This window comes from Scardinius erythrophthalmus (assembly GCF_964197995.2).
Source record: "Scardinius erythrophthalmus genome assembly, chromosome: 14".
Lineage (NCBI taxonomy): Eukaryota > Metazoa > Chordata > Actinopteri > Cypriniformes > Leuciscidae > Scardinius > Scardinius erythrophthalmus.
In genome coordinates, this window is record NC_138234.1 from 33,080,479 (window position 1) to 33,152,567 (window position 72,089).

Here is a 72,089-nt window from a genome sequence, read left to right on the forward strand (position 1 = left end):
TATCTTCATCTCTTCGAGATTCGACTTGGAAAAAATAAAAACAACACTAACAGTTACTTTTTCTATTAACGTTAGAAAAAAAAATCTAAATACTGTCATGATCACTCATTAGTTGCAAAACATTTAAGAATTCCGTTAATCTTAGAAATAAAAACTGAAATATCGTAGACTAATGAAACCTTCACGTTTGAAAAGGTTAATCGCAAAAAAACTCACCTAATCCATATGAATCGCGTGGTTTCCTCCAAGTCCTCTTGACGTACGAATGCACACAAAGTGGTCAAGCGTATAAATAGACGCGGCAGGCGCGAATTTGACGCGCTAAACGCGTCCGGTGTGAACGCACAGTAAAGAAACACGATCGCTCTGTTTGAATTTAGACTTCTATCTCTGAATTATTACACCGTGTCCTAACTACACGCGACGCCGAAATATAATCACATTCAATGAACGCACAGCCGTCAGCAAGCTCTGAGTGAGTGAGGTGTGAGCTCATAATTACACCAGAACCAATCACAGACGTTCAACAGCTGGAACCAATCAGGATTAGTCACGTGTGTTATTAGTGTTTTTCAAATTCAAACATGTACAACATATTTTTGGACAACATTTAAACATATTTGGAAAATGTATCTATGATGCATTTAAAATAATATGATGTTGATATCCATGTGGGAATTTCAGTAGCCTAGTAAAAACATATCATGTAATGGACAACAGCCCTTTACAAGTAGCCTACAAACAAGTAAAAGTGAACAACATTCATTTTAAGTGCTTATTGCAATGCTTAATGATAGTTGACAAATGTTTATAATACATTAGAAGTTGGTACATTATACAAAAAAATCTAAAATATTAAAATGGTAAAATGATAAATATTACAAATATATTGCAGTAGGCCTAAGTGTTTAAAGTACTTTAAACACATTAAAAGCTTTTTATATTTTAGATTAACCATTTTAATATTTTAGATTTAGCTATGTTCTTACACAAGTTACACAAATGTACTTTAATTAAGAGCAACATAAGTATGTTTTCTTTAAATACACTAAAACTTCACACAAATGGTAGATTGTGTTAGCATATTTCTTAAAAAGTTAACTAAGCATATTTATTAACAATGTACTTGTAGTGCTTTTTTTTAGAAATATATTAAAAGTATGCTTGTGTTTAGCATATTTCTTGAAAGTATAATTAATCATACATTTATTACCAATGTACTTGTAGTGCATTTGTTAGAAATATATTAAAATTATGCTTGTGTTTAGCATATTTATTTAAAGTATAATTAAGCATATATGTATTACCAATGTACTTGTAGTGCATTTGTTAGAAATATATTAAAATTATGCTTGTGTTTAGCATATTTATTTAAAGTATAATTAAGCATATATTTATTACCAATGTATTTATAGTATACTTTTTAGAAATATATTAAAATACAATTCAATGTATTTTTTATGCACTTCAAATAAGCATGTTGGTAATACAAATGTATTATACTATTTGTATTTCAAGTATATTTTTAATACATTTAATACTATGTCTTTTTCACCTGGGAGTACCTTATACACTTAAAATCAATTTAAAGAATTAGTAATATTTAGTTTATTTTTATAAAGTGTACTTAAATACTACTTTTGGGAAAATTCAATTTTTGACTATTACATTTTGAATATATTTTAAGTAAAATCAATTTAATTTAAACTTATAATAGCTATCTAAAAGTGCACTAACAATGAACTATTTTTAATGTGTTAAAAATGTACTTGTAAGAAATACACTAATAAAACACTTCTGTGTATTTTTTCAATAGTATATCTTTTTTCTTATGCACTAAAAATACATTTAAAATATCAATGTTATTTAGTATACTTTTGCAATTACACTTAAGTACTACTTAAGTAAAATATACTTTTAATTAGTGTATTTATAGTGTATAATTTTTAAACTTTTCTTTAGCACAAAAAATAGGAATGTACTACAAATGTACTTTCTTGTATTTAAGTGTTTTTTTAGTGCACTCAAGTACACTTTATTTTCACCTGGGCTCATCATTCTTCTTCCTCCAAACACGTTTAGTGGAATTATGACCAAAAAGTTCTATTTTGGTCTCATCTGACCACATGACTTTCTCCCATGACTCCTCTGGATCATCCAAATGGTCATTGGCAAACTTAAGACGGGCCTTGACATGTGCTGGTTTAAGCAGGGGAACCTTCCGTGCCATTCATGATTTCAAACCATGACGTCTTAATGTATTACCAACAGTAATATTGGAAACGGTGGTCCCAGCTCTTTTCAGGTCATTGACCAGCTCCTCCCGTGTAGTTCTGGGCTGATTTCTCACCTTTCTTAGGATCATTGAGACCCCGAGGTGAGATCTTGCATGGCGCCCCAGTCCGAGGGAGATTGACAGTCATGTTTAGCTTCTTCCATTTTCTAATGATTGCTCCAACAGTGGACCTTTTTTCACCAAGCTGAATGGCAATTTCCCCGTAGCCCTTTCCAGCCTTGTGGAGGTGTATTTTGTCTCTAGTGTCTTTGGACAGCTCTTTGGTCTTGGCCATGTTAGTAGTTGGATTCTGACTGATTGTCTGGGGTGGACAGGTGTCTTTATGCAGCTAACGACCTCAAACAGGTGCAGCTAAGTAAGGGATAATGTATAGTGAGCCGGTTGTTATAGTGAATAACAACCCCGACAGGCTGAACGGGATCCCGATGCGAAGCGGAGGGATCTTGAATCAGCCTGAAGGGGTTGTTATTCACTATAACAACCGGCTCACTATACATTATCCCGCTTATTACATGGCTACCTACAAAATAAATAAATAATTTGCCACGAATTATTGATTTTAAAAGGAGTTTATTGATTTAAAAACGATTGTATTGCTTCCGCCAAAGAAAATAGTCCGTTCCGCGTCCATAGCAACGCGCTGTTTTTCATGGCAACGGTCTGTTATACTTCGCAGCGGTCTGTTAGGAAATAACAGACCGCATTCTACATTGGAATTCAGCCAAGCCATGTAATAATTTAGGATAATAAATGGAGTGGAGGTGGACATTTTAAAGGCAGACTAAAGGCGGGCGTACACGGTGCGAGTTCGGACCAGGATCGGACATTCGGGAGGTCGTGAGATATTGCACACATTGCGAGTCAGTTTCACTGATAATCGCGTCAAAGCAGCTGGTACACGGCACGACTGTCCTGCACGAATTTTATCCTGAGCCGGCAGCAATCACGTGAGCTTTCGCGCTAAACACAGAGACCGTCAATGTTGCATGTAGGCAAAGCTTCAGATAGAAAAAATGACAGAAATGTGTTTGCAAATGATTTGTTGTAAAGTAGAGAACAGTAGCCATTCCTTTCAACATAAAAACTAGAGAGAGAGAGAGAGAGAGAGGTGTGTATGTGTGACAGTGTATGCGCACGCTTTATGGTTGCTGCCACTGAGGTACAACACGTGGTTGTGTATGATTAGCAATAGGGTGAAAATCAGGCCGACTCCCTGAATTTTTTAAACATTTTTTAAAAATGATCGGGAGGTGCTCATAACGTGCTCGGCTTGGCTCGTAATTCCTCTCACACGCTGCTAGCCGCGACCATGCGAGCATCACCGATTCCACTCGAGTTCTCCAGAGTGAAAAAAATCATCTGCGAGCTCGTAAAAACAGCAAAAATCGCACCGTGTACGTTGTAACGGGTCTTTGAGGGTCAGGGTCAGAATTCTAGCTGATAGACAGGTGTTCAAATACTTATTTGCAGCTGTATCATACAAAAAATAATATATTGTGATTTCTGGATTTTTTTTTTAGATTATGTCTCTCACAGTGGACATGCACCTACAATGACAATTTCAGACCCCTCCATGATTTCCAAGTGGGAGAACTTGCAAAATAGCAGGGTGTTCAAATACATATTTTCCTCACTGTAAATCACAAACACATAACAACAAAATGTGTAAAAAGTGAAGTGCTGTGAATACTTTCCGGATGCACTGTATAGCATTTACTAGTAGGCTACATTCATCTGTAAATATAAAATTCATACAAACACCGGTAAATATATATAAAAAAAAAATAAAACAATTTTTATAATAAAAAAACTAATTTGAAACATGAAAGGGACAAACACACACACAGATACATACACACTGCTCATATTTTCTATATGAGGATTTATTACACTCATTTGTCTGATATTATTTCAATGACAGAAGTTCAACTGTAATAATAATAATTTGATAAAGAGAAAATAAGAAACTCTACAACATCTCACTGTTGCTGATTTATCAAGCAGCTCAAAGTATTACAGGTAAAATCTCTCTACAGTCTATTCTGATGCATCAACACACTTTCACTGATGATCCAAAAAAAACACTAAACCCAGGATAGAGGGGCTGAGTGAATGTGGTCTGGACTGTGTGGATGAGGCTCATTGTGTCAGAGATGCTGTAGAAAGAGAGAGTTCCTGCACTGTGATCCACATACACTCCTATTCTACGGCTGATGGACTTTACAGGAAGTTTAGTCTCCATCTTATTATGTCTGAATGAGTAACTGGAGGAAGAGCAGATCAAACTCCAGGACTGACCATTATATCCAAACACACACTCATAACCCTTTCCCTTCCTGCTGATGCTCTTATATGACACTGATATAAACACACCATTATTCCCACTCCACTCAATCTCCCAGTAACAGCGTCCACTCACACTCTCTCTACACAACACCTGCAGATATCCATCAAATCTGTCGGGATGATCAGGATACGGCTGGACTGTGTCAGTGTAAGTAATCACTCTGTTCCTCTCAGACAGACTGAGGCGTTTATGCACTGTGTTCAGATCCAAAGTGAGCCGACGAGAATCTGATGAAGAGAAAACACATCAGAATCAGGAATTATGAATCTGTCTGATCTTTTAATGTATCAGGGGCCGTATTCACAAAGCATTTTATCTTACCACAATGAGTACTCCTAAATCGCACTAAAAGATTTTAGCTAGGAGTTTTCTCTTAAAAGTTATTCACAACGCCTTTCAGACCTACTCTTAGTAAATAAAAATGACAACTCCTAAACTAAGAGTGAGTCCTCGTTGCTATGGATGACGTCATTACTCATGCACGAGCTTGACTGAAGTGACCACCTTGATTGGCTGATGAGTTTAACGCAGGAATGATTCCAAACACCTCCCCTACGATGATGAGTGACAGGTGACAGGTCTGAGAATGCGTGCGCTACACAAGTAGTGTGAAGGATGGAAGATGATGAATAAATGAATAAATAGCCTAAATGAATAAAGAGTAAGGCAAAACAAATTGCCTAGTAGCCTAATGAAACATATTGATTGATGCAATATCTTTGCAACATTATTGAATTGTCACTATATGCCTCTGCCTTACGTTTGCAAAGAGAAGAAAATTTTAATTTGATTTACAATGAAACGTTACAGTTTACATGCAATGAGTAGCCTAGTTTTGGTTGTTGTTGGTGGCGTTATTGCATCCCTAGTTATGCCTACAATGCAAAATTGTTCCCTCGCGATTGGAAGCTCCTGTAGCCGCCGCTACGCATTACAAAACATCGCAACGTGAAATGCCACAAGAAGCGGTTTGTGGATAGGTCTTAGTGAGTTAGGAGTCCTCTCGACTTCTTTTAAGCTGTCCCAGACTTAGGTGCTACTTTTAGGGCTAAAATGCTTTGTGAATTACTCTTAGTCAAAACAATTAGGAGTCCTAAAGTTACGAGTGTCACGCCCATTATTTTTAGGAGTTGCTCCTAAATTCGCCAGTTAGGAACTACTTTTAGCCTTAAAATTCTTTGTGAATACGGCCCCAGAACTCTTCATAACTTAATATTCAGTGTATCAGCAGTGTCTCAGTACAGCTGATAATCATTTAAATGACCAATTATTAAACTCATAAATCATGATTTCTTTCAGCTTCTACAGGAAGAACATGAACACACTCAGTGATTTTGTCTGTTAGTTTTCTTGACTTACATTGTAGGAAGTCGTTCCTGGTTCTGGGATTAATGTTGGTGAATGTGACTGTGGAAATAAACAGACATGAACAGTGTGAAGAGAAATGAAAAGATAACATTCATCCATCTCTATACATTTCTAATGTGATGTTCTTCATGATATTAGACGATGTTGGACTCATTTCTGAGAGCAAATGAATCTCCAGGGGCCTCATTTATAAAACACATATCTTGGATTTTATCATAAATTCCATAGATTTCATCCTACATTAATATATGTAAATATGCTTGTCCATGATGATGAGTGCCAAACCTCTGAACCATCCAGGGATTTTTGTGGCCGCTCTGTAGGTGAAGTTGATGCACTTCTTCACTATGGACTTGAATTTTAGCTGAACTGTGATGCATTTATGAACTTTACGAAAAATGATTGTCCATATGGATGTTTTATAAATTATAGTAACATTCCTTAAATTGTTGAACATTCACATTTCGGATCATTCTACGCACGTGTTTATGAACGAGGCCCAGGACTTTACCTCTGTCAGAGATCTTCTTGAGCTCCTCTTTGCAGAAATCCTCCAGTTTGACTTTCAGCTGACGGACAGATTCTCTCACGCCATCAAAAGAAGAGAGAGAACTGAAGGGAACGTCATTTACATCTGTAGATTCAGGAGGTGCTGAGAGAGACTGGAAACTCTGTAGAAAACAGAAATCAAAACTCATCAGCTCCACACTTCACTCAATAACCTGCACTACTATCAAATCTCATTTGGTCCGGCGCTGCAGGAAGTAGCAGCTGGTTGCAACACTTCCTCCTTTCTTCTCTCGTTTCTTTTCTTTTATGTTTTCTTTTGTAAATTATTTTGTAGAGACTTTTTAATGTTAACTTTCTTTGGACTTACATACGTTTTAGGATTATAGCACTTTTTACCCATTTATGGAACAATGACTGTCGGAGTTGGGACACGCATTGTTTACATACGGCATCAGCTGTTAGCGCTGTGGCGCGCAGCGGAGATCATCAGAGACAGACATGTGATACCCCCGGAGTTGTTATACAGGACTCGCCGAGGATGTCGTGCTGGAAAGAAACTTCGAGAGAAGAAAAGGCGTTTTAGACCTGCAGTCCCCTCTGTCACTATGGGTAATCTCAGGTCCATTTCTAATAAGACAGATGAGCTCTCAGCGCTAACACGATATCAGCGAGAGTATAAGGACAGCTGCTTACTTATCTTCTCTGAGAGCTGGCTGACACCAAACATCCCGGATTCTGCTGTTATCATGGATAATTTTCATCTCCTACGAGCGGACAGGACGGCTGACAGCGGTAAGAAGCGGGGAGGAGGTCTGGCCGTGTATGTGAATGAAAGATGGTGTAAACCTGAACATTGCACGATTAAGGAGCGATTCTGTAGTCGGGACATTGAATTGTTTGCTGTTAGCATGCGACCATATTATCTGCCACGTGAGTTTTCACATGTCATTGTGATAGCAGTGTACGTGCCTCCTTCTGCACATGCTGAGACAGCAACGGATGTCCTGCACTCAGTCACCAACAGGCTCCAGACACAGCATCCACATGTCCTCTTCCTGATCTCTGGAGATTTTAATCATGTTTCTCCCTCACCTGTGCTGTCCACATTCACCCAGTATGTCACCTGCCCAACCAGAGACAATAAAACATTGGACTTGCTCTTTGCTAACATCATGGAGGCATACATTGTGACTCTTCTCCCCCCCATAGAGAAAGCTGATCACAATATGGTCCATCTTCAGCCGGTGTATACGCCTATTGTATACAGGGAGCCTGTGGTGCCACGAACAGTGAGGAGCTGGACTGCAGAGAGTGAGGAGGCTCTTAAACACTGTTTTGATACCACTATGTGGTCAGAGCTCTGTGACCCACATGGGGAGGATATCAACGCACTTACAGACTGTATTACGGACTATATTAATTTTTGCTACGAGAACACTGTGTCCACCAGGACGGTACGGTGCTTCTCAAACAACAAGCCGTGGATTACCCCTGATATTAAAGCTCTCTTAAAGGAGAAGAGGAGAGTTTTTAGATTGGGGGACAAAGCTGAGCTGAAGGTTGTACAGAAGAGGCTGAGGAGGAAGATCAGAGAGGGGAAGGCCTGTTTCAAGAGACAGCTGGAACAGAGAGACATTAGGGGGGTGTGGAGTAGCTTGAAGACCATCTCAGGTTTTAAATCACCCCCCACACAGGTCGAGGGGGACCTTAAGTGGCTGAATGATCTGAACCATCACTTCAACAGGTTTTATCAGCCAGTCATCCCTCCCCCCACGCCTCCCCCCACACAACTGCATCTCATCCCCACACCACCGGGACAAGATGGACTTTCTCACATCCCTAGCAATGATCCGCCCTGCCTACCCCTGTCCTTTACAGCAGTACAGGTGAGACAGGCGCTAAGGAAAATTAAGGGGAGGAAAGCAGCAGGTCCTGATGGTATCAGCTCCAGGCTCCTGAAGTCCTGTGCAGACCAGCTGAGCGGAGTTATGGAGAGGATCTTCAACCTGAGCCTGAAACTGGGAGTGGTACCACAGTTGTGGAAAACGTCCTGTGTGGACCTGGTGCCAAAAACATCGCACCCTAAAGATCTCAACAGCTTCAGGCCAGTGGCTCTTACATCCCACCTGATGAAGACGCTGGAGAGATTGGTCCTGCAACATCTCCGCTCCACAGTTAGCCCCTCCATGGACCCACTACAGTTTGCCTACAGGCCCAACATCGGGGTGGAGGACGCTGTCATCTTTCTGCAGCATCATGCCCTCGCCCACCTGGAAAAGCCCGGCAGCACTGTAAGAATCATGTTTTTTGATTTCTCGAGCGCTTTTAATACCATCCAGCCGATGCTTCTGAAGGACAAGCTGGAGAGGACTGGTGTGGACCACCTGCTGTCACAGTGGGTTTTGAACTATCTCACGAACCGGCCACAGTTTGTGAGAGCACGTGACGGCGTGTCTGACCATCTCATGTGTAGTACGGGTGTCCCCCAGGGAACTGTGCTGGCCCCCTTCCTCTTCACCCTCTATACGGCAGACTTCAGACACAACTCGGACAGATGTGTTCTGCAGAAGTTCTCTGATGACTCTGCCATTGTTGGCCTCATCATTGAGGATGATGATGCAGAGTACAGAGGACTGATACAGAACTTTGTGGACTGGTGTCAGCTAAATCACCTCCGGATCAACGCGGGGAAGACCAGAGAGATGGTGGTCGACTTTCGTAGACGGCGGCCTGCTCTCCCCCCCTTGGTGAACATCCAGGGAAGGGATATTGATAGAGTGGACACTTATAAGTACTTGGGTGTTCACTTAAATAACAAGCTAGACTGGACTCATAACACTAATGCTCTGTATAAGAGGGGTCAGAGCAGGCTGTACTTCCTGAGGAGGCTGAGGTCCTTTGGAGTGACAGGGCCTCTCCTTAAGACTTTTTATGACTCTGTGGTGGCGTCAGCCATCCTCTATGCTGTGGCTTGCTGGAGCAGCAGCATTACTGAGAGGGACATAAAAAAGTTGGACAAGGTGATCAAGAAATCTAGCTCTGTCCTGGGCTGTCCGCTGGACTCAGTGAGAGAGGTAGGAGACAGAAGGATCCTGGCTAAATTGACAGCTATGCTGACCCATGAGTCCCACCCATTGCACTATACTCTGTCAACCCTGGAGAGTAACTTCAGTGACAGGCTGCGCCATCCCCGCTGTGTGAGGGAGAGATACCGCAGGTCTTTCCTACCAGCGGCCGTCAGACTGTACAACGAACGCTGTTGACTTTGGACTATTTTATTTTATTTTATTATTTTTATATTTATATTTACATTACATGTCCCATATAGTGTGCTATACCTGACTTATGTGCCCTGATCTTTTAATTGTATATTTATCTATTTCTGTCCTGTCTCTACTGTTGCAAACCGTAATTTCCCCATTGTGGGACAAATAAAGGTTTTTCTTATCTTTCTTATCTTATCTTATCTGTGCAGCTCTTGTTGACTTGATTTATCTTCAGTAATTCAGCTCAATCCAGCACTTTCACACAATCAGAGACTTTCTTATAATATTCATTATGTGGCATTAATGATACAAATTGTATTTTTTGCCAGTACACTTTTAGCACACTTTTAAAATATACTTATTATGGAAACAATATACTTAAACAAGTTATACTCAAGTGCAGATTGAATAATGTTTTCGTACACTTAATTGAATGTTATTTGCAATTATTTGAATGTATTATAATACAAATTTACATTAAATGCAAGTAGCTGAACTTGAGTGTTTTTCAGTCACTTCAGTAGGATTTAATTACATCTTTAAATTCTATCATCTTTGAAATATGGTTAAAGTTAGTCCACTATTATCCTGTTTGTCTAGATCTCTGTTACCTGGAGGAAATGGATGTGATCTTGTGTGTGTGAAAGCTGCTCCAGCTCAGCGTCTTTCCTCCTCAGATCATTGATCTCCTGCTCCAGTCGCTCCAGTCGTCCTTCAGCTCGACTCACTGCATCCTTTTCCTGATCTCTGATCCGCTGTGTCGCCTCAGAGCGGCTTCTCTCTAAGGAGCGGATGAGCTCAGTAAAGATCCTCTCACTGTCCTCCACTGCTGTCTGTGCAGAGCGCTGTTACACACACATCACAATCACACAGTGAGTTCAGTGGGATTGTAGGAGGAGAGTCAAGTCAAGTCAAGTCAAGTGTATTTGTATAGTGCTTTTCACAATACAGATTGTATCAAAGCAGCTTCACAGTATTAAATTAAAATAATACAACAAGGTTTGTTTCGAATGGAATTTATTGATTGATAAAATTAAAAATGAAATATCCCCAAAATATCCCCAACTGAGCAAGCCAAAGGCAACAGTGGCAAGGAACCGAAAAACTCCATCAGGTGACCTAATGGAGAAAAAAAAAACCTTGGGAGAACCCAGGCTCAGTCGGGGGCCAGTTCTCCTCTGGCGTTTATGAACTATAGACCGGATTTAACTGTAAGATTAAAAATATTATATGAATGCCTGGCTGTTGCCTTTGGCTTGCTCAGTTGGGGATATTTTGGGGATATTTCATTTTTAATTTTATCAATCAATAAATTCCATTAGAAACAAACCTTGTTGTATCATTTTAATTTAATACTGTGAAGCTGCTTTGTTACAATCTGTATTGTGAAAAGCGCTATACAAATACACTTGACTTGACTTGAAGAGATGCGTCTTTAATCTAGTTTTAAACTGGGAAAGCGAGTCTGAGCAATGAACAGTATCAGGAAGGCTATTCCAGAATTTTGGAGCTAAATGTGAAAATGCTTTCCCTCCTTTGGTGGATCTGGATATCCTAGGTATGACCAAACACCTCGAATTAAGTGATCTTAAAGAGCGCTATGGATTGTAGGGCGATAGAAGATCCTTTAAATAGACTGGAGCTAAGCCCTTTAGGGCTTTATAAGTCAGTAGCAATACCTTGTAGTTAATACGGGACTTTATAGGTAACCAATGTAGTGATATTAAAATCTGTGTTATATGATCATATTTTCTTGATTTAGTAAGAACTCTAGCGGCTGCATTTTGGACTAACTATAGCTTGTTTATTGAGGATGCAGGACAACCAGCTAATAAAGCATTACAGTAATCTAGTATCGAGGTCATGAATGCATGAACTAACTTTTCTGCATCAGAAACTAATAGCATATTACGTAGCTTAGCAATGTTTCTAAGGTGGAAGAAGGGTGTTTTTGTAACATATGAAATATGATTTTCAAAAGACAGGTTGCAATCTAATATAACACCCAGGTCTTTTACTGTAGAGGATAAAGTAACAGGGCATCCTACTATGTTAAAATTGTATTGTATTGTGGAATAAGAGGTTTTGTGGGTGGTTTTTTGAACCGATAAGTATTACCTCTGTCTTCTCTGGATTTAATAAAAGAAAATTACGTGTCATCCAATCTTTTATATCTTTAACACTAGAGGTCGACCGATTCATCGTTTTTGCCGATTAATCGGCACCGATAGTTGATTGGTGGAAATATCGTTATCGGCAAAAATACATACCGATAGTTTTTCCTGGTTGCGTCCGTTGCTGGAGCGGCTGAGAAGCGCGCGCTGTCATTCATTACACAGTCAGAGAGCTGAGAAGGCTCTGCTGGCATCATGCAGTACAAGAGCGGCCTCTAGAGGTGTAATAAAAACTTTCTCTGATGCCTCGTGTTGTTTATTTCCACACGTGATTCTGCGTGCTGCACTGAGAGCACACGCTGCGTGGAGAGCGCTCAGATGCGCGTTTAAACCACCAACAGCTAAAAGGTATTTTTTCATATCATTATAAAGCGATTAATTTGTTGACTAAATGCTGCATTAGTAGAGAAAGAACAGCACAACAGTTTGTTTGTTTGCCTTCGAGGCTGAGAGGACGCTAACATTAGTACCAGTACCTCAAGTGGTTAAAACACTGACAAAAATAAACTAAGTCCGAACCGAATGTTTAATGTCACAATTGTTAACATCTATTTGCATTAGTTTATATCCAGCTAGTCACTTTTATGCATTTAATATGCAGAGAAGTTGCATATTTAAAGCTAGAGATGTAAGATAGCAAACTGATATGTTCATACAGCCGACAGAAACATAAATCAGAAAAGCATTCGATTTCGGTTATTTTTTCCATCATCACTTTAATATGTATTTTGTTATTTTGATTAGATAATCATCAAGTGTTTATAAAATAGAAGCAAAAGTGTGAGACTATACATGTAATATTTATGTCATTTCAATGCTCTGGCGTTGTAGATATTTAAAGTTGGCCATCTTTAAGCATGACTGTTTGGATTTATATGAAATGATAACACTTACAATAAAATTCCATATGTAACATTAACTATGGTTAATAACTGCTGTATAAGGATTGTTCATTGTTTGTTTGTTAATTAACATGTACTAATACATTTTTAAATTAAGGTTTTTATTTGTTTACAATTTGTTAACCATCAAACTAACATGAATGATCAAGGTGCAATTTGTTTTTATCCAGTATCAATTTTAAAAACTATCGGTTCATTAATCGGTTATCGGCAAGTATGGCCCAACCTAGCTATCGTTATCGGTAAAATCCACTATCGGTCGACCTCTATTTAACACACTCTGTCAATTTGGATAATTTAGCGTTTTCATCCGGCCGTGATGAAAAATATATTTGAGTGTCATCAGCATAACAATGGAAACTAATTCCATGTTTCCTTATAATATTTCCAAGTCAGGGAACTACACTGCGACCAAAATGGTCGCATATGCGACCTTTTGAAATGCCATTGCGACCAAAATTTTTAATGGGTCGCAAATGTATCACTGATTATTTTTGTACCTATGTTTTAGGCAATATATGCTCTGATTTACTATGAGCATTTATTAAAACAGAAATGTGTATTTTAAAAATACGTTTTATAACGTGCTCTGAGCATTCAACACATAAGTTGGCTTCAGCCCCGCGACCGTTACTTAGATTAAAACATACCATTGTATCTGCGCGACTCGCGAGCTCTCTCTCTCTCACACACAAATACGGACGCGCGCACACAGAGAGAGAAGATAATTGTAAAATGAAAATTGACGGCTATAGTTTAAATTTTGTTCTTGCTTGGGTTTTTTTCTGTCAAAATGTCGGAAAGCATATTGTATTATCCATCTGTGTTTTTAAAATTCATTAAATGACGGACGTTTTACAACACAGCCCTCTTTATATGTCGGATTCGTCAAACTTATCCTACTTGATATTTTTAGAATACGTGATTCGTTACGCTATTATTGGACTCCTGTTTATTCATTGTAAACTGTTATGTTTGTATATATATTATATTGTATATATTGTATACAATGTGTTAAATATATATTGTATGTATATTATCTATATATATGTTTGTATTGGCTAACATTTATGCAGCTAATGCCTGTCCTGTTTAAAATGTGCAATGTTCAAATGCAAAGACAGCACGTCACAAATAGAAGCTCTTTTGGTTATTGGAATAATAAATTAAGTAGCCTATCTTTATTGTACACCTGTTTTTCTTCTTCTTTTTTTTTTTTTTTACTGTTTTCTAGGGGGTTCTTAATTTTAGACAAGTTGACCAGCACACATTATATGCAATGCAATGCAATATAATGCATGTGTGTCCTATGTGTGACATACAGTATTTTGCACACAGGTAAAGGTGCCCAACATAAGTCATTTCTAAAGTAAAAAAAAAAGTGTTTTGGAAAATATCTCTTTATTTGATTATCAGTAAATTTGTTTTCTATACAGAAATATCGATATCGGCCATAACAGCAAAATTAATACCGGTTATTATCGATATCGGCCACACTTTTAACATCGGTGCATCACTACTTAAGAGTTCAGGAGTCTGCCCATCTGTGCCAACCATAGCATGATGAAATCCATTTGGCACTTTATTGTGTACTGTATTTTCTATTGCAGTAAATCTATCCCAACTAATGTTAAAGAAAAAAAAAACAAGAAGGCATGTGGTTTAAAAGATGGCAAGTAAAATAAAAAGCACATCTGTATGCAATACAGTTTCATTATTGTTCATTATTATCCAGAGCGGCTTACTATAAACAATTTGTGCGACCAAATCATGTTTTGCGCCAGTAACTGAAAAAGTTAGTAGTGCAAGTGCCACCAGTGGAAAAGGTTAGTGTAGTTCCCTGCTAGTGGCATCATATATATTGAGAATAATAGAGGGCCTAACACAGATCCTTGCGGCACTCCATAGTTTACTGGAGTTATGGTCGATTTTTCTCCATTTAAATAGACAAAATGATAGCGGTCAGATAAGTATGATCTGAACCAGCTTAATGATTGTCCTTGAACACCAGTATAATTTTGTAGTCGATCTAAGAGTATTGTGTGATCTATAGTATCGAACGCAGCACTAAGATCAAGTAAAACTAATATTGAGATACAGCCTTGGTCAGAAGCTAAAAGTAAATCATTTGTGATTTAAACAAGCACAGTTTCAGTGCTATGGTGCGGCCTGAATCCAGACTGAAACTTTTCATAGATGTCATTTTCTTGCAAGAAAGAGCCCAGTTGAGCGGACACAACTTTTTCTAATATTTTAGACGTAAATGGAAGATTTGAAATTGGTCTATAAATTGCTAGGTTATTTAGGTCTAATTGTGGTTTCTTAATGAGAGGTTTTATAACTGCCAATTTAAATGTTCTTGGAACATGACCTAAAGATAGAGATGAGGTAATAATATTGAGGAGAGGCTCTTCCACTATAGGTAACACTTCTTTCAGTAGTTAGGTTGGTATAGGATCTAATAAACATGTTGTTGTTTTATATGAAGTGATAAGTTTATTTAACTCTTTTGCTCTATAGTTGTAAAGCACTGTAATTGTTCTTGCGGGGTGATAATCGAGACTGAGTTATAAGGCGCGATTGAAGATTGAACGTTTACAATTGTGGTTCTGATGTTTTCTATTTTCTCAGTGAAGAAGTTCATGAAATCATTACTACTAAACTGTAACGGGATATTTTGTTCCGGTGACGCATGTTTATTTGTTAGTCTAGCCACGGTGTTAAATAAAAACCTTGGATTGTTTTGGTTGTTTTCTATTAGTTTGCGGAGGTGCTCAGCCCTGGCCGTGTTTAGGGCCTTTTTATAACGTGACATACTGTCTTTCCACGCCATTCTAAAGACCTCTAAGTTAGCTTGTTTCCATTTACACTCTAAATTACAGGTTTCTCTCTTTAGAACACGCGTAGTATTGTTGTACCATGGTGCTTTACTTTTCTCTCTGACCTTTTTTAATTTAACAGGTGCAACAATATCCAATGTTCTGGAGAGAATGGTGCTCATAGTGCTAGTAAGTTCTTCTAGTTCATCTGTTTGTTTGGGTTCAGGCAGCAGCGTAAACAAATCGGATAAGCAATTTGAGAAATAATCTATGGTAGATGGGAGGATTGTTCTGCCTGGTCGATAACACGGCGCAGCATGACATATTACAGCAGTACGTAATATGCAAGTTACCATGTAATGGTCAGTAACATCATCACTTTGCGGTATAATAACTATATCGGTTGGATTGGTTCCATATGATATAATTAAATCGAGTGTATGATTAAGACGATGAGTGGGACCAGTGATGTTTTGCTTGACCCCAAAGGAGTTTAATAAATCCGTAAACGCATCATTTGAATTATCTACGTGTATATTAAAATCTCCAACAATTAATGCTTTATCGACATTGACCAATAGATCTGAGAGAAAATCTGCAAACTCTTTTAGGAAATCAGCGTAAGGCCCTGGCGGTCTATATACTGTAGCCAAAGCTAAAGATAATAGGGATGTTTTTCTTACATCTGAGAGCGTAACATTTAGTACAAGTACTTCAAACGAATTAAACTTGTCACCTGTTTTCTGGGTAACATTAAGAATATCTCTATAGATTGTTGCAATACCACCGCCACGACCAATCAGACGGGGCTCATGCTTATAGGAGTATCCTGATGGTGTAGGCTCATTAACCCCCTGAGGTCGGCAATCACGCCGGCGTGATCTGCTCGTTTTTTTTTTTATATCAGTGCAAAATACTCAGTTGATTTTGATTTTACATACTTGTATTGTACATCATTCAAAACTGTTAAATGTCTTCTTTTATTTGTGTACACTAATAATAAAAACAAAATGTTGTGTTTTTCGTAAAACAAAGAAAATAAACATGATGCGCGTTCTGCCGTCTCTCTCAATGTGAAACTCATTCTGAAATGCGACAGAAAATGACCTGTAACTCAGCGAATGTTTGTCACACAGACTTGAAACGCATGTCTATTTTATTTATGTCTAACGCATGAATCTCTATTTTTAAAGTATGTAAATTATATAAAAAACAAATATTCTATTTTTAAGTAATCCATACGAAAGCAGCGGCATGTACATTTTCTCAAACGCGCCCTCATTACATTTAATTTGAACACGCCCACGCGCGCACGAGCGATTGACAGCAAATGATCCATGCGGAGAAACGCAGACCTGTAAACGCCCTCATCACCTCAAAACAAAGAAGCAGAGACTTCGTAACTTAGGCCTTGTCCACACGGACACGGGTATTTTTATAACCGTGACTTTTTTTACGCGGTTCGGCCGTTCGTCCACACGGAAACGCAGTATCAGGTCACTGAAACCGAACATTTTTGAAAACCCCTGCCAGGGTGAGGATTTTCAGAAACGCCGGTTGCAGTGTTGTCGTGTAGACAGTAAAACCGGGGTTTTTGATTCTGATTCAGGCTTCTGATTGGCCAACGTGGCTTTACGATCGCCGCCTGCTGGTGTGGCATGCTCTTGACAGCGCGTGATAGCGTGTTTTTTGCGTTTTCATGTAGGCGGAGATTTCTTTTAAACCGAGCATGTGTGGACGGGATTTTTTTTTAAAACGCAGGAGGGAAAACTCCGGTTATAAAAATACCCGTGTCCATGTGGACTAGGCCTTACTCCTCTCTGCTTTTCATCGAGAGTTTTGAAGACTGTAAGCTGTGCTGTGCTATGCTGTTTACCTTGAATTTACCTCAGATTTACCACAGAAGAACGCAATTTGAAGATGAGACGATTTTTAAGGTAAGGCATGTTAAACTGGTCGTGCCAGATTAAAATGTATGTTATGAAATTAGTTAAAAACATGAACTACGCCTAATGTCATATATGTACATGTATATATAGACAGAAACATGAAATGTGAACTAGAATGGTAGGCAACCTTTCAGTGCTTGTATACATGTTCGACATGAGGATGTTTTTATATAATAAAACACAGCATGGTAAAAGTAGGCTAATATATATATGTGTGTGTGTGTGTGTGTGTGTGTGTGTGTGTGTGTGTGTGTGTGTGTGTGTGTGTGTGTGTGTGTGTTCTGTACATTTTAAAAAGCTATTTTAACCTGAAAAATCTAAAATGTATTCCCCAAATTGTGCAGCATAATTTCTCTTGATATCAGCATGTTCACAGCCGTTTTGTTGTTGTTGTTGTTTTTAGAGTAACAAGATGCCACTGAATAAGTCCTGCTGACTTCAACATTCACATAAGTCTCCATACATGAACATGCTTAAGTGAAAAATCAAACACCATGGAAATGAAAGGTATGTACTATGTTTCAGGAATGGCACAAAGGTGTGTGACAGTTCAAGTCTCTGTCTTTAGTTCAGTGTGTTAAATAATGTGTTTTTTTTTTTGTCATTTGTGTATCTTTGGATTATGTTGTGTTGTAAATAAATTAAAAATAATTAAAAAGCCATTGTTTTTTAAATCTCCTCATTCTTTGTGCAAGGTTGCTCAGAATGATAGGGCCTGATGGCTCCTAATAGGGCTATTAGGGAGTGTCTTTGTCTTTATCAGGTGTGAATAGCTTACATATTAATGAGATGTCCACTCCTCTTGCATAAAGCTTTATCACACAAAACACGTCTTACACATTTTAAATCAATATATTGTCTTATCTGAATGAGCAGTCAGGATGATTTTCACATAGTTTTGGAGCAAATATTCTAGGCTACGTGATACAATTTTCAAAAGTCTTGTGAAGAAATAATCAGTATGGGTTTCATAAGCTTATTTCAGTGACAATTTTTTTTCACAAACCACACATAAATGTTATTATCTCAAAACTACAAACTTTTATATACTTGCTGCTGATATATTATTGCAGCAGAGTTTGCGCTGAATACAGTGTAATCAGATTTTAGCCATGAAAATGTCACAAGTAACAGAAATAAGCACAAATGTCAGAGCATGTCAGAACACCTCCAGGACCAGAAAACCCCTCAGACCCCAGAGGGTTAAGACCGAAATAATCATTTGGTTTAAGCCAGGTTTCAGTAAGGCAAAGTACATCGAAGCTATTATCTGTGACTATTTCATTTACAATAACTGCCTTAGGTGTGAGGGATCTAATGTTTAGAAGACCTAGCTTTAGAAATTGTTTTTGTTCACTAATATTGAGATTTTCTGTTTCAATAACAATTAGATTTTTCCTAGATCCTGCAGTAGATTTATTATGTGATCTCACTAAACGAGGAATAGACACAGACAGTGTCTATGCAATGTTCTACACTAGTATATCAATTTAGTTGGTGCAGCAGAGACTGTAATTTGGATTTTTGGTTTCTAGTCAAACGGTATTTAACGTCTTGGAGATGTTATCAGACAGAAGATCTGCTTGGGTGTAAGCCATCAGCACGGAAGAGCCTAGGACGTTCCCAAAACAGATTCCAATTATTTACAAAGAGCAGTTTCTGCTCATTACACCATGACATTAACCATTCATTTAGCGCGAATAATCTACTGAACTTTTCATGCCCTTGTCGGTACGTGGGAAGCGGTCCTGACACAATAATCGTTATATCAGGCGATATAACGTACCGTCTCGATCAGGCTCCTGAAGTCTTTCTCTTTAGAACCTCTGTCTGGCTGATCGTGACCTGGGCGCTCGGAGCCAATGCTGAGAAACGCACGAAGTAGACGAAGTCGGAATCAGCGGGTTAGTAACGTTAATCACTGATTTGTGTGCATCGGCACGTTATGTTTCAAGAGCTAAACGCCGGTCTCTCAGCTCAGCTTGTCTCACTAAAAGGTTGTGGATCTGTTTCTCAACAGCTTCCAGCTCAGACTGCACCGCGTGCAGCTCAAATGTGTCCTCACCTGCACCAAAAGGTAGACAAATTACATCTGATATGTTCGCCATTTTAACAGATGGACAGTAAGTTAGCAACGACGCTACCAGTGATGCTATCAATATTAATACTAATTTATGACTGAAGTCTTGGATATAATCCGTCTTTTTAGTGGTACGGGTGTAGAGTAGACGCACGATAGGCGAAAAAAAATGTTTGTCTGTAAGTGAGTGTGGAGAAGACGCGTTCAGCCGTGATCCCCAGGAGTAACCTATAAGAGTATCCAGCGTTGGATCACTAATAGGCTTGAGACGCAACTGCTCAACAGTCCGCGTTGTAACTATGAGTTGAGGAAAAGTAGAAAATGTTCGTTGTAAGTGAGTTTAAAGAGAAAATCAAGAATTATAAATCAAATCGATGGAGCTCCAAAGACAACAACGCGTTCAGACGCGACGCATGCGCATTCGTCAACAGGAAGTGTTAGGGAAACACAAATAACCTAGTCCTAACTGAGGCTTTATAAACTTCTCTTCTTCTCCAGACTCACCTTATGAGACGCCATAGCCTCTCTCAGTTGCTGAAGATCTTTCTCTCTCTGCTGGATTCTCTGGCGGAGCTTTATCTGAGTCTCCTTCAGCTGAGTCTAGAGGACAAACCAACAACAGGAAATGTCACATAAAACTTCTATCACAAAACCGTAATTTAAAAGTTACTGTAATACAGAATTGGTGAAGTGGATAAAGATCTGGCATAGTAAGTTTATATTGTAGCTTTAATCCATAGATTTATAATTTCCTTAAAAGATTAAGAATTAATATAAAACCAAAGAGTCAGCATTATTTCATTAGTTTTATAGGTAAATGTAGCCCAAACTACACATTCAATACAAATAAGCACACTTATTAATTTTTTTAATCCCTTAAGTTTAGATTAATTTTACACTTCCTTTGTCTCCTTTTTGGAGCTTGAAATGCTTGTACCCCATTCACTATCAACGTTTAGACTAAGAAGAATAGATGACATTCTGATTTCATATTTTACATTCCACGGAAGTATGTCAAACTGGTTTAGAACGGCTTGGCAGTGAGTAAATGAAGACAGAATTTTGCTTGAATAATCTCTTTAAATTCATACCTGTTTCTCAGGCCTCTGTGCTGCAGCTGATACAGTTTTGTGTTTTTTATGTTCATACTCCTTACATAGCACACAAATGCATTGTTGATCAGTGATACAGTACATTTCTAGCTCTTTATCATGTTTACGGCAGATCATGTCCTGCAGTCGTCCAGTGGCATCAATCACTTTGTGTGGCTTACGTGAGTGATATTCCTCATGACGGTCAAAATGAGTTTGACAGTAAGATTCCTGACACACCAGACAGGACTTGACGGCTTTGTATTTTCTTCCAGTACAGACGTCACACTCCACATCTCCGGCTCCAGCGTAACAGTCAGCAGGAATTTTAGTCTTCTCCAGTTTCTCCACCAGTTCAGCCAGAATGGTGTTTTTACCTAAAGCAGGTCTTGGACTGAAGGTCTGTCTGCACTGAGGGCAGCTGTAGACTCTCTTCTCATCCTCCTGATCCCAGTGGCCTGTAATACAGATCTTACAGTAACTGTGTCCACAGTGGATGGTCACTGGATCCTTCAGGAGATCCAGACACACTGGACACATGAACTCATCCTGAGAAAATCTGGCCTCTGCCATTTTTACTGCATGAATTTAGAGAGACACAAACACACAACAGCTCAACAATACTTCAGTTTCTGTTTCCCTGAACTGGGTTGAAATAGTTTACTGCTTCTATGTTTGAGTGACGTGTGTAAAACAGGTGTGTCTGTAAAGCAGATTCCTCATTCTTGCTGAAATAAATGTATGCAAAGTATGTTAGTGACGAGCAGCTCTGTGATCAGTAGTAAATGCTGCTCCATCTCTGAAAGCACTGCAAGTTTCAGTCAATTATAGCGTTAATTTGAAAAAGCAACATGCATCAAACATCTGTCCAAACTTGTAATGTGAAGCGTTCATAAACCTGTTGTCTAACAAAAGATAACATGTTTTTACTACAAACTTCCTTCATAACATCAGTCGAGTGTTTGAAATAACATTCTTTTGTGAGCTGATGTATCATAGATATGACAGAATGAGACAGACAGTATATTATTTTATAGTATTCAAAACAGTGACAAAGGCTGTCGATTAACATTGCTTTATAAATAGGCCTATACTATTACTGCTGTCTGATCTGCTGTGTTTTTTTGGTCTTTTGTCTCCATGTCTGCATGCCTTGTTGTCTTTTAAGCACATGGGTTTTGTTTTAACAGCTCACCATGTGCTCTGCTATCATTGTGGTGTTTCCCCTCCCACTTGTTATCCTTAATTATCCATCAATCTCCTCCCAGGAATTTCTTTGCCCAAGGGTCGTCTGTATTCCTTATCTGGTCCTGAGAGAGAGGCCATGGACAAGTATATTCAGGAATCCTTAAATGCCGGCCTCATCCGTCCCTCTTCCTCGCCTGCTGGGGCTGGGCTCTTCGTCGTTAAGAAGGATGGCTCCTTGCGGCCCTGCATTGACTACCGGGGTCTAAATGACATCACAAGAAACAGGTATCCTCCACCTCTGATGTCATCAGCTTTTGAGTTGCTACAGGGAGCCAGTGTCTTTACCAAGCTAGACCTCCGTAATGCCTGCCATTTGATCTGGATACGTGAGGGGGATGAGCGGAAGACAGCCTTCAACACCCCAACGATCAAAGCCGATCCCGCTAACGTAAGGCTGAATGGCCAACCCCTGACTCTCCGGAAGGCGCTGCAGTGGTTTCTGGGGTTCGCTAACTTCTATAGGCGATTCATCCGGAACTTAAGCCTGGTTGCTGCACACTTAACAGCACTCACCTCTCCTAAGGTACTGTTCAGATGGAATTCTCAGGCTCAGGCCTTTGATGGTCTTAAGTCCCGTTTTATCTCTGTTCCTGTTTTTTGTCTTCCAGATTCTGAACGGCAATTCATTGTTGAGGTGGATGCCATGATGTTGGGGGAGGCACGGTCCTGTCCCAGCGGTTCCCCAGAGATGGGAAGGTTGTTTGTGCTGGCTGCTCTGTGTCCTGAGGTCCTTCGGTGGGGGCATGAGTCCAGAGTAGCCTGTCATCCGGGGGTTTGGAGGTTTTCGTGGCCATCCATGGCCCAAGATGTCTGGCAGCTTGTGTTAGCTTGCTCGGTATGCGCTCAAAATAAGACGTCTAACCGGTCTCCTGTTGGTCTGTTGCAGCCTTCGCCCATTCCCTCTCGTCCTTGGTCACACCTGGCTCTTGATTTTGTTGATAGGTACACCATGATTCTGACGGTGGTGGACGGCTTCTCCAAGGCCCATTTTTTCCCCTCACCCAAGCTCCCCTCCACCAAGGAGACAGCAAAGGTGGTGGTGGACCACGTGGATCCATGATCTTCCAGTGGACGTGGTCTCTGACAGAGGACCCCAATTTGTCTCCCGGTTTAGTGAAAGAGTTCTGTAGACAGATTGGGGCCTTAACGAGTCTTAAGGTTTTCATCCTCAGACCAACGGGCAGGCCGAGCGAGCCAACCAGGATCTTGAGTGAGCTCTCCGCTGCCTGGCGTCACATAGTCTGTGTTCCTGGAGTCAGCAGCTATCGTGGGTGGAATATTCCCACAACTCCCTGCAGGTAGCGTCTATGGGTATGTCTCCTTTTCAATGTTCTGTGGGTTATCAACAACCTCTTTTCCCTGCAGAGAATCACGGTCCCGTCTGCCCTGGCCTTTGTCCGTTGGTGTTGTAGCACCTGGATGAGGGCTGAGGAGGGCTTGGATCCAGACGGACCAAAGCGGTGGCTGATCGTCAACACAGTGTGTTTGCAGTAGATTTGTGGTAAGTATGTTTTTTGGGGGGTGGGGGCTCCGCTGTCATTGTGGTGTTTCTCCTCCCACTCGTTATCCATGCTGGGGCTGGACCGAGACCGCGGGACATCCACGCTGCACGTCGCCGGGCCAGAGTGAGGTTGGATCAAAAAGCAGGTGAGTGGCCTCTCTCTGAGTAGCTGTTAGCTGACACACCCACACATTCATTCATGCATTTTGGTTGAGACTGACTCCCATGCTATTTTGCATCACGTAGGGAAAGTGTTACAACCGATATAAAATCCCCCAGACGACTGTAGTAGTAATATATTTGGTTTCTTATATCAGAGATAATTAACACTACGTCACTGGTGATGCTTGGATCAGTCTTTGCTGTGAAGTGCTCTCTTGACCCCGTGGACGATGATTTGGACTTTCTCTTTTCTTTTAGTGTTTCTGCTATTTTTTCTGGGCTCATTGAGAGCAAATTAAACATTTCTGTTTCCTGCAACTGAATCTGTACTATTATGGAAATACCCAAAAGGCTTGAAACTCAAATACATCATTGCAGCAATCGTGTGTTTGTCTTGATGTTTAATCAGACAAATCATTTCTATCTTCTTTTTATTCAGCTACAGCGATAGCTTGATGCCTTTTTCCACATTATGGTATTCCTGGAACATCATAAGATATTATATTACTTCTGTGAGACCCAAATCATCCCAAAATCATGCAGCCCTACTTTGTGTTGTGTCCTGCATGATGGGAAACTTGCATCTCAATCTGAACAGTCAGATCAGTTCCCTTACGAGAACGTTCTCTCGTACTGCGTTGCAAACGCTGTGGGAAAACTCCTTTTCTCGAGAATATTGAAGCCTTTATTTTAAAACGCATTGCTGCAGCATAAGCGAGAGCATCAAGCTCGCGCAAGCTAGCTGATAGGCTGTGCTGCAGGCAACTGCACGAACCAATGGCGAGAGAGCAGAGGCGCGCGAACCAATCAGAGAGCTTGGCGCCCTGCCATACTCGAGCGCGCCAAATAGGGCGTGGCAGGAGAGTATACATACAGAGAAATCTCGCCATAAAACAGATCTAATCTCCTTCAGCTTCGAGACTCACCTCTTCGCTGAAATCTCCAGAGAGAAGCCACTCGTCGTGGAAAAGCCCTTCAGCCGGAACAGCTTCGCGTCTTGGCAGATCTTCATTGCATCGCCGGCTGAGCGTTTCCCTGTGGCATCCGACGAGTATCCTTTTTTGCTATCTCACAATAGAGCAAATCGCTGTTTTCACAGCGCGCAAACGGCGTTGATTCAAATGCCTGTTTGTGATTCCTGCGGGGTTTCCCTGCATGTGTCTGACAGACACACACTGTGTGCTGTCTGCCTCGGTCCTGAGCACACCGAGTCAGCGCTCACTAAAGGCGGCTGTCCACACTGTGACAGCATGACCATGGCGGTTCTCCGGTCACGTCTCACCCTCGCTACTTCAGAGGGTGAACCCGCTTCACTTCCGTCTTCGGCGCCCCACGAGCCCCGTAGGAAGAAGCGACGAGATCAGAGGATGCCTGAAAGCGGTGAGGTTGAAGAGCTCACGCCGGGTCTCTCCCCGCGTGCTTCGCCCTTCCCCCCATCTCCGGTTCTGTTCGCGAGGAGCGATCAACGCCCCTCTCTCGAAGCGGCGGGACTCGTTTCCTTTGGCGGATCCGCGGAGGATGATGACGCAGTTTCTGTGGCGGCATCTGAGAGCGAGGAATGGTCGGGCTCTGCGGACCCCACCCCCTCCTCTCTGTGTGATCGTCCTGACGCACGTGCGAGCATCGCCGCCGAACTTTTCCGTGTCATGTCTCGCGCTGTCGACGAACTAGGACTCAACTGGCTTTCCCCAGCTGAACCTACGAGAGGCCACCTCGACGAGTGGTACCTGCCGGGCCGCCAACAGGCCCCCCGTCAGCGCGCCGCCCCCTTTCTGCCAGAGGTTCCGCTCCATGGATGAGTCAGGCCCTTTCCCGGACACCCTGAAAGACCTCCGTAGTGCTTCAGACTTGGCGCTTCGGGCCACAAAGATAACCGCACAAGCCCTCGGCCGCAGCATGGCCAGTTTGATTGTGCTTGAGCGCCACCTGTGGCTCAACTTAACGGAGATCAAGGACGCTGATAGAGCCGCCTTCTTGGATTCTCCAATCTCCACATCTGGTCTCTTCGGCCACTTTCTCCCCAAACGCTCCAGCTCGGCTTCACGGCGTCCCAAGAGCGCGCCGCGGCCAGAAAAGTCAGTGCCTCAGGTTCGCCAGCCCCGCTTAGCGGCTGAAACCGGTCAGCACCTAAAGCCGGCAAAACGGTACCCGTTCCCCAAGCGCCAGGGGCCCAGGCCGAAGCTCACGCTCGACCACGAGCCTAAGAAGCCGTCCTAACCGACAGGAAGAGGGGTTCATGTCCCGCCGCGGCCGGACCAGCCCCGAAGATCGCTCGAACGCTTCTCACAGCCCCCTCTTCAGTTCAGGCGGCTGGAGTGGTTTTAAATGCAGAAATAGGGCCTGTTATTCGTCATGCACCTCTGCACACAAACGCTGTTTTAACAGCAACCCACAAAAAGCACAAATCGAGCAAAATTTCACTTTCATGTCTAGTCGAGCCCCCGTCTCCAGGCGCTCAGTCTTCAGATATGATCATACCTCTGGTTCATCGGGCTCTGGCATGGCAGGCCATACCCGGAGTCTCAGAGTGGGTAATGAACATTATAAAGCGCGGTTACTCGCTTCAGTTCTCCCGCAGACCACCACGCTTTCGAGCTGTTATTCAAACTTCGGTAAGGAGCACATTGTCTCATGTCCTCCGCACCGAAGTACAGGGTCTGCTGGCAAAAGGGGCTATCGAGAGAGTTCCCGCCGCACTAAGCGAGTCAGGGTTTTACAGCCGTTACTTCCTCGTTCCGAAGAAGGACGGCGGCTTAAGACCCATTTTAGATCTCAGACATCTGAACAAAGCCCTCATGACACGGCCGTTCAGAATGCTTACAACCAAACACATCCTGGCGCAAATTCGCCCAGGCGATTGGTTCTTCTCAGTGGATCTAAAAGACGCGTACTTTCACATCCAAGTGAACCCCCACCACAGGCCATTCTTGAGATTCGCCTTCGAGGGGCAGACATACCAGTACACAGTTCTACCTTTTGGACTGGCACCTCGTACGTTCACGAAATGCATGGATGCGGCTCTCTCCCCCCTAAGACAGCGGGGAATGCGCATCCTGAACTACCTCGACGACTGGCTCATTTTGACTCAGTCAGAGGCGGAGTCCAATACTCACAAAGCCTGGCTTCTCAGTCATCTGGAATGCCTGGGGCTCAGAGTGAACTTCTCCAAGAGTATTCTGTCGCCCAGTCAACGTATCACGTTCCTGGGAACATTTCTAGACTCCGTACGTATGAGAGCATGGCCCACATCAACCCGTGCTCTCTCGATCCAGCGGCTCGCCGCGTCGTTCACGAAGGGCGCTTATGTACCCCTTCGAACGTATCAGAGGATTTTGGGCCTTATGGCTTCGGCAGCTTCAGTACTCCAACTAGGCCTACTGCGCATGCGTCCTCTTCAGCTGTGGCTAGCACCTCGGGTACCCCCTTACGCTTGGCGTTCAGGTATCTTGAGTATCAGGGTGGACCAGCATTGCATTCTAGCACTGGCCCCCTGGATGAACGCCAGCTGGTATCAGCAGGGCGTAAGCATGGGAGTGGTCTCAGAAAGGAGGGCCATTTCGACAGACGCCTCCAACTCAGGTTGGGGAGCCCTGTACGAGGGCAGGCCTGCCTCCGGCCTCTGGTCGAGCTCGGAGAAACGCCTACACATAAACCGCCTCGAGATGAGAGCAGTTTTTCTAGCCCTAAAAACCTTCCTTCCACACCTGGCAGGACACCATGTCTTGGTCCGGACGGACAACATGTCAGTGGTGTCCTACATAAATCGCCAGGGCGGCCTCAGATCCCGCAATCTGTTCGCCATAGCTACTCAGCTGCTACTTTGGGCTCAGACCAATCTGCGCTCGCTCAGAGCAGCTCACGTGCCGGGCACGTTGAATATAGGAGCAGACATGCTCTCTCGGGGCAACGTTCCCCCGACAGTTCTCCTATTATGGGAAGTCTTCGGGCAGGCAGAGGTAGACCTCTTCGCCTCAGAAGACAACTGTCACTGCCCAATCTTCTTTTCGAAGAAAAAGGACGCGCTGGCCCACGACTGGCCCAATCGTCCCCTTTACGCGTTTCCTCCGGTCTCGATGTTACCTCAGGTCATCGAACGGATCAGGAACACGGGGTGTGCGATCCTCTTGATAGCTCCTCTCTGGCGGTCCCAATCTTGGTTCCCAGAGTTGATGCAGCTGTCTGTTTCAGACCCTTGGCCAATTCCTCTGAGGAGCGACTTATTGGCTCAAGCGAACAGAAGGATCTGGCACCCCCGTCCCGACTTGTGGGCCCTTCATGCTTGGCCACTCAACGGCTACCCCAGGACCTCCCAGAGGGCGTCCTGAATACTATTCTGGAGGCTAGAGCTCTGTCTACTAGACGTCTCTACCACCTTAAATGGTCAGTGTTTTCCAACTGGTGTCAGGCTCGAAACCTTGACCCATACACTTGTGAAGTGCCAATGGTTCTTTCCTTTCTCCAAGAGATGCTGGACGCGGGACGTTCCCCGTCCACACTCAAAGTATACGTGGCAGCCATCGCGGCTTTTCACGTTTTGGTGGCTGGCTCTTCTTTGGGAAAATGCGACCTTATTGTTCGCTTCCTTAAAGGAGCTAGGAGGCTCAACCCGCCTCGGCCGCCCTCAGTGCCGGCCTGGGATCTTTCACTGGTTCTACGGGCCCTGAAGGGACCTCCCTTTGAACCTTTAAGGTCAACGGACCTAAAGTCCCTTTCCCTGAAAACCGCTCTTTTACTGGCACTGGCGTCAGTCAAAAGAGTAGGGGACTTACATGCGCTTTCCATAAGCACTTCCTGTCTTGAGTTTGGCCCTAACGACTCTAAAGTCCTTTTGAAGCCAAGACACGGTTATGTGCCTAAAGTGCTCTCTACTCCGTTCAGAGCACAGGTAATTTCGCTGTCAGCTCTCCCAGCTTCGGGAGAAGACAGTGATGCTCACACGCTCTGCCCTGTTAGAGCGTTGAGAATATACTTGGAGCGTTCAGCCTCATTTAGACAGTCTGAACAGCTCTTTGTCTGTTTCGGGGGCCGAACCAAGGGGTTGCCGGTCACGAAACTCACGCTATCCAGATGGATAGTTGATGCTATTGCTCTAGCATACACCTCACTGGGCCTCTCCTGCCCCATAGGTGTCAGGGCTCACTCTACGAGAGGCATCGCCTCCTCTTGGGCTTGGACTAGTGGTGTCCCTATTGAAGACATTTGTGCGGCGGCAGGCTGGTCAGCTCCGTCCACATTTGCAAGATTTTATAACTTAGAGATCCCGGCTTTACAAGCACGAGTTCTCTCCATCTAACCCTGGCTCTCTGGATCCAGGTTAGTTTTCTAAGTTGTAAGGGAACTTTACATAGGCTGGCCTTTTTACCCTAGTCTATGTACACACTATATATCTTTAGGCCCGATGTTCTGGTCTGTGGTATTCTGGCTACTCTTTCTATCCCGGGATCCCTGGATTAGAGTAGCCACGAGACTTAGCATGGCGTTTTAAAAAGTGTTCCCACAGTGTTTGCAACGCAGTACGAGAGAACGTTCTCGTAAGGGAACGTACTTGGTTACTTACGTAACCTCGGTTCCCTTAGAGATAAGGGAACGAGTACTGCGTTGCCCTGCCGTGCTATTCTCGAACATCAGGTATTTTCGTTCAGTCGATTAGACCTGTTTTATGGCGAGATTTCTCTGTATTTATACTCTCCTGCCACAGCCTATCAGCTAGCTCGCGCGAGCTTGATGCTCTCGCTTATGCTGCAGCAATGCGTTTTAAAATAAAGGCTTCAATATTCTCGAGAAAAGGAGTTTTCCCACAGCGTTTGCAACGCAGTACTCGTTCCCTTATCTCTAAGGGAACCGAGGTTACGTAAGTAACCAAGTACGATTTCATTCCAAAAAAAATAAAAAATCCTCAAACAGATTTCAAATTTGGATGTACAGTAAATATCAGATTTCATGTGTGTTTTTGATCCATAAAGCAAAATTTTCATACAGCCAATATTTATTTATTTCCTCCGCCTTTTACACCACAAAAGTAAATTATTATAATACTAATCGGTAACAAAAACAAATGAACAGATGAAAACAAAAAACAAATGAAAGCCAAAGTTGTAAAATTAATTATAATCCTCTTATTGTGCAACTATTTTTATACAATTCATTCTTAACATGGAAACAAAGAATACAAAAGAATATAAAGACAATAAAATAAACCTCAATTATTTCAGATGAATTTTTCTGTTTTGAAGGTGATTAGCAAACTGTAAAATCATCTAATTTAAGAGAGTGTCTCTAAAATGTCTCTTGAGTCTGGAATACTTCATTCTGATTGGTCTATTGCAGCATTTAGTGGTCAGATATTTCCTAATATTCACCATCATCAATGGCAACACTGTAAATCAGAGCGCAAAACTGAACTGAAACCGGCTCTTATTTCATCTCTCATATCACACTGCTTTTCATACAAACACAGCTGCCACCATCTTGCGTCTATAATTTCCTCAGAATATGAATATAATGTATTATTATTACAGTGTTCGTCTAGTTGCTAATCCGATTGTAATGAACTGTTTTAATGAAGCACTTCAGGATCCATCGTCCTGAAGTCAGTGGATTTTTTGAATGGATTGAATGGTAAACACAAGCTCAAGATATTTTTACATTTTATTCTATGATATTGAACAAAAGAATGCAGACAAAGGTAAGATCCAAACACAGTTTACTGAGACACACACAGTATGTAAACAGGTAAGTAAGTGGAATGTAGTGATGGGACGGTTGATACCGAGGCTCCAATGCAGGTTTCAAAGCACTATTGTATCACACACTGTACCAATGCTCGTATCGAAATGACAATACCACGTGATTGATGGCGTTTGAAGCTCAGTGATGACAAGTCATGTGCCTGTGGTGTAGTTTATTTATAGAGTAAGTTTAGCTTTTTACTTCTGCCTATTGTATTTACGCTGTTGTTCAATTGTGAAGATTATCATTTTTACAGTAAATAGAATTGATAACTAAGGCGCAAGATGGCACGTTTGGATGAAACAAGAGTGTGTTTCGGTGTGATACATGGAATAGCATTAAATACCTGGATGAAGAAGGGAGTCTCTGGGTGCTTCACATTTCTTATTTGTGCATCCTCGTGTCTTTGCTCCACCCCTTAGGAAGCGAGGGAAGGATACACCTGTGTGTCCTCGCTCATGACTCCTCTGGAAGCTTCCTCACTCATTGTTTCTCGCCTCCTCGCGGTGCAATTGGAGAACTGAGATGTCCTTCAAGATGGCTGAGGTCGATCGGGTCATGGGCTGGAGGACGGAGGAGCGAGGAAACGAGGAAGCGTCAATTTGAGTATTGAGAAGCTGTGCGCTTGCTTCAGTTATGTGACACAGGCCAGCTAAAAATGGCAGAAGGTTTTGCCACAAACATTAAACAAATGCTCTGAAAACATTTGAAAGTGATGCAGAAACATGTATGTATTTAATTTTTTTTATATTGATATTTTTGTCAAGGAATCACCAAATAAGTAGCTTGTATCGATATATCAATACTGCAGTCTCAATGTGCCCATCCCTACTTCACGTTGAGCATAAAAAGCATTTAGTGCACAGCTAGCCGTGGATTAACCGTGACATAACTGACTTCTGAATGTCGTGACTGACCAATCAGAATCCTTTTAAGAAAGCTGTGTAATAAAGACAAATAAAACTGAGTATCATCAGCTATCAGTGTATTTTTTCCAATACCTCACTTTCAAACCCCACTCTGGTATAAAATAAGGAAGTTGATGGGATGGGTGTACTATATCCTCCTAACATTTGTGGGAAAAGATACTTTCTATATGTGTTTTAATGATCACATATATGATTGATGAAAATGCTGTTTATTTTTTAAAAGTGTGTTTAATTGCACTTTATTAGAAATAAATTTTAGGTATATTTTGACTGTGCTGAAAATGATCATTGTAAAATTCAAAATAATACTTGAATAATCAAGTATTATTTCATGCATTGAAATAATACTTTCAAAATACATTATAGTATACAATAGTATTTTGTACAAAGTATAGCTAAGTATTATTTGTTTATTAATGTGCAGTTGTTATTGAAGACAAAGTGTGGAATTTGTAGAATTTGGAATAAGCCACAGGTATTACTGAGCATATACTTTTTACTCAAGTATAATACACTTATGGTTTATTGCTTGTAAGTTTTGAAGACACTCGCAATGAATTTGTAATGTACTTGTAACACAAATAATTTAAAGTACGCTTTATATCACTAATCAAGCATGTAATTAGTCCCTACACAGGCATATAGGCCAGTTTAGCACACAAAAGTTTACTAAATACAATTAAAGTTATGCTTTACTCAAATTCAATTACAACTAAAATATACTTTGTACAAAATTAGTTGTTTCAAAATAGCACACATCAAGTTAACTAATCATTAACACACTTTTATGTTATACTGTGAATTATACTGATAATTAGTCTGGCTGCAAGTATACTTAGCATTTTTTTTTTCACCAGGGTGTATAAACCTTAATTAAACAATTTAATAATCAATTAAAAATGAATTTATACCTATGATAGCCACATTGGACCAGCGGTTTGGAAAATAGATGAATGGATGATTCAGCTGTGGACGCCATCTTCTGGTCAGACACAGGAATTATTTGGCGTGTGACACTCACAGTGCATTATGGGTATTATCTGCTTTGTCCCAATTCAAAGACTGCATTCTGTAGCAAATTATCTCAAAAGGGAAAAATGAATAATTAATCAAAACTCTTTAGAATGATAAATATTTGGATCATTTAAGAATTAACTTGATGAAGCTGAATTCATATTACAATCAATTAATCTTTTCATCCAGCGATCACTCAGTATTGATCGTCTAGCAACTCTCACAAAGGATATTTTTCCTGGTCACAGCAGAATAACTCTTAGCATCTAACTTTGTTAAAGGGACATTGATTTAAAAGCAGGGACCAGAATCAAAACGTGTGAAATATGCACAAAAGTTTTATTTAACTAAATCACAAACACATAGCAAAAAAATGTGTAAAAAGTGAAGCGCTGTGAATACTTTCCGGATGCACTGTATAGCATTTACTAGTACATTCATCTGTAAATATATATAAAAAAAAAAATTAAAACAATTTTTATAATAAAAAAAAAATTTGAAACATGAAAGGGACAAACACACACACAGATACACAAACACTGATCATATTTTCTATATGAGGATTTATTACACTCATTTGTCTGATATTATTTCAATGACAGAAGTTCAACTGTAATAATAATAATAATGTGATAAAGAGAAAATAAGAAACTCTACAACATCTCACTGTTGCTGATTTATCAAGCAGCTCAAAGTATTATGGGTAAAGTCTCTCTATAGTCTATTCTGATGCATCAACACAGTTTCACTGATGATCCAGAACAAACACTAAACCCAGGATAGAGTGGCTGAGTGAATGTGGTCTGGACTGTGTGGATGAGGCTCATTGTGTCAGAGACGCTGTAGAAGGAGAGAGTTCCTGCACTGTGATCCACATACACTCCTATTCTACGGCTGATGGACTTTACAGGAAGTTTAGTCTCCATCTTATTATGTCTGAATGAGTAACTGGAGGAAGAGCAGTACAAACTCCAGGACTGACCATTACATCCAAACACACACTCAATACCCCGTCCCTGTCTGCTGATGCTCTTATATGACACTGATATATACACACCATTATTTCCACTCCACTCAATCTCCCAGTAACAGCGTCCACACACACTCTCTCTACACAACACCTGAGGCCAATAATCAAATCTGTCGGGATGATCAGGATACGGCTGGACTGTGTCAGTGTAAGTAATCACACTGTTCCTCTCAGACAGACTGAGGTGTTTATGCACTGTGTTCAGATCCAGAGTGAGCTGACGGGAATCTGATGAAGAGAAAACACATCAGAATCAGGAATTATGAATCTGTCTGATCCTTTAATGTATCTGAACTCTTCATGACTTAATATTCAGTGTGTCAGCAGTGTCTCAGTACAGCTGATAATCTTTTATATTATCAATTATTAAACTCATAAATCATGATTTCTTTCAGCTTCTACAGGAAGAACATGAACACACTCAGTGAGTTTTTCTGCTAGTTTTCTTAGTCACTTACATTGTAGGAAGTCGTTCCTGGTTCTGGGATTAATGTTGGTGAATGTGACTGTGGAAATAAACAGACATGAACAGTGTGAAGAGAAATGAAAAGATAAAATTCATCCATCTCTATATATGATGTTGGACTCATTTCTGAGAGCAAATGAATCTCCAAGGGCCTCGTTTATAAAACACATGATTTGATCCTAAATTCCATGGATTTCATCGTACATCAATATAAATATGCTTGTCCATGATGATGAGTGCCAAACCTCTGAACCATCCAGTGATTTTTGTGGCCGCTTTGTAGGTGAAGTTGATGCACTTGTTCACAATGGACTTGAATTTTAGCTGAACTGTGATGCATTTACGAACATTACGATTATCCATATGGATTTTTTATAAATTAAAGTAACATTCCTTAAATTGTTGAACATTCACATTTTGGATCATTCTACGCACATGTTTATAAACGAGGCCCAGGACTTTACCTCTGTCAGAGATCTTCTTGAGCTCCTCTTTGCAGAAATCCTCCAGTTTGACTTTCAGCTGACGGACAGATTCTCTCACTCCATCAAAAGAAGAGAGAGAACTGAAGGGAACGTCATTCACATCTGTAGATTCAGGAGGTGCTGAGAGAGACTGGAAACTCTACAGAAAACGTACTCGGTTACTAACGTAACCTCGGTTCTCTCTAGAAGAGGTAACGAGTACTGCGTAAGATATCTCTTACGCCAAAAATTATCCTTAATTTTATAATAATGCAAAACGCGTTGCAGCAGCATACAGACATAGGCGAGGCAGCTCGCGCGCATATAGTGCACAATCACTCAGGGAACTCACAGGGAGTCCGGGAAGAGGGAGGGGCAAAGCCACACACTTCCATCTATAGCAGCGTTGCTTTAGACGCAAATTTCATCATACAGACAGGGCGGAGTACGGCCTGAACTGATGGGAAAATGTGGGTCTTACACAGTTCGCCCAAGCACATCCTGTGCTATTTGATTATACTGTCGAACATGGAGCTGTGCTCAATAAACACAGCACTCTGAGCTGATAGCATCAGGTCAGATAGTACTGGTTACTTAGACCGACAGCAGCCTGGCCTGCAGGGCGGGAACCTCAAGGTTATAAAACCTTATAAATGTAGACGGGGAGGCCCAGCCCGCCGCCGTACAAATATCCTGCAAGGCAATCCCACTCGACCAGGCCCACGAAGAGGCCATGCCTCTCGTGGAGTGCGCTCTGAAACCCAACGGGCACTGAATGCCCTTTGAAGCGTATGCTAGCGCTATAGCGTCAACTACCCACCTGGATAGGCTCTGTTTCGATGCGGCTTGTCCCTTAGACCGTCCACTAAACGAAACAAAGAGCTGCTCTGTCTGTCTGAAAACGGACGAGCGAGACACGTAAGCCCGTAATGCCCTGACTGGGCAAAGGAGGCCCGCGTTTCCTTCCTCATCAGGGACTGGCAGGGCTGACAGGGAAATGACCTGCGCCCTGAACGGTGTGTTGAGAGATTTCGGAACATAACCGTGCTTAGGTTTGAGTATAACTTTAGAGTCATTCGGCCCAAACTCCATGCACGTCGTGCCCACGGAGAGCGCGTGTAAGTCCCCTATGCGCTTCACTGAAGCGAGAGCCAGCAAAAACACAGTCTTGAAAGACAGAAGTTTTAGATCAAAAGACTCTAGAGGCTCGAAAGGTCCACCTTTCATGGCTTCCAGCACCGTAGAAAGGTCCCATACGGGGACTGAGGGCGGTCTGGGAGGATTCAGTCTCCTGGCTCCTCTAAGGAAGCGGATAACTAAATCGTTCCTTCCTAATGAATGACCAAGCGTTGTCCTTGAGAACGCTGCTATAGCCGCCACATAAACTTTGAGCATGGAAGGGGTCCTGCCCTTATCCAGCAGCTCTTGTAGGAAGGAAAGCACCTCCGTCACCCCACATTCCATGGGTGACACACCACGGGCTGTGCACCAGCCCGAAAACACTGACCATTTCGAGGAGTAGAGCCGTCTTTTAGATGGAGCTCTAGCCTGCGTGATCGTGTTTAATACTCCCTTTGGGAGTTCGACATGTACCAGTTGATGGCCCAGACATGAAGGGACCACAGTTCCGGGAGAGGATGCCAGATCGAGCCGTGGGCCTGAGAGAGGAGGTCTCTCCTCACTGGCACCGGCCATGGAGCAGTGCTCGCTAGCTGCATCAGAACTGGGAACCAAGGCTTCCACAGCAGTTGAACCGTCTGTGGGTGTAGAAACCACTCGCCTGCCGGAACATTGTTCCTGGACAGCCTGTCTGGTCCTATGTTTAGGATCCCTGGCACATGTGCTGCCCTCAGCGAGCGCAAATTGTGCTGAGCCCAAACCAGGAGGCGTTCTGCCAGCCTGTACAGGTCCCTGGACCTGAGGCCGCCCTGGCGATTTATGTAGGACACCACAGACATGTTGTCCGAGCGGACCAGGACGTGGTGTCCTTTTATTTGGGGACAAAAACGCGTCAGCGCGTTGTCCACTGCCAACATTTCGAGGCAGTTTATGTGAAGGAGTTTCTCCCGTTCTGACCACTGGCCAAAGAACAGTCTGCCCTCGAGCAGCGCTCCCCATCCCGAGGTGGATGCGTCCGTGGACACCACTCTCACTCTCGAGGAAGTCCCCAGGCTTACACCTGATTGGTACCAGTCGTCCGCTTTCCAAGGTTTCAGAGCTGTGATGCACTTCTGAGTGACCTTGAGGCGGAACAAACCGGATGCCCACGCTCGGCGTGGGACTCGCGCTTTCAGCCAGAACTGCAGCGGGCGCATGCGGAGCATGCCCAGCTGTAGCACTGATGATGCTGAGACCATGAGACCCAACATCCTCTGAAACTTTTTGAGCGGGACAGTCGCGCCGCAGCGGAACGAGTTCGCTGCCCGCTGAATGTCTACCGCGCGCTGCGGTGATAGTCGCGCTATCATAGACAGTGAGTTCAACTCTGTGCCCAGGAAAGATATCGTCTGGCTGGGGGACAGAGAGCTCTTCGCCCAGTTGATACTGAGACCCAAATTCTCGAGATGGTCAAGTAAAATGGTCGTATGCTCCATGAGCTCTGAGCGGGATTGCGCTAGAATCAGCCAATCGTCCAAATAGTTCAGTACTCGCACGCCCCTCATTCTGAGGGGTGCGAGCGCCGCATCCATGCACTTCGTAAATGTACGGGGTGCCAGGGATAAGCCGAACGGTAGGACTGTGTACTGATATGCCTGGCCCTCGAAGGCGAACCTCAAATATCGCCTGTGACGTGACGCTATCTGTATTTGAAAATACGCGTCCTTCAGATCTATTGATACGAAGCAGTCTCCTTGGCGAACTTGCGCAAGGATTTGTCTGGTCATGAGCATCCTGAACTGTCGCTTCACAAGCACTTTGTTCAGATGTTTTAGATCTAGTATGGGTCTGAGACCCCTGTCTTTTTTCGGTACCAGGAAGTATCTGCTGTATAGCCCCCCTTCGCTCTGAACTTGAGAGAGAGGCTCTACGGCCCCTTTGCTCAATAGTTTCGCTACTTCGGCTCGAGGTAAATGTGCTACTTCTGTTTTAACCGTGGTCTCGACGCGCGCTGTATAGCAGCGAGGGCGTCGGCGAAACTGCAGCGAATAGCCTCTTTTTATGATATTTAGCACCCATTTCGAAACCCCGGGCAGCTTTGCCCATGCGTCTGGCGTCTTAGGCGCTCCTAAGGTCCGGCACGCAGATCGCTTCAGGCCCTTTCTCGTCCAGCCTTCGGAGGAGATCTGCCTGGAAGATCTGAAGCATGGCCATGGTGTGCAGCACTGACACGGCTTGCCCGGTGGCGGAGAAAGCGCGGCTGAGCAGGCTTGATGTGGCGCGGCAAGCCTTAGAGGGTAGGGCCGGCTTAGCGCGCCGTCCAGCGGAGGGAGGGCATAAGTGGGCCGCTATCGCCTCTTCGACCGGTGGCAGCGAGTGGTATCCTCTGTTTTTGGTATTGTCGACAGCAGAGAATGCCGGGGAAACAGATGAACGCACTCTAGCTGAATAGGGGGCGTTCCAGGACTTAGCGACTTCCTCAGGAAGCTCAGGAAGAAAAGGCGCCGGTCTGGACTCAGGCGAAACACGCTCCCCAGGCAGGTAGAACCCATCCAGCCGGTTGAGAGCGGGTTGATCGGGCGAAGACCACTCGAGGCCGAGGTTCCCCACGGCCTGTGCGAGTATCCGCATGAGCTCCGCCTCAATGGATGCTCTCTTGCCTGACGAAGTGCGGGCAGTGGGCGCGAGGTCCTCAGAGCTCGCCCAATCCTCGCTGCCTGACGCCAGGATGGAGCAGGAATCCCCTTCTCCCAGCAGGGCTTCCTCGTCAGCGATGTCGACGGACGCGGCGGCGGACCGCGTCCGCTGTCCGTCAGGAAGAGAGGCTGACGAAGCCGGTGAAGAAGGCGGGCGAACCGGCGAGCTTTGGCGGCAGGGGGAGGGTTCCGAGACCCGCTGGGCACGGCGCTTTTTACGGCGCGAGGCCGCGGCGGGTGGTGAAGCAGTCTCGGAAAAGAAGGCCAGGCGAGTCCTCAGAGTCGCCATGGGCAGTAGCTCGCAGTGAAGGCAGCCGCCGTCAGCGAGCGCGAGAGCTGCATGTTCCTCACCCAGGAAACGCAGGAAACGCAGATCACGTGGCGGTCCCCGTCGCTGAGTGTGGCTCTGCACGAGCCGCAGGAAGGCATCTTAAAAAATACGCTAGCTCTTTTAGGATTGTGTGTTGCAGTGGCAACACACACACACAAAATACAGTAGCGAGAGTGAAAGGATATAAGCGCCGGAAAGCGCAGCAGGAAGGCAAGGAAGGCGGCGCGGCCAGCGACTTCAGTGACTCGTCCCGCTGAAGGTGCTCTCTCTCGACGGCACAGCTTCTCTCCAGCTCCAGCGATGCGTGTGCTTTGCTTGAAGGATGAAAAATCTGATATTAGCTGCCTGCGAGCGATATTTATAGGCCTAGGCCACGCCTGTTTCAGCGGGACATGACGCAGTGGGCGCGAAGCTCGATAGGCTGCTGCAGTTGCAGCTGAACAGCCAATAGGCGCGCGAGCTGCCTCGCCTATGTCTGTATGCTGCTGCAACGCGTTTTGCATTATTATAAAATTAAAGGGGTGGTAAAACACGATTTCACTTTTCTAACTTTAGTTAGTGTGTAATGTTGCTGTTTGAGCATAAACAACATCTGCAAAGTTACAACGTTCAAAGTTTAAATCAAAGGGAGATATTTGCTTTTAAAGAAATCAATTTCTAAGAACTACAGAAAACGGCCGGTAGGGACTACACGACATTCCTGCGGGCTTGCTGACATCACTAAGCCCAATATTTACATAAACCCCTCCTCTGGGAACACAATACATAGAGGGGGCGAGGCCATTTTATTTTGCTTTGGAGAATAGTTGTTGTGGTAGTAGAGAGTCGTTGCCGCTATGCCGTCGAAACGCTGTTATTTTCACCCAGATTGCAGGTCCACTTTGTTCAGTCTTCCTAAGGACGGTTACAGTTTATTTTTAACTCGGTCCCTCATAATTATAATCCAAATGTCGCTCTCTGTGCTGCACATTTTCCGGAGGAAAGCTTCCTCAATCTATACGAGTTACAATGCAGGATTCACACAACGGCTTGTCCTGAAAGATCGAGCAGTTCCAACTTTAAAAACAGAAGCTGTTTACGAGCCACAACCTGTAAGTACGATTTTTTCATTGATGAGTTTTCCTGTAATAGTTCGTATTGTTAATTGTACATTGTAGCAAGGAAGTAAACGAAGGACAACGCTGTTGTCTCCACAAACCAGTTTGTTAAATGCTAACGTTAATTCATACTTATCCGACAAACACATACAAACTTGTGTTTAATATCACCAGCGCAGCGAACTTGGAATGTTCGTGGTTGTTGTCATTTATGTGATCAGTGTAAATTATTCTTTGATTATAGCTTTTATGTATTGTTTATCTACAGGCACGCTAAACATGATTTGTGTTTGATTTGGCTACTGTTGTTGTAAAGCCGATGTTTAGTGTTCGTATTGGGTAAATAGTTCTGGCGACAGATATTTAGCTACAATCGTTTTAAATACAAAAGTAACAGTGTCATATAGCGATCACAATAGATCTGCAGTCTTAAAAAAAACATACCTTTATGAAACGTCCTTTAACAGCCGTTCTTGAACAGGTTCTGCTCGATCCTCTCCACTAACATTCTCTGGGTCTGATTCGGGCTCAAACTGGTATGGGAATATTAACGCCGTTGTTTACTGAAGCACAAACTACCGGTGAGGGTAAGGGGCGTTTCCGAAACAACGTGCACTTGGCGGTTAGCGAATCACAACACACTGGGCCAGCTAACCAATCTGAGCCCATTGCGTATTTTTGAGGGCGGGGCTTCTTAGAACCAGGAAATTATCCGACCGTTTTTACAAGGAGGGACAGAGCAGTGTAGAATAATGGTTAAATATGTAAAAAATAATGCGAATTTTAAAAAACGAAGCATGAACACATGTTACAGTGCACCCCACAAACACAATCAAGCCTTCGAAAAAAGGTGTTTTACCACCCCTTTAAGGATAATTTTTGGCTTCAATATCTCGCGGAAAAAGGATTTTCCCCTAGCGTAAGATATCTTACGCAGTACGAGAGACCTCTCGTAAGAGAACAGAAATCAAAACTCATCAGCTCCACACTTTACTCAATAACCTGCACTACTATCAGATCTGTGCAGCTCTTGTTGACTTGATTTATCTTCAGTAATTCAGCTCATTCAAGCACTTTCACACAATCAGAGACTTTCTTATAATATTCATTAAGTGACATTACTAATACAAATTGTAGTGTTTGCCAGTATACTTATAGCACACTTTTAAAATATACTTATTATGGAAATAATATACTTAAAAAAGTTATACTCAAGTGCAGATTGAATAATGTTTTCGTACACTTAATTGAATGTTATTTGCAATTATATGAATGTATTATAATTTAAATTTACATAAAATGCAAGTAGCTGAACTTGAGTGTTTTCAGTCACTTAAGTAGGATTTAATTACATCTTTAAATTCTATCATCTTTGAAATATGGATTTAATTACATCTTTAAATTCTATCATCTTTGAAATATGGTTAAAGTTAGTCCACCATTATCCTGTTCTTCTAGATCTGTTACCTGGAGGAAATGGATGTGATCTTGTGTGTGTGAAAGCTGCTCCAGCTCAGCGTCTCTCCTCCTCAGATCATTGATCTCCTGCTCCAGTCGCTCCAGTCGTCCTTCAGCTCGACTCACTGCATCCTTTTCCTGATCTCTGATCCGCTGCGTCGCCTCAGAGCGGCTTCTCTCAATAGAGCGGATGAGCTCAGTAAAGATCCTCTCACTGTCCTCCACTGCTGTCTGTGCAGAGCGCTGTTAGGACACACATCACAATCACACAGTGAGTTCAGTGGGACTGAAGGAGGAGAGTCCTAACTGAGGCTTCACAAACTACTCTTGTTCTCCAGACTCACCTTATGAGACGCCACAGCCTCTCTCATCTGCTGAAGATCTTTCTCTCTCTGCTGGATTCTCTGACGGAGCTTTATTTGAGTCTCCTTCAGCTGAGTCTAAAGGTCAAAACAATAACAGGAAATGTCACATAAAACGAGAGATTATCAACAAATATGAAGCCAAAGTGTCAGCATAATTTCATTTACTTTTACTCGTAAGTGGCCTTTTATGTAATTAACATTATATTATCTGCAAGTCCCATTTTTAAAGATTTGAGATTTGAAGAACACAAGTGCACATTCAGTACAATTAAGCTGACTTATTTTTTTTTAAATCGCTGAAGTTTAGATTACTTTTTGTCTCCTTTTTAGAGGTTAGAACTGTCAACATTTAGACTAAAATAGATGAGACGTTCTTCAAAATATCATATTTTAAATTCCACAGAAGAAAGAAAGTCAAACCGTTTTAGATCGGTATGACGGTGAGTAAATGAAGACAGAATTTTCATTTTTGCTCAAACAATCTCTTTAAGTTCATACCTGTTTCTCAGTCCTCTGTGCTGCAGCTGATACAGTTTTGTGTTTTTTATGTTCATATTCCTTACACCGTACACAAATGTATTGTTAATCAGTGATACAGTACATTTCTAGCTCTTTATCATGTTTACGGCAGATCATGTCCTGCAGTCGTCCAGTGGCATCAATCACTTTGTGTGGCTTACGTGAGTGATATTCCTCATGACGGTCAAAATGAGTTTGACAGTAAGATTCCTGACACACCAGACAGGACTTGACGGCTTTGTATTTTCTTCCAGTACAGACGTCACACTCCACATCTCCGGCTCCAGCGTAACAGTCAGCAGGAAGTTTAGTCTTCTTCAGTTTCTCCACCAGTTCAGCCAGAATGGTGTTTTTGCCCAAAGTAGGTCTTGGACTGAAGGTCTGTCTGCACTGAGGGCAGCTGTAGACTCTCTTCTCATCCTCCTGATCCCAGCAGCCTGTAATACAGATCTTACAGTAACTGTGTCCACAGTTGATGGTCACTGGATCCTTCAGAAGATCCAGGCACACTGGACACATGAACTCATCCTGAAAAAATCTGGCCTCTGCCATTTTACTGCATGAATACAGAGAGATACAAACACACAACAGCTCAACAATGCTTCAGTTTCTGTTTCCCTGAACTGGGTCAAAATAGTTTCCTGCTTCTATGTTTGAGTGACGTGTGTAAAACAGGTGTGTCTGTAAAGCAGCTTCCTTATTACTGGTCAAGGAGAGGCACTTTCCAGGGCTGTGTTTAAGGTCCACTTTTTATGCCCCTCCCTTGCTAACTTTCCTCTGTCTTGTTTAAAATGATACGTCATTGCTTACATTGCAGGAGTGCCCACTTCTGGCAGAACCCTAGATGGGTTTAAATGTTACACACTGAGCCCGTGATCACTTGTGGGTAAATCAAGTTCGAGCACTGCAAGTTGTCACAATTGTGTTGCATTGTGGTCTATGGATCTGCCTGAATTGTACAGTATGAGTGGACTTGTTGCCTCTGTCAAAATCAAGGGATCGAGGGTCTGTTGAAAAAAAACTTCCCTCATCCACTTGACGAAGTTGAACTCACTTCAAAATGGTGGTAGGGATTCTCATGAGGGGAAGTGCTTAGGGAAGTTCACATGTCTATAGTGGAGTTAAACGCCCCTAGCTGTGTTTATTTGCTATTCAAGTGAAGTTGAAAATATTGTAAATATGAGTTCAGAGCACATGGATGAAGAAAAGTCATATTTACTAATGAGTTTTGACTTTGACAGCGGCATAAACACTGATCATGCTTTGGTGGTTCCATCTCTCAAGAAACCAAATCTTGATTCGGCTCCACTTAAAAAGTACAGGCCAATTTCTACCCTTCATCTCAAAAAGTAGTTTCATTTTTACCACAATCTTTTCTAAATCTCAATTCCATTTACGAGATGTTTCTCTCTGGATTCTGAGCCCTCCATTATACAGACTCTGCTCTATTGAAGGATGTTTTTGCAATCAAATTTTTTGATTGAGTTAAAGAATGTTAATGTACAGAGATAGAAAGTAAAAAATAAACATCACTCTCAACATTTTATTCTAAATTAACCTCCCACATTCCTATGGCGACTATACCCCCCACCCCATCTCCCAAAAGTACATTCAGAACATATATAAATAGTCTAAGAAAAGTGATCAAAATCCAAATACAATTAATAAAGATAGGAAAAAGTAGGAACATGAGACATAGATCTTACAACCGCTCCTCAATTTTTGAAATTGCATCTAGTCATGCTGAGATAGTCCTCTGAGAGGCTTCATATAGCCTTGCCACTGAGAGCTCCATGTTCACAATGTCCAAAAAAGAATGCATCCAGTCCACGCTAGAGAGTGATTAGGTTTCCAGCGCAAGGCAAGCTTTTTCTTGGCATCTGTAAGTCCACAGAAAAACAACTTTTTCTGAGTTAGAGAGAGTAAGAGGAATCATCCCTTAGAAGCAAAAGTCTCGGACAGCATGATACCTTAAATTCCAAAATGTCCTTTAGCATTGTGGAAACCTGTCTCCAAAACTTGTTGACTTCTAGGCAATCCCAAAACATGTGCATATGTGTGCCTATGCACCCAACTGAGCAAAAGTTACATGTAGGAGAGGTGGAAAGCTTCCTTAAATGACACTTCTTGGGAGTGAGATACATCCTATGAATCATCTTGAAATAATTAGGGTTTTTAGAGACATATTTGAGGCTGGCCCATATTGAGTCCCAACATACGTCATTACTGTCTTCTGAGCCAGTCCCATAAATATCTCTGTACCAAATGTCCACAATTGGTAACTTTTTATAAGAAGCTTCCAAAAACAACAGGCACAATGAAGAAACCATACCCCTTGTCAGGGGCGATTCTAGGATTTTCATTTATGGGGGGCTCAGCCCTCAATGAGGGTATGATTTAAAGAAAAAAAAAAAAAGTTAGTTTATGGTCTAATGCTTATTATTAACTAGTTTCATTCATTCATCCAGTACCATGCATATGGCAGGGTTTTATAATCACTGAGGTCCCGAATGTGTGGTATTTAGGGGGGTTGGAGGGCATGCTCCCCCGAGAAAATTTTTATTTCTCTGATCTACATATGTGCATTTTAAGATGTTTTGAAGGCCAAAAAAATTGGATAACAATAGCTTTAAAACCATGTGCCGGCAGCTGTTTTTTTTTTCTCACCTCATCAGCATCACACTCTTTTTCTCTTTGTTTTTATCTTGCTCTGTCTTTTCCCCTCCTGAAGCTGAGCTTTGACTGATATAGGCTTTTCATTTTTGTCTGTCAGTGAAGAAAGTAAACATAGGGTCAACTGATTTTTCTCAGACAAAGCTACCAGGAAAGCTAGGTAACGTACTCGGTTACTAACGTAACCTCGGTTCTCTCTAGAAGAGGGAGCGAGTACTGCGTAAGATATCTTAAGCTAGGGGAAAATCCTTTTTCCGCGAGATATTGAAGCCAAAAATTATCCTTAATTTTGTAATAATGCAAAACGCGTTGCAGCAGCATACAGACATAGGCGAGGCAGCTCGCGCGCCTATTGGCTGTTCAGCGGCAACTGCAGCAGGCTATCGAGCGAGGCCTGGCGTCAACGAGGGTGCTTTGCGCCCGCTGCGTCACATCCCGCCGAAACGGGCGTGGTCTAGGCCTATAAATATCGCTCGCAGGCAGCTATTATCTGGTTTTTCATCATCGAAGCAACCAGAGTGTGCGCATGCATGGCAAGATACGCAGTACTCGTTCCCTCTTCTAGAGAGAACCGAGGTTACGTTAGTAACCGAGTACGTTCTCTTACGAGAGGTCTCTCGTACTGCGTAAGATATCTTACGCTAGGAGACCCAATGCAAAACGCCGTGCATGCTGAGATCTGACACCAAAGACCCAAGGGCGAAAGCCCGGGGTTCATATAGTGCTCAATCACCCAGGGAACTCACAGGGAGTCCGGGAAGAGGGAGGGGCAAAGCCGCACTCTTCCACATATGGCAGCGTCGCTTGGACGCGAATTTCATCATACAGACAGGGCGGGGTACGGCCTGAACTGATGGGGAAATGTGGGTCTTACACAGTTTGCCCAGGCACATCTTGTGCTACTGCTTTTTACTGTCGAACATCGAGCTGTGCTCAGTAGATGCAGCATTCCGAGCTTATAGCATCAGGTCAGATAATACTGATTACCTAGACCGACAGCAGCCTGGCCTGCAGGGCGGGAACTTCTAGGTTGTAAAACCTTATAAATGTAGATGGGGAGGCCCAGCCCGCCGCCGTACAAATATCTTGCAAGGCAATCCCACTCGACCAGGCCCACGAAGAGGCCATGCCTCTCGTGAAGTGCGCTCTGACACCCAACGGGCACTGCATGCCCTTGGAGGCGTATGCTAGCGCTATAGCATCAACTATCCATCTGGATAGGCTCTGTTTCGACGCGGCTAGTCCCTTAGAACGCCCGCTGAACGAAACACATAAGCTCGTAATGCCCTGACTGGGCAAAGGAGGCCCGCGTTTCCTTCCTCATCAGGGACCGGTAGGGCTGACAGGGAGATGACCTGCGCCCTGAACGGTGTGTTGAGGGATTTTGGAACATAACCGTGCTTAGGTTTGAGTATAACTTTTGAGTCATTAGGCCCAAATTCCATGCACGTCGCGCTCACAGAGAGCGCGTGTAAGTCCCCTATGCGCTTCACTGAAGCGAGAGCCAGCAGAAGCACAGTCTTGAAAGACAGATGTTTCAGATCAATCATCTGTAAAGGCTCGATTGGTCCACCTTTCATGGCTTCCAGTACCGTAGAAAGGTCCCATACGGGGACTGAGGGAGGTCTGGGAGGATTCAGTCTCTTAGCCCCTCTAAGGAAGCGGTTGACTAAATCGTTCCTTCCTATTGACTGACCAAGCGGTGTTCTTGAGAACGCTGCTATTGCCGCCACATAAACTTTGAGCGTGGAAGGGGTCCTGCCCTTATCCAATAGCTCTTGTAGGAGGGAAAGCACCTCCGCCACTCCACAGTCTGTGGGTGACACACCACGGGCTGTGCACCAGCCCGAAAACACTGACCATTTTGAGGAGTAGAGCCGTCTCGTAGACGGAGCTCTAGCCTGCGTGATCGTGTTTAATACTCCCTTAGAGAGTTCAACATGTACCCGTTGATGGCCCAGACATGAAGGGACCACAGTTCCGGGTGAGGATGCCAGATCGAGCCGTGGGCCTGAGAGAGGAGGTCTCTCCTCACTGGCACTGGCCACGGGGCAGTGCTCGCTAGCTGCATCACAACTGGGAAACAAGGTTGGTTTTCCCAGAACGGTGCTACAAGCAGTACTGAGCATCCCTCTCCCCTGATCCGCTCTATCACCTGAGGCAGGAGAGAGACAGGGGGAAAAGCATAGAGCGGGCGGCGGGGCCATATATGAGCCAGCGTGTCCCTGCTCTTGGAGAAAAATTCCGGACAGTGAGCGTTTTTCTTGAGACGCGAACAGGTCTACTTCCGCTCTGCCGAATTTCTTCCACAGCAGTTGGACTGTCTGTGGGTGTAGAGACCATTCGCCTGCCGGAACATTGTTCCTGGACAGTCTGTCTGGTCATATGTTTAGGAGCCCTGGCACGTGCGCTGCTCTCAGCGAGCGCAGATTGCGCTGAGCCCATACCAGGAGGCGATTTATGTAGGACACCACAGACATGTTGTCCGAGCGGACCAGGACGTGGCGTCCTTTTATTTGGGGACAAAAACGCGTCAGCGCGTTGTCTACTGCCAGAATTTCGAGGCAGTTTATGTGCAGGAGCTTCTCCCGTTCTGACCACTGGCCGAAGAACGGTCTGCCCTCGAGCAGCGCTCCCCATCCCGAGGTGGATGCGTCCGTGGACACCACTCTCACTCTCGAGGAAGTCCCCAGGCTTACACCTGATTGGTACCAGTCGTCCGCTTTCCAAGGTTTCAGAGCCGTGATGCACTTCTGATTGACCTTGAGGCGGAGCAGACTGGATGCCCACACTTGGCGTGGGACTCGCACTTTCAGCCAAAACTGCAGCGGGCGCATGCAGAGCAGGCCCAGCTGGAGCACTGATGATGCTGAGGCCATGAGACCCAGCATCTTCTGAAATTTCTTGAGCGGGACAGACGCGCCACAGCGGAACGAGTTCGCTGTATGCTGAATGTCTACCGCACGCTGTGGTGATAGTCGCGCTATCATGGACAGCGAGTCCAACTCTGTGCCCAGGAAAGATATCGTCTGACTGGGGGACAGAGGGCTCTTCGCCCAATTGACACTGAAACCCAAATTCTCGAGGTGATCGAGTAAAATGGTCATGTTCTCTATGAGCTCTGAGCGAGATTGCGCTAGAATCAGCCAATCGTCCAAATAGTTCAGTACTCGCATGCCCCTCATTCTGAGGGGTGCGAGCGCCGCATCCATGCACTTCGTAAATGTACGGGGTGCCAGGGATAAACCGAACGGCAGGACTGTGTACTGATATGAGAGAGAGTATAGAGGGATACAAACTGTCACTTTTGAGTGATTTATGACCCTCTAAGCCACGCCCCCTTTTTTGACCGTGGGAATTTCCCACGCTAGCTCCTCCCACTTATGGGCTGTACGTACACCATGGGAAAATCGGACTTGTGGCACGCCTCCTTATGGGTTGAACATCTGAAGCGTGGGAAAATTTCCCACGCACAGTAGTTCTAAACAGTGTATATTAAAACTTTTTTAAGAAATAAAGACATAGTCAGAGTGTGAGATCAGTGTTGTTGTTTTTTTATTAAAGAAGACATATGTACATTTAAAACAACAGAGGTATAAGTTAAAATTATATTTTTCTCTAAAAAGAGTTATTAAAAATTTAGTTAAAGCATTAAAACATTAAAACAACTTTTCTTTTTTTCCATTTACAAAAAGATCGTTTTAAAAATGTTGACTTGTAAGCATTTAACTTTCACATAGTATTTTGTAAAACTTTTACATAAAACACAAACATTGTTAAAAACCCTTGCATTTTTACATACCCGATTGTTAAAGGACTCAGAGTTTAAAGATACATAAGTATTTTCCTTGTGGTGGAGCAAAGTGGAAAACGTCCAATCACTCCAGAGATCAGTCAGGACTGAAAGTTTCTGAAGGTAGCAGAGAGACACAGTCAGACTCCGCCTCTACCCCACCCACAACATATGTCACCGTGGGAAAAATACCCCCCACCCCTTAGAGCTCAGCTTCATCTCCCAAATAGAAAACACGACCGGTCACTTCAGAGCCCAAGCTGGAAATGACCAAAGAATCAGGATGCAACGGCTCGAAGAGACCACACCCCTAACGCACCCCTCTCAAAACTGAGTGGCCAATTTCAATTTAAGGGCGTGTGTAAAAAAAATGACATCACGTGGGAATCCCCCTCGCACAGCGTCACAGTCACATGAGATGTTTAAAAAGGAGCGCAAACATGACAAGAGATACTTGTGATTTTACAAAAAAAAAAAAACTTGAACAGCCATATGAAATGTGGTAAATAAACTATTATGTTTTTTGATGTCAAATAAAAGAAAGAAATGAAATTATTCATCTGCTTACGACTCACTTTTATTCATTACATATTCTTTATTTATTCGTTACACAGGAATTAATAAGACTGGAACATTTTACCAGACTGTGCACATTGGATACATTTAAATCTTTTACTAACACAAACCATCGGCTTCAATTTTTTCACAAAAAGAGACACCATAGTATCATTTTCTTAATAGATTATAGGCCTACATCATATTTAAGGAATAGAACATATAGTTTTTTAAGCCTCTCTCAACTTTCACACACACACACACACACACACACACACACACGTATAGACGGCGTCATAATGTCTACACGAGGTGTTATGGCGTGTGATAACATCCTGCATATTTTATTTCTTCTCTTTTTGATGGAATTGTGTGAATTAGAGTGGGGGTTAAATTCGACATATGTTTTCTACCACATGTAGAGATAAAGGGTTTCTTTGAAAATGAAGAAGGAAAAAGTGTTTTTAAAACGCGCCGTATCGTAATCTTTAAAAGGAGGTAGCTAATTCATTTGTGCACCAAGTCGGCGAAGGAGGCACATCACCGGATCGGAAAATGGCTGCAAATCATTATTATGGAACAGAAGAAGCTGAAGACTCATCGGATCAGTCCCAGTCAGCAAATTACCTTTGGCACAGATGTGGGCCAGATAAACAGCTGAGCTGTGGCCCAGATTAGTTTGTGTTTGCCGGCCCAGATATGGCCCACATCTCCTTTGCCAGAACTGAACCAAAGGACTGCCATAACTCCACCAAGCATGAGCCAAATACTACAAATTCATGTGGCCCATATGTGGGCCTGGTATGCAACTTTAGTACGGTTGAGTTCTGTTAAAATCTAACGGCCCTTATGTGGCCCACATGCAGCTGACAGTATTTAAAGTCTTAACTCACAGGTAAATTAAACACTCAACAACAAATGGACTCAAAACTATTTATTTTGACAAGCATTTAAATAATTACAGCTAAAGTGTTGTACTTAATTACAGCAGTATTCAGTTGAAAACATTTCATAAAAATAAATATAATTACAGCAAGAGTTGAATAATAACAGTAGTATTCAGTTGAAAACATTTATCAAAATAAATATAATTACAGCAACAGAGTTGAATTTAATAATTACAGTAGTATTCAGTTGAAAACATTTAAGAATACATAGAATTACAGCTACTCAGTTGTACTTATTTTAAGTAGAATTCAGTTGAAAACATTCAAGAATACAAATTAATAATATAAATAGCATTCAAAGCTAATTTTTTACAACAAAGTTCGAAACACTCGATCAAAGCTTGTATTAATGTTATGTTTAATTAGTCCAATGAGAGTAATACAAATAAATCACAGTTGGTAAAGAGAACTTTAAAGAGAAATTGAGAAAGTTAAAGCAAACTTGAAAGGTAAAGAGTTGAGAAGTGTGTTGATGTGCAGAGAAGTCCCCAATGAGGGTCGGCAATGTGTTGATCTTTTCTAGTATGGGGATTCTGCCTGACTGCACCTGCAATAAAGAAGAATTTAAATAATGTTAGCAGCAATACAACCTGGAAGCTAGAGCTGCAGGATAATACAAAAAATCATTAATGTAAATATCCTTTAATATTTTAATTGCAATTATTAACAAATTAAACACCTCTGAATTACCAGTGTATGAAAGTTTTTTTCCAGTAAATTTTCAAAAGGAATTGCAAATTGTATTTTTCAATATGTGGGCCAGAATTATACCGTAATTCCTTATGACAAATTATTTTGATTTTTAGAATACTTTTGCACCAACAACCGGATAAAATTTACAGCACTGCATGTATTCTGCTTCTTTTAAAAAAAAAAGACATGCACACTCTAATGTAAAAACACACCAACACAGATAGCATTAATGTCATGTTTTAGTCCAAAGACAGAGTCTACAAAAATAAGTGTTTTTACTAACACAAAATAATCTGCAATGATGCGAGACAATTTGGAAGCAGAAACACACAAACAATAATGGGCCAAGTACTGAATGCAAGGAGGAACATAAAGGGTTAGTTCACCCAAAAATGAAAATTCTATCTGTAATTACCCTCAAGTTTTTCCAACTCCTGGGTTGTACGTCAGAGCGTAGACTCACTATTGGCCGACGCTGGTCATGTGTGGGATGCTGGCCAGTCGTGAGCCTACGTTCTGACGTACAACACAGAAGCGCTGTGCTGTTACACTACGTTGAATAAAGTCTTTATTTTAGCTTGTTTTGCGCACAAAAAGTATTTTCGACACTTGATAAACTTAAGGTTCAGCCACTGTATTCTTGGACTATTTTAACAATGTCTTTACTAACTTTCTGGGCTGGCAAGTTTCAATAACAGAGAAGCCTATGGAGGAGTGAGACAGCTCTCAGATTTCATCATAAATATCTTAATTTGTGTTCCGAAGATGAACGAAGGTCTTACGGGGGTGGAACAACATGGGTGAGTAATTACTGACAGAATTGTCATTTTTGGGTAAACTAACCTTTTAAATACACAGTGATAATGAACTAAATACAGATAGTTGTAGGCATGCGCTGGTATGAGACTTTGACAGAATGATAATCTTATATTGTGATTACAGCTTTAAAATGTATGATTGAAACAATATGATTCGCAATATATAAAAAATAACTTTCTTTAAAAACAAAACATAAAACTTCTAAATAAAAAAATGCAGTCACTTAAGTGAGCCACGGATGTGATCAGGTAATGACAAAAAAAGTTGTTTGGTTCGATACTGAGATAACAGAAATAAAAATACAATGTTCTGTAAAGCGGTTTTGAAAAGTTGTGAATTGTGCAAAGTGCAATACAAATAAAAGTGACTTCTAAAAAAGGTCTCACCAATGACAACTTCCTTTACGACCAGGCGTTGGACACCAATCTTCCCATTGACTTCTCTCCAATTCATAACGTGCCACAGCAGTTGTAAAAGTGCCTTTCAGCACTCTCCACACGGTGTTATCCAGGTCAAAGCCACCAACCAAACCCACATAGGTAATCTGATACGAAAAAAAAAAAAACATTGTGTAAGTGGTTGAAATATGCATTTAAATAGACCACCCCCACCCTAAAATGAAAGTGCTTTTATATTCAAAAATGAACTATAAACTATTATTTACTCCATCTGAAACCATTTTCTAGGTTTTTAATATGGAAATTATTGTCATTGCCCCACCCATACCACACATTAGGGCTGGGTGGTATGACAGTATACCATAGCATGGTATATAAACTATATCGTGAGAAATTAGAGTAATTATAAAAATGTCCTGCCTCTTCCACGCTTTATAATGGCAGTGAATGGCTGCTCAATTAATTGATAGTTAACAGAAATACAGCAATTCATTGTTTGTTCATGTTAGTTCACAGTGCATACTTAAGTTAACAAGTACAATTTTTTTATATTGAATGTGTTAGTAAATGTTGAAATTAACATTAACACATATTAATATATGCAGTAGAAGTGCAGTTCATTATTAGTTCATGTTAATGTTCAGGTATTGTATCGAAAGTCATAATTTTGGTATTGTGACTTGACACTAATAGCCTAACGTTAACATTACAACTTTAATTTTAAAGAGGGAAAGGTCATGAGAAAAAGTCTTGGTTGAATATTTCAGAGTTAAATAAAGATACATACAATAATGCACACGTATTAATGTGTTTATTCTTGTCATTTTTATATTATTATGATTAGTTGAATGATTGTGAACACAAATTAGGATTTAGGTTTTCTGACAAACAGTAACACCAACACCGACATTGGGACCGCGTCGCCTTAATTCACAAATAGGCTACAACACAATGATAAACTATACTATTTTATTGTGTACGACAGTGAGCTGTTGATTTATAAACAAAAACATCTTAATTTAAAACGGCAAACCAGCGAACTGCTATAGCCTAAGTTAACGGTTAAGTTACATTAAACTTTATTGTAAGTTATAGCAGTAAACTGAAGAAAATATTAGCTAGTTCAACCCCTTCCTCGATGGAACGAATAACTAAACGCATAATAACATGCAATATTGACACATAATGCTGTATATTTCATTTATATGACTTTAAAATGCCAAAACATCACTTACCTGAATGTACACAGACGTGAGGAAAGCAGAGTAAAAGGCGTCAGCTGGCCAGCGTCGCAGTCAAACTCGCGCCGTAGTCTCTCTCCACCAATAGGAGGAAAGATGCAGAGCAACCTGAGGTGTGGAACGGCGGATGTTTGCCGCACTTGATTTCATTATTCCTGTGTTTTTCCACGTATAAGCCAAATGTTTACCACAAGTCGGTGTTTCTCACTGTGTGCCATAGCTCAACCACATATGGTCCTCATGTGTTCGTTGTTATCTGGGCCATATACCTCAAAATCAGTTGTGAACCAAGAGAGCATTTCCCGCAGATTTTAAAGTTATGGCAAAACAAATATGGCTACGATTTGGCCCATATCTGTTCAGCCATGCCACATCTAGGCCATATGTGCCTGATAATACCCACATGTGGCCCACATGTAATTGCTATCTGGGGTATTTTGATTCTCAATTAGGAGAAATCCTTAATCACCTATGTGAGTTTTTATTTTATTTTTATCATTAATTATAACCTACAAAACTGCAAAGATATCTCAACGAATGGTTTTATTTATAGATGATACATCTTTCCCACATGGTGTCTCGCCAAATGATTTTTTACAAGGTAAGGGATATATTTTTGCTATGTCTTTTTTTTTTTATATATATATATATATTTACTATTTTCAAATCTGTTTTAAAGAAAAAATCAACTCACAGTGCTATTTCAACAGAACTCGAAGAGGATGCATCGGCTCATAACTCCGCCCAGGCACCGAATCCCACTAACCATCCATTGGTTGTCGATCCAGCCCCAGCCAATGAAATTTACGAGGATATCACACCCCACGTGACGCCTAGATCCCACATCTCCGGAGATTCTGGGAGTACCATATGCCAAGGCACGCAAACAGTTGAAGGCGAGGATTCTCTCCCTCCGAACCTGTCTTTGCCATCAAGAATCACCGAGACGGCTAACACCATTCACGCTTCACGTAAAGGGGTTAAACGTCTTCGAGAAATTTATGGAGAAGGATTAATCTATCCGGAGAAAGGTAAGGAAAAAAGAAAACTATTTATGTTCAACTATAATTTTTCTGTATTGAATTTTTTACTCCAAATTTTACATAATATATATATATATTTTTTTTAAAGAAGAAGAAAACAGTGAAAGTCCATCTGTTTCATCCACAACTCAAGGCAAAAAGCGAATCGGCAAATATTCTTGTGAGAGTTCGAATTATTGTGAGAGTCCGAATTCTTCGGAAGGAGACGGTAAGATATATTTCTTGTTTTATCATATTGTATCTACATTAAATAAATCGTATAATATATATATTTTTTTTTTGGCGGGGTCTAGAACAATTCCCCGATGAAATAGAGGCGCAAGTGTTTTTTGAATCTCAGGACTCTGTGCTGAACACTATCAATTCTGAGCGGAGAACTTCAGATACTAGTGACGAAGATGAGAGGCCCTTTACTCCGCTGTTCAACGCAAGAGATCTACATGGTTTGAATTATGCCGCTTTACGTACGGCAAACAGAAGCTTTCAACGTGTTCTGGAAATCGCAACATCACCCCTAACTTATCACCAGACCGCAGACATAGTTTCACATGCCCAGAGCGGTATTGCAGACCTTTTGCATAGACTCATTGATGCACAGGATCAACACACCATCGATTTAAGAAGTGCAGTGGAATTTTTCGCTGCCTCCCAAGAACGCGTCTTGGAAGAAAACAGACAATTACGTAACACGGTCTTATCACTCCAGCAAGCCCTGGTGGAGGTGAGGAACGATCATTCCATGCTAATAACTGTACTTTCTTTAATATCTGAAAGATTGAATGTTATCCAGAGGCAATCGAGGAATGTTTGATGCTTGATTTTGTATAAACCATTTCAGTGTTATTGTTTGAAAACCCTATGTGTGATATTGTTTATATTTAGCTGTGTGAGATTTGCATTTGTGTCTTTAGTTTTTTAAAATCTATTTCTCTGTTTTTTTTGTTTTGTTTTTTTAATCTAAGCGTGTGTGTGTGTGTGTGTGTGTGTGTGTGTGTGTGTGTGTGTGTGTGTGTGTGTGTGTGTGTGTGTGTGTGTGTGTGTGTGTGTGTGTGATTATGTTTTACTGATGGTTATGATCTATACAATTAACAACATTGTGACCTATATTTGATGGTACGCTTCTGTTTCACACAATTTTAAAAATAAAAATAAAAATAAACATATCAAAATGTTTCCTAAAAGGCAACGAACCGACTCAGAGTGTGATGAAATAAGACCTAGGTCTGAGAATAACGAAAGACTCAATCTTTTAATAAGGGAACAGTTAAGAGGTTTAAATAGTAATGATTTGTCTAATACGGAGAGATTAAATAATATTATAATTGACCAACATGATTGGTTAGAGCCGGTTATGGCTGATGGAGACGAGAGTGTACAGATGGGTAGTGGTGTAGAGACATCTCAAAATCCTACGGAACTAAGTCAGGAGGAAATAGATAGATTAATGGTCCAAGGAGGGCGCGTGGCTGATTTTACAATAACACCAAGACCGCGTTTCAACGGTGTGCAGTTACACAGACCGCTAGATCTCCGTGGAATAGAGGCTTGTGATTTTGCAGAGTACAATTTGCGCTTGCAAAATATCTTGAATGAGGTTGTGGATTTCTCTCAACAGTTTGCAGGGCGAACAGGGTATATTAACGTATCATTAGCTGGAGATTCGCTTGCAACCTCTGTAAATGCTGTTTTAACACCCGAGAGCAACCACGACGCATCAGTTTTCATAAGCCAGATAGAACAAGCCGCTCAAAGCAATCGTGACGTATCGACAGATTCGAGCTTGACATTACAAATCTCAATTGTGAGAGATAAATCTGCAGGTGGGCGTAGGAAAATCACAGACCTTGCAATAAGTGAGAGTATTAGTCGGAATAAAATGCACTTATTTAGTCCTGTAAACATCGGCAATGAAATGTGTTTGAGCTACTGCCTGGCATATTTTTTTAACCCAACATTCAGCGATCAAGAGTTGCAAACACCAGCGACTCAAATCCACACACAATGCGGTTTTACAACGTATGATAAAATAGGATTTCATGATCTAAACATTTTCGAAAGAGAATTAGGAGTAAAAATTGTAGTTTTTCACAGAGACTGTTCAGGAAAGATACAGGTTTACAAAAACACAGACGAAATTCACCCAAAAACCGTACATCTATTTAATCACGAAGGACATTTCCATCTAATAAAAAATTTGAAGGGTTTTCTTGGATCTCCATACGTCTGTCCATACTGTTTTAAAGGATATAGAGATAGGAGAACACACAATTGCAAGTTTGTTTGTAAAATATGCATGACAAACGAGTGTCGAACACAACCAACCAAAAGTAGACAGTGTCCAGACTGTCTCAGATTCTGTAAAAACATCTTCTGCTACAAAACACATAAACAAGAGGGCGCATCTAATGAAAAATCTCAATGTGACACGATCAAATTCTGCTCAAAATGTCACACCATTTATAGATCGTCAGGTGGAAAACCACACACGTGTAAATCTGACAGGTGCGTGCACTGTGATGAGGTTTTGGTAAGTGAAGGTGTTCATGAGTGCTACATACAGCCTCTAAAACCTGAACTATGCACCGAGAAATACATATATTATGACTTTGAGACTAGGTATCAGAATGATAAACATGTGGCTAACTATGTATGCGCCATGACACAGGGGGGAGAGATGTTTGAAGCCGGTGGAGCAGATTGTATCCGACGTCTAATCAAGCATTTTAGACGTCCAAAATATGCAGAATATACTTTCATAGCACATAATTCTTCGGGTTTTGATTCCTACATCCTGTTAGAGTATCTTACCGACGAAGGTTTAACTCCTAAAGTTATTCTGCAGGGGTGCCGAATCCTATATATGTACGATAGTGTGTTTAAACAGCGTTTTATAGACTCATGGCAATTCATCCCATTTAAACTCGCAAAGATACCCTCAGCCTTAAATTTGAGTGTCAGTGAAAAGGGTTTCTTTCCACATCGTTTCAATAAGCCAGAAAATGAGGAATATATCGGTCCATATCCTGCAAAAGAGTTTTATGGATATGATTCGATGCATACAGAGGAGCGTACACAGTTTGACGAGTGGTTTGCAGGTGTAGCGGGTGGCGTATTTGACTTCAAAAAAGAACTCGCTTTCTACTGTCGAAACGATGTTGTTATTCTACGAGAAGCGTGCATTCGTTACAGAGCCGAATTCCTCGCCATCACAAACATTGATCCTTTTAAATCAATAACGCTGGCAGGAACATGCATGAAAACGTTCAAAACCAATTTTCTTCCTCGCGACACGCTGGCTCTAACACACAGCCACGCATACATAAATCAGTATAAAACGTTCTCAAACGTCTCAATACAGTGGTTAGAGTATATCAAAACTAGTCAAAGCATTAATATAGAACATGCCTTAAATCACGGAGAACGTGCGGTAGGTCCATATCACATCGATGGATTTCATGAATCTGATTGCGGCTTAAAAACTGCATATGAGTACTTAGGATGCTTTTTCCACGGCCACGACTGTCGTTTTAAATCAGATGAAATTAACCCTTTATCAAAAGTGTCTTTCGGTACTCTTAGGAGGCAAACTGATGCAAAACTAGAATCACTACATAGGGTTTATGGTTTGCGTGTCATTTCTATTTGGGATTGTGAGTGGGAGGGGTTAAAACAGACAGATCCTGACGTCATCCGGTTTATGGAGTCTTATGACGCACCCGAGAGACTGAAAGCTCGTGATGCAATTTACGGAGGGAGAACAAATGCGTATAAATTGTATCACAAAACAGCTGAAGATGAGAGAATTGACTATTACGATTTCACATCGTTATATCCTTTTGTTCAATCCACTAAAACGTATCCTATCGGGCACCCTAAAATTATCTTCAAGGACTTTGAAGAGATAGAGAAATATTTCGGCTTAATAAAGGCAGAAGTTCTACCGCCTCACGGATTGTACCACCCCATTTTACCTTACAGATGTGGGGGCAAATTAATGTTTCCTCTCTGTCGAACGTGTGCCGAAAATCAGATTCAGGATACACAATGCTGCCACACAGAGGCTGATAGATGTATTACAGGTACATGGGTCAGCCCGGAACTCCAGAAGGCTGTTCAACACGGCTATCGCATAATAAAAATACAAGAGGTCTGGCATTTTCCACACACATCTGACAGCTTATTCACCGATTATGTCAAAACATTCCTAAAATCAAAACAGGAGTCATCTGGTTTTCCCTCGCATGTAGTAACAGAGGATGATAAACAAGCGTACGTTGACGATTATCTCGACAAACAAGGCGTTCAACTAGACATCTCTAAAATAATAAAAAATCCGGCAAAAAGATCCATAAGTAAACTAATTCTGAATACATTATGGGGTCGTTTCTCTCTCCGCACGCATCTGCCCACCACGGAACTCCTAACAGACGCAGAGGACTTCACACAGCGGCTCTTTAGCCGCGCCCACGTAATAGCCTACGTCATTTCTCTTTCGTATCTGATACGGTAGCCATGATTCAATAGCCTACTCTAGCTCAACGCAAGACCCTGCCCCCACGCACGACGTGAATGTGTTCGTGGGGGCTTTCACGACTTGTTGGGCTCGACTCGAATTATATAATCTTTTGGATAAATTAGGCAGACGTGCGATTTATTCAGACACAGATTCGGTGATTTTTGTATCAAAAAAAGATGATTGGATGCCAGAAACAGGATCTTATCTCGGTCAGCTTACAAATGAGTTAGATCCTGATGACACCATTGTGGAGTACGTCTCATCAGGACCAAAGTCATATGCATTTAAAACAGCCAATGGCCGTTTGTGTCTCAAAGCGAAGGGTATTACACTCAATGCAAAGAATGCAGAAATAGTTACACTACAGAGTCTGACCGATCTTGTGCGAGACTATGTCGAAACAGGTGTCAAATTACACCTGACAGCAAAAACAGACACCATCATAAGAAACAAAAGGAGATTCACATTACACAATAGGTCAGATGTGAAGAAATTTTCAGTAGTCTATGACAAAAGAATCCTCCAAAGAGATTATTCAACATTGCCTTACGGGTTTTAACAATATTTTGAAAATGTGTGAAACAGATGTTTTTGACTGCAGAATGCAGCACCCATTCTCGGCTGTCGTTGTCGGTCCGAGTAATAGTGGGAAGACTTTTTTTGTGAAGACTCTAATGTATAATTCAGACAAGATGTGTTCTGTCAAGTTTGACAATTTTGTGTACGTGTATACATCCTGGCAACCAATGTATGATGAAATGTTACATGCTTTTGATATTAAATTCATTGAAGGCATACCACAAAAACTGGATGACAAATGTTTATTTCCACCTGCCAAACGCTCTTTGCTCATCATGGATGACGTCATGACACAAGCAGCATCCAACTCAGAGGTCGAAAACGTTTTTACACGACTAGTGCATCACATGAAGATTAGCTGTTTGCTATTAATACAGAATCTGTTTTTCCAGGGTAAATCTAGCAGAACAATCGGTCTAAATACTAATTATTTAATAATATTTAAAAATCCTCGCGATAAGCAGCAGATTGGTATTTTGGGTCGACAAATGTTTCCGGGTAATGCAAGGTTCTTTATCGAAGCATATAACGATGCAACTGAACGTCCTCACAGTTATTTGTTAATCGATTATAAACCGCACACACCTGAAAAATTCCGTCTCAGAGCAGATTTACTGTCAGACTATCCGGTGGTCTACCTCCAAAAGTGAAGATGAGCACACGGCTTTCCAGAAATCTCTACCTCTTAAAATTATTATACAAGAGTTCGCCCAAGCAGCGACGTGTTATTCTCCAATCGTCACCCGACGAGTTAATATTAGCTCTATGTGAAGTGGCTCTAAATATTATTCATGGCAAGATCCCTCTAACTGCGAAACAACACGGGACTTTAAAAAGAAGAAAAAAAGAATTAAAATACGTTGCAAATAAAAAGATTAATATCAGCAGGAAGAGACGTATGATTAATCAAAAAGGGGGTTTTCTGCTCCCTCTACTCAGCGTAGCACTTCCTTTCATAAGCAGTCTGATAACTAGAAACTGAATCTGAAGAGAAAAAAATGCAGCATGCCGAGAAATTGTATCTTGTGCCAAAACATCAGCTGGATAGACTAAGAACTGCTCAGCCTCGTGAAAATATTCATACGATTGTGGAGAATGACTTGGACTCATCCATTAGAGATATACTGCAGAGGCAGGATTTGAACACTTACGAAAAATCCAAGCTCTACACTAGTGTTTTACAACGATTCTTAAACGTGGTAAAACATGGTGATACGGAAAGTACCACTCTAACTCTTACATTACCGGAACACGAGACACCTGTCACCCCCCATACCCCGGATGTTAGGAATGATGACGTCAGCGAGGACCCTATCGTCTCAGAGGTTTTAAACAATATACCTCAGAGAAGCTTAAAAAATGTCAAATATATTATGGATAAAATGTCCAAAGCCAAACACGTGTCTTCATGGACAAATGATGGAGAATTTATTTATAAAGGGAGAATCATTTCAGGATCCCATATATTTGATCTGGTAAAAACTCTAACTTCACCACAAATGAAACATAACAGTCGACATCCTCCAGGATGGTATGAGTTTCTGGATGCATTTGCGGCATTAAAGATTCCTTATTCGACTGTAACCAATCATAATGTAAGACGGATGATTGAAACGATTAAAACAAAAACACACGCGGATGACTTTGGTGCTGTACCTACTAAGTCATTGAAAAAACGCCACACTCACACACATGCACATGATCCTGATGGAAACGTATTTAACCCCCCCAGAGTAGAAGCCTGCCAATGGATGAATTTTTAACAAAATATAGTCATGTGAGAGGTTTTGTATCTGTGTTTTATTTTTTGTAAACTATGTGTGTTATTATGTTATTATGTTGTTATGTTGTTGTTAACATCTAGGCCTATGTGTTATTGTTTTATGATGTCAAATAAAAGAAAGAAATGAAATTATTCATCTGCTTACGACTCACTTTCATTCATTACATATTCTTTATTTATTCGTTACACAGGAATTAATAAGACTGGAACATTTTACCAGACTGTACACATTGGATACATTTAAATCTTTTACTAACACAAACCAACGGTTTCAATTTTTTCACAAAAAGAGACACCATAGTATCATTTCTTAATAGATTATCGTTATGGTAAAATTTCATTATATCCTTATACTCAACACCCCGTGAAATATGATACAGAAAAAAGACACAGTGTTGTCCACAGGTGACTGATGTAAAATCTTGGACTTGTCTGGTAGAATGATGAACTTGTGTAGAATTGTTTTTTAGAAAGTCAAGAATGGTCGGTGGAAAAAAATCTGAATCAGGAGGATTTCCAAAACTGTCAAAAAAACATCCGTATCCGTTTCGATCTATATATATAGATAACCAGTGGCGTCCCGGCTCGTCCGATCGATCCGTATTACAAATTAATAGAGCTGGAACGTCTACCAACGGTTCTTTGGGAAGATGATCACTAGCAAGTACTCCTAAAAAATTTACATTACACGTAATGTTATCCATAATTTCCGTTAGCTCTACAGTGTTCATTTCAACTCTTCAGTAATGGTCTGCTAACACCTGTCTTCTGTGTGATATCTCAAGCAGAGAATCATAGGTCGCATAAATTAAAATGTTTACTGTGTTTTGTAGAGGTTCTCTAAAACGGACTTCCAACCTTATATTGCCTGACCTGATCAAAGACACGTGCTGCTCACACTCTGAATCTGGTGTAAGGTTATAGGCAAACAGTGTGTAGCCGTTGAGAAAATCCTCCCTGTCTATAGCGAGAGAGTGATTCTTCAGATGTCGCCCCGTGGCTGTAACCAGCTGATAATATTCTTTTACCGCGTTGCCTAAATTAAATTGTGGCTGAAGAGGACGGTTAGGGACGTGTCCACCATCTGATGTGATATTTAAATATTCAACGTGAAAGTGTTTAAAAGCAAATGGGTTTTTATCGTATGCGCCAGTGAAAGCATCATTATCCGTCATTGCTATAATGATGGATTTCGGAAGAGTTCCAAGGAAGAGATTTTCGTGGTTTGAGACCCGAGCTCCAGCCGGTACAGAAAAGGATTTAACACAGACCTTATCATAAGAATATTTTGCTGTGGCCGCCAGTAGCGCCTGGGCGTGGCCTAAACGGAGTGAGGGGGAGACAGACACTCTTTTGATAAAAAGAGATGCGGAGATTATTTTTAGTTTATAATCGATCGCGTCCCCACGCATAAGACAGAATTCATCTTTTGCTCTTGTTAAACGAATACGAATATCAACACCGTTCAAAATTAATTTCGGTTGAAAAAATATATCGCTGTGTATCGGAGCCAGTAGCTCGACAACGTTACTCCCGTCTGTAAACGCAGCTCTTTTTGTTAAACCTGCATTAGCCCCTGCCGGATCTGTAGCATCCATATGCCCCGCTGTATCTTTATAAAAAAGTCCTGCTGAAAAGTTATTCTCTAGGGTATCTTTTCCATAATTAATAAGCATTTCCAGAATGCACCTGTACGGATACGTGCTGGATGACTGTGACACTAGTCGATCTCCTAGGGACACGTCCACCTGCGAGAAAATGCATGCTCCAGGATAGTTAATCAAAGACACCGGAGCTCCTTGTGGTACGTCATCTCCGTTTGGCAGAGTTATTTTCACACGGGTATATAACATTGTGTTATTCAGATCTGTGTAATCTTCACCAGTCCCTGCGATGAAAAACTCAATCGGAGAAGCATCATTAATCGCTGACATGGGTGGGATTTCCACATAAGTGTTTTTCTCAATAGCTGTCTGAGTCAAAGGAAGGGTAAAAATATCCAGTTCGGATTTAATACATTCATCTGATAATGCATGAATCAATGACATGATTTAGAAGATAGTGTTGCTGCGTCTTTTCAAACTTGTAGATCTTTTTACACGCTTCGTCCGGCTTCTTCCTCTCTTTTTCGCAACTGGGCGCTTCTTAGTGACGCGTCTAGTCTTCTTTACACCATGACCACGCCCCCTCCTCATACGGGTCCCAGGGGGCTTCAATCCTCTACGCATGACCATAAGCCCATGACCGCTCTGAGTCTCAGTGTTATCATTATTATTAAATGACTTTGACAAGGCACTGGTTACTACGTCACTTACTATATTTTTTGCCGCAGCTTTTATGTGTGGTTTTGCAATACTGAAACCCCTTCTTAAAAACGGTATTGCCATACGATATAATCCACGAAACAGACCCCCGATCCCTGACGCAAAACCGGAACCGTACATAACACCGCTTCCGGCATACCCAGGCATGCCGTGTCCAGTCTGGGACTGGTAATAAGATATGTAGCGGTGGGGGTCTTCTTGGTAGGGATGGAGATAAGCCATTTTTAAAACAAATGTTTTCTCACTGGCCTAAAGTGTAGCTTCGTCACAACTTTGCCGTAGGTGAACCGCACGTCTTTATTTTGATCGTCTTTAATCTCGATCCCGATATCCGATATAATGTTTTTATTAAGACGTACGTAATGAGACTTGTTGTACCTCACATTGACTGCTTTGTTAGTGGTCGGTTCAATATGTATCGTCTCTAATAACGGAACATGCACGTCACCGACTGCTTGATATTCTATTATATCTATGTATACAAATAGAGTGTAAAATCCTCCGCTTATATCAGCCTGGTGTGGTGCATATGTGCGCACGTCTTCGTTTTCATCCGAACTGTTTACATTTTCTATAGGGACGCCTGGTTTTAACCCTAGAATGATGGCCAACTTTCCGTAAAAAGTCAGCGATGCTCTCTGATTTGATTTCAGGGATATTTTATTTTTTATATTATCATACCTGAGCTGCACCCGTGGTGGAAGAGATGCGTTTATTTCCTTGAGTAATACCGGAATATCCTCAAAATACCCGTATTTTATTTTTAGGTTTTTCCGAAAAGTCTGAATACTATCCCCACGCACCTTGCTACGTTCATCGTCGCTCAAACAGGGCTTGCATTCAATAATAAAAGTAGCGTCTTCCTCGTTGAAAGTATACCAAGTTTTTGGATAGTGGAACTCGACCAACGCCACTTCCCATAATCCTTTTAAATGTATTGCTCTTGCCAGTCTAGTTCTGTAATTAGCTATCTGATTTTCGGGGTAAACGTGACCTGATGCATTGCACGGTAGGGTGACGTAAAACCCCTCCTCCTCTGACATGTTTTTTGATTAAATGAGAACGCGAGCGACTCTCCCTAGGGTTTTGAAGGGGGCTGAAGATCGATCATCTGTTTTTCAGGAATCCAGCTATTGAATTTCGATGGCCATCCGAGCCATTTCACCAAAACGTACATGGCTTTTCCACGTCGCTTTTTATCGAGAATTTTTTCGATCTTAAATGATTTATCATCACTCACAATAATTTTTTGGAGTTCTTTTTCGTAGAAAAATCCCTGTATTATCTCGCCATCATAGTCCTGCAATTTATACACAGGTACCTCCCTGGGTATACAAGATGCTATTGTAAAATATTCCTCGGTATAGTTCTGCTCATAGCCTTTGGTAAATATATTCCGGACTTTAGATATCCTGACCACGTCACCCACTGAGAATTTAAAGATGGGTGTCTCTTTACGCATTTTTCCGTATAAATTGCTGAATACCATGGATTCGTTTTCTTTATTTACATCCAACGGTCGCATTTTAATGGACTTGTGGTAACTGGAGTTATACCCCTCTGTCAAATCCTGTAGAACATCACAGTAGCGTTTGGAATTTATCGATGTAAGATAGCGCCACATCCGTCCTTTTAAAGTTTTATTAAACCTTTCTACTACACTCGCTTTTAATTCAGAAGCTGTTGAAAAATGTGTTATATTATATTTTTTCATCATCTGTTGAAAAGGTTTGTTGAAAAACTCTGTACCCTTATCTGTCTGTAGTTTGATGGGTACACGTCCCTCTTTCAAAACTGACAAAAAAGCCTTAGTTACTTCACACGCGGATTTATTTCGCAACAACCGTGTCCACGCGTACTTGCTAAAAACGTCTATAATGGTAATTATAAACTTGATATTGTCATTCTCTTTTGCGTATGCGGACATATCGACTAAATCGGCCTGAAATTGTTGGTCTATCCCATACACCACTACGCGGTTCCGCTTATAATTTATTGGCGCAGTTCTATGAAGAGTGTATGTGTCCTGACTAGCGAGCCATTTGGACACTTCATTATCAGATAGTCTTACACCGTGTTGTTCTAATACAGCTTGTTTTAATCTATCTTTACCCCCGAAAGCTCCAGAGCTCGCAGGGTCATAGTATATCTTTTTCATTAGTTCTGCCATGTCAGCGCTATGAGATTTCGGTCATAATGATTCGAGTTGCAAATTTTGTTCAGTATTTATTTCATTTTTTTTTCACAATATAAAAGTCACAAACATTTTTTTTTTTATTGTTTTATTTCACAACATAAAAGTTACAAAACATTTTTATTTTACAATATAACGTTGGGAAAAAAAAACATTTGCAAGCAACAAAAATATATGTTTTTTTTTTTTTTTTATTACAATGTAAGAAGTAGAAAGTTACATACATAATATGAATTATAACACACAGACAGCAAAATAAAATTTCATAGACATTTTAAAATTCTTCTCCAGAATGTATTCGACTAAAAAATCAATAATATTACATACATCTGGGTTTTCGTTGCTTAACAAAATGCACACATCAGTTACATACGTACAAATACATAATATATCTCCTATCCTAAGAGAGTTCTGACACTCAGGCATTAGATCGAGAATGTTTTTGATAACAGCATACGGGGTCTTGTCACAGGTAAGAGACATGTTTACCATATGATCCCATTCGTCCGATAATACACGTACGCCTTTCATTAATTCCATTAGTCGTTTTTCATCCGGACTCACGTCGGTATTTGTAGTCCTATTATTCAGGATAATCTTATGGAGCAGGCTAGATATTTCAGATTTAACACGTGATTTGAAGAAATATTTTGTAATCCAAGAGACGCAGGAGAAGTTCCCCATTTTCAAACGAGAGTAATCTCTGGATCTTCAGATACGTCGAATTTCCACTTGTCCACGGCTGTGTAGATTATTTCCTCGCATGATTCGTCAATCAGCTTGTCACGTATTGAAGATAATTTTTCCACTATGTATATCTCATCCCGGAGCTCAAATAAAATAGCATCAACAGCCCCCAGGATTCTCTGTAGATTAGGGCTGGATCCGAACTGACTCAAGGCCTGAGCTAATATGTTTTTTAACTCAGGTGTGAGAAGTTCCAGTCTGATCTCTTCAAAACATCCGAAAAAATAATAAGCAGAGGGTTCATACAAGCAGCTGTGTCTAGTCTGAGATGGATGATCTACGGTGCATCCGGGACATTCTTTTTTCATCTGTTTATCCAGCAAAAATTCTAAAATCACAGCCAAAATAGCCTTGATGATCCGGTGGCCTGTCTCCCCCAAGCATCCGTCCGTCTCATCGACGGTTGTGTCTGGGGTCTCAGCGTTTACGGCAGGTGTTGAAACTCCGTAGTTTGTGAGGAAAGCCAGATTGTGATAACCAAGTTCAGTACAGAAATTATTTATCCAATCGATGCTTTTCTGAGGTAATCCATTTGCCATAGTCATTAATCCATTAGTTGTAAATCCATCAGTAGATCCAAGCAGTTGAGATGATGATGAAGAAGGAGGAGAGCTAGTATCCTGATCCATGGTGCGTGAATGAGGTAAGCTTTTCAAGAGGCCGCCTTTTAATGTTTGTAGAGAGTGGGCGGAGTTATAAAAGATCCTCGTCTCTCGGGGACCGCCCACTCGGGGTGGAAAAGTTTCACTTTAATGTTAGAATAGCGATCGTACGCGTTGGTCCACTGGAAAAACTGATTGATCTTGGAAAAAATCTCAGCCATCACAGGTAGATCCTTCCATTGGAACATGAATTTCAGATCATATAATTCTAAATGATCTTTTTCACATATTGGCCACGTGAATTCCGCTTTCTTGCCCATGTCACTACAAAGTATATAGATAAAATCGTCTGGAAATTTGTTAACCTGGTCAGCTAAAATCCGGTATCTTGTACCCATGGTTAATCCATTCCACTCACCGATAAAAAGAGGGGTATCCATCCCTTCATTCAAATCTCTCCATACTTTCGTGTAAAATAAAACCCAATCCCTTTCTGTGAATAACAAATCCGGGTCGTCCGTTGATTTTGCGGTGAATCTCTCAATGTTATCCACGTTAACCAACCGGACTTCCCTGTTGATTTTGTCATAAACATACGTACACGCACGTCCTTCAGACAAGTGAAACGTATATTCCACAGAATCTGCCGGCTCGTGAAGAAATCGCGTTAAACAAGGTCCGTGGATTTCCCGTTTTTTTCGCGGAGCTAAAGTCAGATCCTCCAGAGCATCGGTAATCCTTCTCTCAGGTGTTTTTGGGGGTGCAGCCGTTGCCATTGCAGATTTGTTTTATAAAATCACAAGTATCTCTTGTCATGTTTGCGCTCCTTTTTAAACATCTCATGTGACTGTGACGCTGTGCGAGGGGGATTCCCACGTGATGTCATTTTTTTTTTTTACACACGCCCTTAAATTGAAATTGGCCACTCAGTTTTGAGAGGGGTGTGTTAGGGGTGTGGTCTCTTCGAGCCGTTGCATCCTGATTCTTTGGTCATTTCCAGCTTGGGCTCTGAAGTGACCGGTCGTGTTTTCTATTTGGGAGATGAAGCTGAGCTCTAAGGGGTGGGGGTATTTTTCCCACGGTGACATATGTTGTGGGTGGGGTAGAGGCGGAGTCTGACTGTGTCTCTCTGCTACCTTCAGAAACTTTCAGTCCTGACTGATCTCTGGAGTGATTGGACGTTTTCCACTTTGCTCCACCACAAGGAAAATACTTATGTATCTTTAAACTCTGAGTCCTTTAACAATCGGGTATGTAAAAATGCAAGGGTTTTTAACAATGTTTGTGTTTTATGTAAAAGTTTTACAAAATACTATGTGAAAGTTAAATGCTTACAAGTCAACATTTTTAAAACGATCTTTTTGTAAATGGAAAAAAAGAAAAGTTGTTTTAATGTTTTAATGCTTTAACTAAATTTTTAATAACTCTTTTTAGAGAAAAATATAATTTTAACTTATACCTCTGTTGTTTTAAATGTACATATGTCTTCTTTAATAAAAAAACAACAACACTGATCTCACACTCTGACTATGTCTTTATTTCTTAAAAAAGTTTTAATATACACTGTTTAGAACTACTGAGCGTGGGAAATTTTCCCACGCTTCAGATGTTCAACCCATAAGGAGGCGTGCCACAAGTCCGATTTTCCCATGGTGTACGTACAGCCCATAAGTGGGAGGAGCTAGTGTGGGAAATTCCCACGGTCAAAAAAGGGGGCGTGGCTTAGAGGGTCATAAATCACTCAAAAGTGACAGTTTGTATCCCTCTATACTCTCTCTGATATGCCTGGCCCTCGAAGGCGAATCTCAAATATCGCCTGTGACGTGACGCTATCTGTATTTGAAAATACGCATCTTTCAGATCTATTGACACGAACCAGTCTTCTTGGCGAATCTGCGTGAGGATTTTTATGGTCGTGAGCATCCTGAACCGTCGCTTCACAAGCACTTTGTTCAGATGTCTTAGATTTAGTATGGGTCTGAGACCCCCGTCTTTTTTCGGTACCAGGAAGTATCTGCTGTATAGCCCTCCTTCACTCTGAACTTGAGAGAGAGGCTCTATGGCCCCTTTGCTCAATAGTTTCGCCACTTCGGCTCGAAGTAAATGTGCTACTTTTGTTTTTACCGTGGTCTCGACGCGCGCTGTATAGTGGCGAGGGCGCCGGCGAAACTGCAGCGAATAGCCTCTTTCTATAATGTCTAGCACCCACTTCGAAACCCCGGGCAGCTTTGCCCATGCATCTGCATGAATAGCTAGGGGTTGAAGACGAAGCGCGCTCCGTTCGCTCAGCGATGGAGAGGCTTCGGTGTGCTGTAACACAAGCGTGGCGCTCGTGACGTTTGAGGCAGGGGGCGCGCTGATAACAGCGGGCAGAATGCCTGCGCTCGACTCCTCTGCGGTGGTCAACCGATAGGGGGAGGGCTGGGCGAGTCTCGTAGGAACCTTCATGTCTGTGTGTGGATGTAGGCGTGGGATAGCGGGCACATTCATCACACTGAGAGCATTTTTCGCTTGAGTGAAGCGAATGCCTGTTGGTTTCGTTTTTACAGAAACCGTGAGACATGCATAGCGTGGTGTGTGTGGGCACTGGGTAGTGGGCACATTTACCACGTTTGATGCGCAATCGATCTGAGTCGATTTCATGTGCGCAAGCCCTGTGTGACAGGCTGTGCTTGTGTGTAGTGATGGGCACTGGGCAGTGGGCATTCTTTCTACACATAAAACACCATCGGCCGTGGCCGGGACACCAGAAAATACACTCTCTTGGGGATTTATCTGGGTAGCCGTAAAAACGGCTTTTGTGTGCAGGCAAGCGGGCGATAGAACCGGCTTGTTGGCTGCAGAAAACACTGGACCAGTCACATTTGCTGGAACTGGACGAGCGAATAGCTTTGGTGGAAGTCCGGCCGCAGCGGGACTTGAACACCGTCGTTTTCCTAGGCGTGCTAGGACGACTTCGGGGCCTCGGGCTTTACCGCAATCCTGGGCCGCGGGCACTGCGAATTGGCCGCAGTGGGCGGTGGCTGGGGCTGTGAGCTCTGTGCAGACGGTTTCGCACGGCCTGCTGCAGAACTGGAGCGCTTCGCCTGTGGCGCTTTCTGCACTTCAGCGAATCTCTCCGCAAAGTCCTTCACGGAAGATCCGAAGAGGCCAGCGGGAGAAAGCGGGGCGTCGAGGAGTTCGGACTCGGCCATCTCCGAAAGCGTCAGCCACAGGTGCCTCTGTGTCACGGTGAGGGAGGCCATAGTTCGCCCAATGGCCTGTGCCGCGGACTTAGTGGCACGGAGAGCGAGGTCCGTGGCGCTCCTTAAGTCCGGCACGCAGATCGCTTCAGGTCCTTTCTCGTCCAGCTTTCGAAGGAGATCGTCCTGGAAAATCTGAAGTGTGCGGCAAGCTTTGGAGGGTAGGGCCAGCTTAGCGCGCCGTCCAGCGGACCGGCGGCAGCGAGTGGTATCCCCTGTTTTTGGCATCGTCAACTGCGGAGAATGCCAGAGAAACAGATGGACGCACTCTAGCTGAAAAGGGGGCATTCCAGGACTTCTTCATGTAACTCAGGAAGAAAGGGCGCTGGTCTGGATGCAGGCGAAGCGCGCTCCCCAGGCAGGTAAAAACCATCCAGCCGGTTGTGAGCGGGCTGCTCGGGCGAAGACCACTCGAGGCCGAGGCTCACCGCGGCCTGTGCGAGTATTCGCATGAGCTCCATCTCAATGGACGTTCTCTTGCCTGACGAAGTGCAGGCAGGGGGCGCGAGATCCTCAGAGCTCGCCCAATCCTCACTGCCTGACGCCAGGATAGAGCAGGAATCCTCTTCTCCCAGCAGGGCTTCCTCGTCAGCAATGTCGACGGAAGCGGCGGCAGACCACGGCCACTGTCCGTCAGGAAGAGAGGCTGACAAAGCCGGTGAAGCAGGCGGGCGAACCGGCGAGCTTTGGTGGCTGGGAGAAGGTTCCGGGACCCGCTGGGCACGGCGCTTTTTACGGCGCGAAACCGCGGCGGGCGGTGGAGCAGTCTCGGTGAAGAAGGCCAGGCGAGTCCTCAGAGTCGCCATGGGCAGTAGCTCGCAGTGAAGGCAGCCGCCGTCAGCGAGCGAGAGAGCTGCATGTTCCTCACCCAGGCAGGAAATGCAGATCACATGGCGGTCCCCGTCGCTGAGTGTGGCTCGGCACGAGCCGCAGGAGGGCATCTTTAAAAAGACGCTAGCTCTTTTAGGATGTGTGTTGCGGTAGCAACACACACACACAATACAGAGTTATATGAAAGGATATAAGCGCCGGAAAGCGCAGCAGGAAGGCAAGGAAGGCGGCGCGGCCAGCGACTTCAGTGACTCGTCCCGCTGAAGGTGCTCTCTCTCGACGGCGCGGCTTCTCTCCAGCTCCAGCGATGCGTGTGCTTCGCTTGAAGGATGAAAAATCAGATAATAGCTGCCTGCGAGCGATATTTTCACACCAGGCCTCGCTCGATAGGCTGCTGCAGTTGCCGCTGAACAGCCAATAGGCGCGTGAGCTGCCTCGCTTATGTCTGTATGCTGCTGCAACTCGTTTTGCATTATTCCAAAATTAAGGATAATTTTTGGCTTCAATATCTCGCGGAAAAAGGATTTTCCCCTAGCGTAAGATATCTTACGCAGTACGAGAGACCTCTCGTAAGAGAACTAAGTTTATTAAATTCATTCACAATATGTACACATTCATTATTGATCTAGGCCTAATATATGACCATAGACAGGGCTTTATAATCAAAGAGGTCATAAATTTGAAGTTGTTATGGGGTTAAACATTTTTATTTCTCTGATATGTGCATTTCAAGACGTTTGAAGGCCAAAAAAGGATAAGAAATAGATTTAAACCTGCTCTCTCCTCATCTCCATTACTCTGTCTTTTTCTCTCAGTCTCCTGATCTTGCCCTGTCTCTTCCCCTCCTAAAGCTGAACTTTTTTAATTTACTGAAGGCTACAAATTGCATTATATTAATTCTCAACATGTACACATGCATTATTAATCTTGTGCCTATGAAACGGCTTTGATAATGTTTCTTGTTGTCCTCTCACAATGATATAATTACACGTTATATAGGCCTATTTTCAGCTCAAAATGGCGAAATTAGACAAAAGTTTATTAGCTTTCTAATTATTTTTGTCATTCGTTTAACATTTATGACCTAAAAAACTATCAAATATAAAATGTTTAGTTTAGCTACTTATTCTTAACTCGTAATTGACCGTAAACTGAAGCGTCAGTCGTGCTGCTAAAATTCGCGCTCGGATGAGAAAGCGA

At 42.2% G+C, this 72,089-nt stretch overlaps 1 pseudogene across 1 annotated transcript; it reads right to left on the bottom strand.

Moving 5' to 3' along the window:
• Positions 1-4,346: 4,346 nt before the first annotated feature.
• On the bottom strand, positions 4,347-42,461 carry LOC308702218 (annotated as a pseudogene). Its single transcript has 19 exons — positions 41,889-42,461; positions 41,370-41,465; positions 41,035-41,268; positions 34,346-34,505; positions 33,874-33,921; positions 33,160-33,643; positions 25,441-25,639; positions 25,005-25,084; positions 24,640-24,777; positions 23,466-23,655; positions 22,913-23,276; positions 22,564-22,809; positions 22,346-22,506; positions 20,803-21,415; positions 20,216-20,311; positions 10,399-10,632; positions 6,523-6,682; positions 6,003-6,050; positions 4,347-4,870 (listed from the first exon to the last, which is right to left on the bottom strand). The product of its transcript is annotated as an uncharacterized misc_RNA (transcript).
• Positions 42,462-72,089: the final 29,628 nt, after the last annotated feature.